General features: G+C 36.9%; 1 protein-coding gene and 1 non-coding gene across 2 annotated transcripts; one reads left to right on the forward strand and one right to left on the reverse strand.

Moving 5' to 3' along the window:
- The first annotated feature begins 20,037 nt into the window (after positions 1 to 20,037).
- Positions 20,038 to 22,154, forward strand: LOC141692664 (U-box domain-containing protein 40-like). Its single transcript, XM_074497577.1, has one exon. It carries the CDS (start codon positions 20,197 to 20,199, stop codon positions 21,775 to 21,777), a length of 1,581 nt encoding a protein of 526 aa, XP_074353678.1. The 5' UTR covers positions 20,038 to 20,196; the 3' UTR covers positions 21,778 to 22,154.
- A 2,643-nt stretch (positions 22,155 to 24,797) lies between these two features.
- Positions 24,798 to 24,904, reverse strand: LOC141694763 (small nucleolar RNA R71). Its single transcript, XR_012564047.1, has one exon. It is a non-coding gene; the product is annotated as a small nucleolar RNA R71 (small nucleolar RNA).
- Positions 24,905 to 72,089: the final 47,185 nt, after the last annotated feature.

Here is a 72,089-nt window from a genome sequence, read left to right on the forward strand (position 1 = left end):
AGTAGATAGACGAATTCCCCACTGGTCATCACCCTGGCCGCAATAGGACCTTATGTTGGACTGCCACTCAGCCACTTACGCATTTGATGGACTCCCACAGAGCCACTTACACTTTTATGGATGCTCACTGAGCCCATGTTGCTTATGCCGACTCAATAGATGGACTTAGTTCCCGAACGTTGGGTAAGTAATCAATTCATTTACCAAAACAGCAACCTCGTTGTGAATATAAAATACACCACAGAGCCGGATCCCTCAGGTTTTGAGCGAGTATTTAAATCCCTTTTGACAGGAAGATCTTAAATATAAAAATGAGTTTTGGGATCCGCTCTAACTTTTAAAATCATTTTGAAGACTCGAAAACATTTTTAAGAATGTTTGGAGTAATGCTGATTTAATGAAATAAATCAGTCCCGATATATTAGAAAATATCTGAATATTATTATTTAAATAATATTCCCATAAGGATAATCTCTATATATATAATTTGAAGTAGAAGTTTTAAAACTCGTACTTGAAATGAATAATAAATAACCAAAGGTATACTTATACGAAGTACGATCTTTATTTGAATAATCGAAAATAAGTTTGATTATCGAAACATTATTCTTTAATAAAATAAAGAATATTATTTAGTAAATAAGCAGAGTCATAAGTTCTCGAATTAATATTCAAAATAATATTCATTAAATATAATAAACAGAGTCATAAGTCCTCGAATGAATATTCAAGATAATATTCATTAATAAAAATAAAGTTATCGAATAAACCTTATTCGATTAATAATTTTGAAAACTATATCTATATATATAAATATATATAATATACTCGGGAACATCGACTCCCGGTTTTAGAAAATGTTTGCCTTTGGATCCCTTATACTAAGGGTATACGCAACTACTGCTTATCTCTAGCATAGGTATTATGCAACTTATAAGCATTTAAATCAACAATTAGATATTAAGATTATGAAACAGACATGCATATATACCATATCATCATGCTTTAATATATCACAAAATTTGCTAATAACAATCATGCACTTATCACAAGATAATGCATATACATATATTTACATCACAACAACAGTATAACGGGTAGAAAACTTGCCTGAGTGCTCCGGGGTAGACTTAAGCTTAGAGTGGGTCCGGTAACCTATGAACAACAACATAAGCCGGAATTAAACCACGGTCGTTTAAGAAACTAGACTTTAACCAATTGAACCCTAATGTTTGCTTATGGTCATTTCTACGCTTAACAAATCACATAAGTCGTTCGAGTACCCTCGGCTCCACCATTTTTAATAAATTAACCGTTACGAATTTTAAGGCGACGCTTTCGCGAATACCCTACCAACTGCCTAGTCCACTTTACATAATTGTTTCATACTCCAATTAGTCATTTAAGGGCCTTAACCAAGGTTTCAAAATAAGGCGAGGGGTAATGGTTCGTTCGCGAAACGCCGTTACTTAAAACGGTCGTTTCTCCTAAACCGTACATCGGATTCAAGCAAACCACATATCAAAACGAAGCTCATAACATGAACTATCTAAAAATGGAAAAGGTTAGAATCTTTCAGTGAGTTCAAGGGTCCTAAAGTTAAGAACAGAACAGTTAAGGAAAATCGGGCATTATGACATTTATGTTTACTCGATTTCCAATTAAATTAACACTCTAAATTATCATCAATTCACTCGCAACCACCAATACAACAATATTCAACCATCATACTACAAACTCAGTTCCCAACTCCAAGTTTTTCCAATTTATCCAACCAATCAAAGACCCAATATTCAAAACCAATACAAATCCACCAAAACTACTTATAATCAAAGATCAAGCCTTAATACTAACAATGCTTCAATAAAACTTAATGGAATCATAAAATCAAGGCTAGGGTTTGAAGTTGATACCTTCCTTGGTAGGTGTTAAGTTTCTAGGAAGCCTTAGGGAGCCTTAATCTAACCTCCTACAAGCTTGATCTTTCCAAAGAAATCAAGAACACAAAGTTAGGTTTTGAAGTTTCTAAAAGTCCGATTTAAAGAACTGTAAAAATGAGGGTCTTACCATGCTTATTTGGACAAGACTTTTGAACAAGAGTTGTAGGCCATCTCAATACCTTTCCAACGAGCTATAGAACACAATATTTGAGTGAGTATTGAAGGAGATATGGTAGTTTTAAGTTGCTGCTCTGGTTTTGGCCGAGAGCAAGGGAAGAAAAAGTGAAGTAAAAATGTTTCTAGTTTGATTAAATGATTTGTGTGGTGTTTAGCTTGGTTACTTCCTTCTGTTTGTTTAATTAAATTGTTACCATGGTAAAAATTGTGTGGCTTATAATCAACCAACAAATCCTTCCCATTTGGTCATGCTTATGTCATCCACTTATGTCATCTTCCCACACTTGTCTTCTTCTTGTTGGTGTGATGACATCATCATCATTAACCTCTTTGATTAACTCCTAATTACTTGGCTAATGATCGTTGATCTGTTATACGGTTCGCTTAACTTTCGTTCTCGTTTATCGTTTGAGGGATCATACCCGGGATTTTATTACTTGGGTTCCCTTAACCTTTCTCAATATATTATATTCCTTTTATGATCCCCTCTTATAATCCTTAAATTTAAATCTTTTTTATCCTGTTACCTTATACTCAATTCTTTCGGTATCTGGTGGATTTTCGGGAAAAATCAAAGTGTTCAGATTTGGATTCTGACGATCTTTACATACACTTATATACCATATAGAGTACTAATAAGACCTCGGAATATCCATAAAAGAACTGCTACATTGTGTGGCATGAAAAGTTTTCTTATTCAGCATAATCAGCAAAATCATTATTCATAATGTTTACAAAAAGTCCAAAATTTTTAGGGTTATTACAAGTGTCACCACCTCAAACATAAACAATTCTTGATGTATAGGAAAGGGTTACACACACAAAGGATGAGTTGAGGAAAATAAGAGTTTCGACCATTTTACGGTCAGATTCGATTGTTCAAAGTTCTTTAATGGACAAATTGCCTTTACAGGTGTTAGGAGAGCATACTGATCCAATAGCCATATGTCAGTGGTCAATGTTTACCTCCCCAGGCTTAAATGCCCTGGATGTATCTGCGGATAGTGGATCTGACATAGGTGCAGATTGGCAACTTGTTGACAATGATTCAGATTTACCTGATGAGTCACAAGGAAATATCTTCACAGGCATTAGAAGGAAACTTTGATCTTTATGCTAAATTCTATGGATCATTGTTTACCTTCCCAAAGTTCAAATCTGGAACCCTCAACGGGAAACTAGCAACTTGTAGATTATGACTCAGATTCATCTGACGAGTCTAACAAGGATGGGGATTTGTGAACTCCCATTGCACCACCTGTGACCTCCTTAAGGATGGCTAAGGTGATTTTCCTTACAGGTATAGCTGGATTTTGGAGCTATGAGATGAGTAACACACTTGTGAGAATGAGTGTAAACACGAGTGAAGAGAAGAGTGAAACACTTGTGAGGTACACAAAATAGAATCACACACTCATAATGAGGAAGAAAGAGAAACACCATATCCCATTCCCTATCCCTAAATATGGTTCTTGATACTTCGGGTCTCGAATATGTTTATGATTGGAACCTAACTCTTAGGGACCTAACATTACATATTATATTAGAATACTTTGGGACCTAACTAAGTTGAGAGCTAACAATTGGTAACAATTGGTGATCTCATAGTTGGGAGGTATAAGGAGTTGGGAATATTTGTTAACATGATGATGAACGGCGAAACCATTTCTGTAGCATTTAAAGGGACATGGTTGATCAGACTATAACTTGTTATTTCTTTTCCAACCAAGTAAATTATGAGAACTCCTTCATAAAATAACATACATTCCTTCTCTAAGGGGGAGATAAAAGCTTAAATAATAGTTTGGAGGATTCCTCAACTAAGGGGAGAAATAGCAGGCAGGTGGAAAAAGGTAAAGCATATAACCACAACACCACTATTGTTTGTAACTACGGATCCTATTGTACGGGAGAGGTGGTAAACACGAAGGTGATTTTCTAGTAATCAGAAGAAGTGGTTTGGTTCATCACTATTATTCATAAGAGGAAAAGATGTTTTCTAAAAGGGGAGTACCATTGGTTTTTATCTGTGAATCCTATTATACGGGAGAGGTGGTAAATGAAGGTGATCTCCTTTAAGAAGTTGATTCTCATAGGGGTAGAAGCAAGAGAGATATGTGTTTCTAAACAGGAAATATGGTTGTACAAAGGAAGCTGTTGATGATTACTTCAAGAATGAGAAGTATTATCTGGCAGAGATTTGAAGAACCAAGGAAATGAAGATGAAACTACTTGAAGATCAGTTCAGTGCTAGAGGAACAAACATATTTCATTTCAGTTACTCAAGAAATCTAGAAATACAGTATTTGATCCTGAAAACCAATAGCATTATTTACAAGTCATGGAACTATACTTTTTCTAGTTGTTGGTTGAGTTATCCTCTCTATTTAATTTATTTGTTAGGTTTATTAATCAAATAGGGGGAGATTGTTGGTGAAACTGCATAGCTATATGAACAGTTACATGATAACTCAACATGAGAACAACACTAGAACAAGACAGGTTAATAATACAACGTCTACACAAGAAATCAGAAGAAATGAAGACAAGGCAAATACAAAGAATCGGAAGATTAGAAGAAGGCTTAAAGTACGAGGAATGTACTTGGATTGAACGTTTATCTGTTAAAGTACGAGAAGAGGTGCGCAGGATATACAGCTAAACAGCGCGAGAGATTGGTCAAGTTCAAAGTTTAATTGTTAACTTAAATAAATTTATTTAATGGGCTTTAATATAATTTATTTAATAAACTTAAAATGATTTATTTTATAAATTTTAAATAAATTTATTTTATAAATCTAAATTAGTCTATTTATATAAGTTATATTTAAGTTTATTTTATAAATTAATTTAGTTACAATTTAAACTTAAACAAAAAGAAAAAAAAAGTCTACACAGCAGCAGATCAAGCAATCAGTAATTCTGTTTATCTTCTTCTCCAACAAAGAGAGCTGATAAAATAAGAAGCAAAGAAATACAGAGAAGCTCAAACACCTTGAATATACATTTAACTTCTCACCGGAGTAACGTTATAATGCCCGGTTCAACTCTTGTATATTCATAGGGGCATTATAATCGTTACCCGGTAATTAAATCCTTAGACAAACAATAGCTAGATCATTGTATATGATTTATTTTGTTGATATTTGTAGTAGCTAGGGAACTTTGTTGTTCTTAGATTGTAGTCGGTTAATTTATTTACCGGAGTGTAGCAACACCCCTCGCGGATTTATATATGAATATATATATATATCCCCGAATATCTTGTGTTCCTCGTTTTACTGTTCCAAACACTATTCACCTCAAGAACACGGAACCACTAACCGAAAACTAAATTTTATATCCGTAAAAGATTCGAAAGAATTTTTAAATTTAGTGATTATCATATTCAACCCCCCTTCTACGATACTTCGGGACCTAACACTAGTACTCTTTCCGTCAACCCTGCATCCAGCAAAATCTGCATCTGTGTATCCAACAGCTTCAAAACCTGTTCCCTTAGAATACCATAATCCCAAGTTTGGAGTCCCTTTTAGGTATCTGAAATTTCTCTTTACAGCCATCAAATGTGATTTCTTTAGATTGGCTTGAAATCCTGCACACGGACATGTTGCAAATATAATGTCTGGTCTACTAGCAGTTATATACATCAAAGATCTAATAATTCCTCTATAGCCTGAAATGTATACACTTTTTCCTTTCTTATCTTCATCCAACTTAGTACTTGTAGACATAGGTGTAGATGCAGGTGAACAATCAACCATACCAAACTTCTTCAATAAATCCTTGACATGCTTAGTTTGGCTGATGAAAATTCCATCACTTCTTTGACTAACTTGAAGTCCACGAAAGTAACTCAATTCTCCCATAATACTCATTTCCTATTCACTCTACATGAGTTTTGAGAATCTTTGACATAAATTTTCATTAGTAGAACCAAATATGATATCATCCACATAGATTTGAACTAAGATCATATCAACACCATGCTGCTTGTAGAAGAGAGTCTTGCCTGTTGTACCTCTAGTGAAACCATGACTGATCAAGAATTTTGATAGGGTGTCATACCAAGCTATAGGTGCTTGTTTTAGACCATAGAGAGCCTTGAGTAATTTGTATACAAAATCTGGAAATTCTGGATCTTCAAAGCCAGGTGGTTGTTACACATAAACTTCCTCTTCCAACTCATCATTAAGGAATGCACTCTTCACATCCATTTGATATACCTTGAAATTTGAATGTGCAACAAATGCAAGAAAAATCCTTATTATTTCAAGTCTTGCAACTGGAGCAAAATTTTCATCATAGTCAATTTCTTACTCCTGTGAGTAGCCTTTTGCAACTAACCTCAATTTTTTTCTGGCGACAATTCCATTTTCATTCATTTTGTTCATGTACACCCATTTTTTTCCAATTACACTTCTGTTCTTTAGTGCAGGAACCAATTTCCAAACTTTGTTTTTTTCAAACTGATTTAACTCTTCTTGTATAGCAGATTCCAATCAGGATAAGTAGGGCTTCTTCAGTTTTCTTGGGCTCAACTTATGAAATAAAACATGCATGAAGACATTCATTTGCAGTTGCACTTCTGGTCCTCACTCCAACATTTGGATTATTAATAATTACTTCTCTTGTGTGACTCATATCCTACTTCCTGGTGTGAGTTTGTTGACTTGAGTTTTCTGAATTTTCTTCACCACTAGCATGACTTGCAGAACCTTCTCCTCTTTCTCCTCTTAAGTTTGTCCTATTAAATTCAGGTATTTCAGATGAGCTTCCATTCTCATAATTCACTTGTTCAGTTGTCTCTTTATCCATTCTGTGATTTGTGTTAATTTCAGCTTCATCATCAGAATCACTATCAATATTGAGATTTTCACATTTCTGGGTCTCGGCTTCATTTCATCAAGGCATTCCAAACCTGGACACTTGTCATCATCAAAAGTTACATATGTGCTTTCCATAATTTTATTTTGTTCAAGCACATAGACTTTGTAGGCAGTTCTCTCCAATAAATATCCCAAAAAAATTGCTTCAAAAACTTTTAAGTCAAATTTTCCCACATATTCAGAGTTGTCTTTCAGAATATAACACTTGCTTCCAAACACATGAAGATGCTTCACAATAGGATTTCTTTTAGATAAGATTGAGTAGGGTGATTTATCAAGATTCTTGTTAATGAGATATCTATTTTAAGTATAGCATGTAGCATTAATAGCTTCTTCCCAAAAACTTGTTGGCAACTTGGCATCTTGCAACATTGTTCTAGCAGCTTCAACTAATGTTCTGTTCTTTCTTTCAACTACTTCATTTTGTTGAGGTGTTCTAGCAGTTGAGAATTCTTGATGCCCTTTTCTTTGTAGGATTAAGTTAAAGTTGCATTTCTAAATTCTGTGCCATTGTCACTTCTCAATCTTTTCACAGAGTTCTGATTTTCAGCCTGTCTCTCCATCTTCTTGATGTGTTCAATTATGATGTGTGGAGTTTCATCTTTAGAGTGCATAAATTCCACCCATGTGTATCTTGAGTAGTCATCCACCATCACAAGTGCATATTTCTTTCTTGAAATTGATAAGACATTAACTGGTCCAAATACATGTGAATAAGTTACAAAGGTGCACTTATAAAATTCACTGTTTTAATCTTATGACTTGATTTCTTCATTTTTTTTCTTTTTGACAAGCTTCATGGACTTCATTTTGAGCAAACTCCAGATTTGGCATGTCTCTCACTAACTCCTTTTTGACTAGAGTGTTGATTGCTTTTTAATTCAAGTGAGAGAGCTTTTTATGCCACAACTTGCTTTGTTCTTCTGATGCCTTAGTGTAGAAGCAACAAATTCCATCCTCATTTGTTGAGTTCAAGTCTGTAATAAATAAGCTTCCCTTTCTTACTCCTTTTAGAGCAACTTCATTAGTCTTTTTGCTGATGATTAAGCATTCTCCTTTGTCAAATTTGACATTAAATCCTCTATCAGTGAATTGACTGACACTTAGGAGATTTATTTCCAAACCAGCAACCAATGCTACATCTTCAATGACAACATTTCCAGAAATCAATTTGCCATATCCCATTGTAAAACCTTTATTGTTGTCTCCAAAAGTCACTAATGGTCCAGCCATCTCCTCAAACTGTGATAGCAGGGCCATATCACCTGTCATATGCCTTGAGCATTCACTGTCTATGATCCATATGACTTTCTTCACTTTGCCCTGCACACAATGAGGATTAAGTATTCTTAGCTACCCAAGCAGTGTTGGGTACTTTCTTTTTGTTAACAGAATGTGTAGAATTAGAATGAGTCGATTCAGAAAGAATGGTGTTCATTGTTTGATTTGCATGTTCCTTTTTGGCCAAAGACTCAATGTTAATTTCCTTGAGGTATATTCTCAGATTATGGCAACTTGTCATTATTTTCATGTTGCAAGTAATGCAATCAAACTTATTACAAAAGGAATAGGGATCTTCAATTTTTGCTTCACCATACTCGCATGCTCCCAACCTTGGCTCACTAACAACCTTTTTACAAAGGTGAGTTAGATGACTTGTAGAGCCATATTTCTGACATTGTTTTCTAGGAGCATCAGCAATAAATGCAAAGTTGTTGCTTTTGTTTATCCAAATTTTTCCATTTCTGTTTTTCTTCTTCTATCTTATATCTTCAATTTTAACTTCCTTGATTGGCTTCTTAGGAGTTTGATCAACCATGGGCTTATTCTCAGTTTTAAAAGTTGGAGTTATTTCTGTACATTTCTTTTCATTGTCCTCATCAATAATTTCTTACTTTATGATCAACTCTTCTTCACTGAAATTTACTTCACATGCTTTGAACATAGGTGAACCAACCTTTCTCAGCATAGCTGAGACATCTTCACTAGCAGTTGTTTTTCCCTTTTCACCTTCAACTTTCTTGTTGTTGTTCAATGTATCACAATCCACGCCAATAGCTATGTTAGAACATGACTTGTTTTTCTCATTGTACTGACCAACTAACTGAGATGCATTTCTGAATAATTTTAGTTTCACTTCATTCTTCTCTAGCTTATCCCTCAACACAGCTTCTATCTCAGTAGCACACTTGAGCTTGTTCTTCAGATATTCATTTTCTTGCTTAACTGTTTCAAACTCCACAAGAAGTAGATTAAACTTTTGTTTCTCACTCTCAAGATTTTCATTAGCTTTTGATAACCTACTGACCTCATTAGTAGCTGCTACCATGCTAGTATGGATGTGGAACATTTCGATGCTGATCTTTTCAACAGTTTCCTTATATTGACTTTCATTTAAATCAATAATGGTAAACCTTTGTTTTTGATGAGGATGACTCTCCTTGCTCTAAGGCCATGAGTGCATAATTTCCTACTTCCCCATCTTCATCATTTTCAGAATCATCCAAACTCTTTCCTTCTGTAATATAAGCTTTACCTTGTTGCTTTCTCAGAAGAGCCTCATACTTTGCTTCCAATTCAAGATAAGCCTTGTCCTTTTTCACTTTCTTTGGCTTCCTGCATTCTGTAGCAAAATGGCCCAATTCATCACAATTGAAGCACATGATCTTTGACCTGTCAACAGATCTTGTTTTGTAACCATTTTTACATCCAGAGTTATACTGTGCTTTTCCTTTCCATCCGTTGTCCTTGTTGGATGTTTGTCCCTTATTTTTGAAGAACTTTGGCTTCTTTACTCTAATGTTAGAGAATTGTTTTGCTAAGTATGCCATGGACTGATCTAACTCATCCAGTTCATCTAAGGTATAAAATTCATCCTCTTGAAGTTCAAGAATAACTTGCTTCTGTGGTTCCTTATTCTTTTGCTCATTGCTTGAGACAACTAGAGTCTGGATTTCTTGTTCATCATCAGATGACTGACTGTCATTAACCATTAGAGCACTTGATTCATCAACAATGTGCCCCTAACCAGCTCTTAAAGACTTTCTTTGAATCATTTCCAGTTCATAGGTTTTTAAGATACCATATATAACCTCCAGTGTCATTCTGCTCAAGTCTTTCCCTTCTCTTATAGCTAAGATCTTCTGTTCTAAATGGTCAGGAAGGGTGAGAAAAAACTTTAAGTTAACCTCCTCATCTTCATAATATTTGTCATAGAGCTGCAAGTCATTAATCAGCTTATTGAATTTTTCAAAAATATCAATTATACTTTCTTTAGGTTTAGCCATGAAACCCTCATACCAAGATACCAAAATTCTCCTTTGGTTTGACCTAACTTCCTCTATTCCCTCACACAGAATTTCTTTCTTTTCCCAGATCTATTTGCCTATGTCACAATTGATAATGTTATTATAAATTACACTGTCAAGTGACTTTATTAAAATTAGTTACAAGCCACTATCCAGAGAGACTTTCTCTTTTTCAGGTTCAGTATACTGTGAAGGATCTTTAGGAGCATAATGAGCTGGAATGACCATTCTTGAGAATCTGAACATATAATGGGTTGGCCATCTTTATAAACAACAACATTTTCTTTTTCCATAATGTGTAGTTAGATCTGTTAAAGGCAGGAATTTTGATACTGCTAATTAGGGGTGTACGCGGTTCGGATCCGATCGGTTTTGGGGTAAAAGTCGAATCAAACCGCGAAGAGCGATTTTAGAAAATTGTCATCTGCAACCGCATTTGGGGTTGCAGTTAACCGCGTTAATTGCAGTTGCGAATTTGCGGTTATTAGGATTGTTTGCGGTTCAACCACTTATTTTAAAATAATTAATAATTTGCAAAATAAATAAATTCAGAATATTAATAAATTCAAGTTTAAGTTACGTGATAAATTTACATTCAAAAATAAAATACAAACTAATGCTCCGTGTGGAGCAAGGATATTAAAATCATACAAAAATATGAAGGCGAGAGAAAAGAAAAAAGAAAAGGATAAAAAAAAATTACATGTTCATTACATTTTCCATTTGTTTGGTTATATATCTTATAATAATTATGAATCTTATGAACGAAGTCTTAACATTAATCTAAGATTAGTTAATAAATATGTATACTTATTAATTTATATGATATCGACTACATTTTTAAAATATATTTTATTGTAAATATATGTTGCGAGTTGCGGTTGCGATTTTGTGATTTCAAGCATTTAAAACCGTATCCAAACCGTGAATGAGCGGTTTTTAAAATTTAAATCCACAACCAACCCGCATTTCGCGATTATCCGCAAAATGCGGTTCGGTGGCGAGCGGTTGAGCGGTTTATCTGTACACCCCTACTGCTAATCTTCTGTGTAATTATTCTTCCAAGATCTTTAATCTGTCTGCTTTCAGATTTTGCTCTGATACCACTTGTTAGGTAATAAATACAACACAGAGGGGTGAATGTGTTTTGGATATTTTTAAGGCTTTTTTGAATGTTTGTTAGTTGGTGAACAAAACATATAAGAAATGCAACAATATTATGTTAGCTGAAAATAAACAGTGCACACAATATTTCAAAACTCACTTTATTTTGTATTAAAATCAAGCCAGTATTTTTCTACAAATACTGGGTTCTTTGTAAGTAAAGAATTCAGCTTCTTCCTTGAGAGAGTTACAAGAAATTCTAAATTTGTTTGATATAATTAAATACAAAGGACCAGTGTTTACTTTATAGATTAGTAAACACGGGTTTACATAGCATGCAATAGAATGTACTAAACCCTACTTTAAGTTATCTCTAAAGCTTTCCATTTCTGGCTTAGTGTGTCTTTGCAAATCCTGTGAATATGTGACTTTCCTTTGTCAGTTAATCTTGGCCTTTGATCTTGAACTCTTCAAGATGCTTTTGTAGACTTTTCAAAATAAGTGATTATATCATTTGTTGATTGATAATCTTGAATATTTAACTGGTCTGCATTCTGTACTTTGAGCTTCATATGGAGATCTCCAGTTTGATCTATAGAGAACTAACATCTTGATAAGTATAATGTCTTATCGAGATCTCTTATTTCTCTATAAGTGTTTTGACTTGCCGAGGTCTCCGAGTTCTCGAGGTAGCTTTGACTTGTCGAAGTCTCTATGTTCTCGAGGTAACTTTGACTTGTCGAGGTCTCCAAAACTCTGCATGTAGAAATGACTTGTCGATATCTATGAGATCTCTATAGGCATATTGACTTATCGATATCTCTGAGATCTCTAGTGACATATTTGACTTGTCGATATCTCCAATCTTCATGTATTCATTTGAACTTGTCGATATCTGTGAGTTCTCTATATGCAAAGTGACTTGTCGATATCTTCAATCTTCATATCTTCATTTGACTTGTCGATATCTCTGGGACTTCTCGATAGGCCAATTTCGACTTCTCGATAAGTCATTCTGGAGTTCTCGAATGACTTCTCTATATGACTTGATCTGTGACTTGTAGATATCTTGACTTATAATGTTTTTCCCAAAACAGGTTTATTCAACTCCAAGCTTCTTCACAACTTCTCTGAGGCATGATCTTCTTCCAGGGTTTATTCTTAGGCTTGAGACTGTTTACAGAAAAATACCCCAGTCTAATCTTTGACATTTTTACAGACTCAAGTAATACAAAACAAAATACAAATTTAGATTATCATACAACTAATTCTTAGGGCTGTCAATTTGACTTAGTCTTGTTTTAGTACAGGCATGTCTTGCATAACATATATTTCCAAACAAAGAAGAAGATTAGGGTTCTATGGGGTTTTGTGCCCTAACAATCTTTAGAGTTTCTTGAAGAGGGACTTTTAGTGCATCCAAGATAGCTCCCAATGACACACTTGTGTGTATCTAAAAATAGTTTTGGGAGTCTATTAATGACTTGATGTCATTTTGTTGGCTTTGTACTTAAGTTGTTTACTGACCAACTTGAGAAACCAGTGTTGAGTTAGAAGCTTGAATTTCTGCCACTTGGTTTTGAAGATTATGAATTTGTTGAGTTGAAGAAGTAGAAGTTGAACTGGTAGAGACTCCACTGCCAAAAATTTCATGCACCGTCCTTTTTATTTTCCCCATTATCAAAGAAGATGGCTCATATCTAGCCTTGTGAAGTTGATCTAGCTTGTAACTTGACTTTATTATCATTATTCTGCGAGATTTGACTATATTGAACTATGTGTAGTGCTAGAAAAGACTCCCTCAACTACTTGATGCTGGTTTCTATTCCTGTGAGATTGAAGGTGGCCAGCTTCTTAGAAAATTTAATGAACTTGTTTTTTATCTCTATCTGGCCTAGAAGGAGCTCATCAATTCTTGACCTCACCATCTCTTTTAGGCTTCCTTGATGATTATCCAGAGTCTTCTCTAGTGCTTTACCAATACAGTGAAAGGCTTTGAGTTAGGATTTGTAGACCTTTGTGATGGCATCATAAACTTCCTGAAGAGTAAACACCTTGGCATTGCTCCCTAAGATGGTGACATACTCCTCCTAAATTATGAAATGTTTTTCTGATCATGAATCTACTAGTCTAGATTTGTGCAATGTCTCTGTTGTTAGGAAGCAATTTAAATTCAAATTTGAGAATACATGGCTAAAATAACCAAACTATCATACTAAAGTGAAAAAATATTGAGAAAATTTGCCGAGTATTCACCTTTTACCTAAGTCGATTTCTGTGTCGTCTTTCATGACTAAGCGGTTTTTTTCATAAATTTAGAGATATAAAGTGTAAGCAGAAGTAAGTTCTGAATAAAATGCTTGATAGAGTCGATGATGAGGGCATCTAATATTACTTTGTGGAGAAGAATAAATTAGAGGAGTTATTCCTTCATGAGAAATTATATTGGAAACAAAGAGGGAACATTTTCTGGCTGGTGTAGGGGGACAAAAATTCAAAGTTTTTTCATGCTCAAACATCAGCAACGAAAAAAACTAATTTTATTTCCCAGTTGAGAACATATAAAAGTGTGCTTGAAATTGAGAAGGGAGAAATGCATAAGTTGTTCTGGATTATTTTAACAAGATTTTTGAGGGACAATCACAGAGAAGTGTGAACAGAATAGGGACCTGGTAGCTGATCTTTCTTTAAAGAATTCACGGTGGAAGTAAAAGAGATGCATCCTGATAAAGCTTCTAGGCCGGATGGCTTAAATCCGGCCTTTCTCCAGCATTTTGGTCAATCTTAGGTAGGGAGTTTTACTTAAGTTGCACATATTGGATAAGGAGTTGTACATTTTCAGATGAGTTTAATGATACTAATATCGTACTCATACGAAAGAAGGATAATGCATATTGTATAAAAGACTTGCTCATAATTGCCTTATATAACGTACTTTATAAGATCCTTGCTAAAGTATTATCAAACATATTAAAATTGCTACTCCATGGTCCTGTTTCAGTGCATAAGTCTACGTTTGATCCTGGTAGGTCTACCTCTGATAATGTGTTAGTGGAATTCAAAATAATTCATCACAGGAAATGCAAGCATACAGTAACTGAAGGTGAAGTTACATTGAAGCTGTATATTAACAAAGCATACGACCGCGTTGATTGGTCGTATCTAAAGGCAAGAATGCAGTAATTAGGCTTCTACTCTACGTGGACAAATTGGGAAATGTTGTGTGTTAGCACTATTGAGCACAATGTTTATTTTAACGATTCTTAGATTGGTCATATTTTTCCTAAATGTGGTTTACGACAAGGAGATCCTTTGTCCCCCTACCTTTTCCTAATATATGTAGAGGGCCTATCACGGTCCATTAGGAAATCTGAGTCGAATAATTTGATTTACGGGTGTAAAGTTACTCCTAATGCTCCAACAGACACACACCTGCTCTTTTCCGATGAGAGTTTTCTATTTTTTCGTGCTAATAACAATAAATCAATCAAGGTAAAGGAGCTCCTTAATTCTTCTGGGTTGTTATCTGGTCAAGCTGTGAATTTCCAAAAATTGGGTAGTTTTTACAGCTCTAATGTTCGTAGAGATAATCAAGAAAAGATCTCAACAATTCTAGGTGTGTGGGATTCTCACAAAGAGCAAGTACCTGAGATTTCCATCATTAATAGGCAGGTCGAAGAAAGCTATTTAATTTTTTCAAAGGATAAAGTATGGAGAAGGATTCAGTCTTAAAATGTTAAATTTCTATCTCGAGTTGGGAAAGTTGTTCTAATTAAAAGTGTTAGGTCCCGAATTATCATAGAAGGAGGGGGGGTTGAATACGATAATCACTAAATTAAAAAATTGTTTCGAATCTTTAGCGGATAAAATATTTAGTGCTCGGTTAGTGGTTTCGTGTTCTTGAAAGGAATAGTGTTTGGAACAATAAAAACAAGGAACACAAGATATTCAGGGAAATATATATTCGTATATAAATCCTCGAGGGTGTTGCTACACTCCGGTAAATAAATTAACCGGCTACAATCTAAGAACAATAAAGTTCCTAGCTACTACAAAGATTTACAAATCAAATCTTATACAATAATATAGCTTTTGTTTGTACTAGGATTTAATTACCGGGTAACGATTATAATGCCCCTAAGAATATACAAGAGTTAAATCGGGCATTATAACGTTACTCCGGTGAGAAGTTAAACGAATATTCAAGTAGCTTGAACTCCTCTGTAAATCTCCGCTGCCATTTTCATTACTCTCTTGGGAGAGAAGATGAACGGAAAATAAAATGAATGGCTTTTTTTCTTCTGCTGCAAAGTGTAGACTTTATCAATAAAATGTGTGGCTGAAGATTCTCTGGCGACCAAGCTTTCTGTGGCGACAGGAGTCTCTGTGGCGACAAGGATACTACTAGTACATCAGCAATTGATTTTTATTAATCTAACTCCCCTGTGGCGACAGGCTGTGTGGCGACAAAGGGGGGAGGGGGAATCTCCTGTGTTTCCTGTGGCGACACACTTCATTCACTATAACAAGTACATGTAAATGTACTTGTTTTATAAACCAAAATTAAACAAACGTTTGTTTGTTTATCCTTTTATCGATTTTCTTTTTCTTGTTTTCTTTTTCTTTTTCTTTTCTTTTCTTTTTCTTTTTGTTTTATTTTCTTTCTTTTTCTATTTTCTTTTTAAGTTTATATTGTAATTAAATTAATTTATAAAATAAACTTAAATATAACTTATATTAATAAACTAATTTAGATTTATAAAATAAACTTATTTAAAGTTTATAAGATAAATCAATTTAAGTTTATTAAATAAATTATATTAAAGTCCTTTAAATAAATTTACTTAATTTACCAATAAAACTTTAAGCTTCGCCAGTACCCTGAGCTGCTGAGCTGTATACCCCGCGCACCTCTTCTCGTACTTTAACAGATAAACGTTCAATCCAAGTACGTTCCTCAACTTAACAATTCTTCTATAAATAATACTCAGATTCTTTTCACGAGCTGTTGACGCCTGGTGCAACTGGTCTGGTTCACAGACGACTAACCCTGATTCAGGTCTTCGTATTATAGCCTTGATTACATTGTTAAGCTTGCCTCAACTTTATTGCTTCACACACTGACTGTCAATAAACAATTGTACTTTCACTGGAATCCTTTCTGGTACCTTAGACAACGTCTTCATTAACCTCTGTCTATACCCTGTCTTCAATTCTTCAGATTCCTATGCTTCGAACACTGTCTATCTTCAATCAATGCCAATATACTGAAATCTTCCGGTAGCACTTGTATACTGAATCTTCAACATTTCAGAAACCCTGAAAGTCTTTAACATTTGTTCTTCACTGAGGCATGATCATATTAATGAACTTCTTTCAGTGACCTGTAGACAGACTTCAGGCTTTCTTCTAATCTTCTGATTCTTTGTATTTGCCTTGTCTTCATTAACCTGATTTCTTGTGTAGACGTGGTATTATACATGTCATGTTCTAGTGTTGTTATTGTGTTGAGTTATCACGTAACTGTTCATACAGCTATGTAGTCTTACCAACAAAAAGTGTAGCCTAAAAAATTCCATCGTATACAATGTCTTGTTTCTTACTTTCTAATTCTCTTTTTTGGGAGATTGAATGAATTCTTAATAAGTTTTGGTGCCGTACAAATGAAACTAATTCCAAAGGCATTCACTGACTTTCTTGGGATCAAATGAGTATGGCCAATAATAAAGGAGAGTTGGGCTTCCGTAACCTAACCGGCTATAATCTAGCTATGCGGGGGAAACATATGTGGAATTTCATTAATAAACCTTACATTTTAGTGACACGGATCTTCAAGGCCAAGTATTATCCGAATAATCATATTTTGAAAGCTGCTAGAACTTGTGGAGCTTGTTTTATATGGTTAGGGATTTGAGCTGCGAATGAAAAAATTAAAAAAGGTTCAGATGGGTACTAAGCAATGAACAAACTATAAATATGAGAGATGATCATTGGTTGGGACAGAAAAACACTTTTGTGCTTGAGGATAAGGAGTATGAAAGGAGCAGGGATACTAAGGTTCGTGAATTCTTCAAAACTAACCTGTTTGAGTGGGAAAGGAGAGACCTTCTTTATTTCCGGCCCACGAAGAGAAGATTGCTGACGGTTTTGATGATGCTGATGTCAGAGCGATTCTGAATTCAAAAATTCCTCAACATGAAGTGGAGGATAGATTGGCCTGAGTACATACAATGGATGAACAATATTCAGTAAAGTCGGGATATTATGTATGGAAAGTAGGGGTGTAATCGAGTCGAGCCGAATACTGCCAGGCTCGGCTCGAGCTTGATTAAAATAGTTCGGGCTCGAGCTCGAGCTTGAGCTTGACCGAGCCTTTAATTTGAAGTTCGAAGCTCGGCTCGTAAAAGGTTCGTTAGGCTCGAGTTCGGCTCAAAAACTCGAATTAATTCACTAAATATTAACAAAAATTCAAAATATGATCGGGTCGACTCGAGTTCGGCTCGAGTTCGACTCGATAAAAATAAATAATATATTAAATATATTAAATATTTACATAAAAATATATTTATAATAAAAAAATTAAAAATAATAGAGGCTCGATAAGGCTCGCGAACCTTACGAACCGAATAATTTGGAGCTCGAGCTCAGCTCGGTTAAAAATTAGAAAAGCTCGAGCTCGAGCTCGACTTGATTATTTTCGAGCCGAATTCGATTTTTTTACGAGTCGAGCTCGAGTAGCTCACGAACAGTTTGGCTCGTTTATACCTCTAATGGAAAGAAAACAATATAGCACAACTCAACGCTGCTCAATTAGTAGATGTAAACATCTTTGGAATTTAAAAACTTCACCGAAAGTAAAAAATTTCCTCTGGAGGGTTTGTCATAACACTGTTCCAGTTAGAGCTCTTCTTCATAGAAGAAGTAATGATATTAATGTTATTTGTCCTATGCATGATACAGACGTTGAAAATCTGCTACATGTTTCTTTAACCGTGATTTTGAAACTCTCTGCTGATAGGAATCCAGTATGACATGGAGTTAGTGGATGATGCTTTTAGCTGGCTTTTTGAAAAACTTAACTCTGAAATTTATGACAAATTGAAGATAATTGCAATGATTTTATGAGGCATCTGGTTTTTTAGAAATATAAAAGTTCTGGGAAAATAGAGTAGTCACGGCTCAGTTTGTCATGAAATGAAGGATGAGACAATTATCTGACTTGAAGGATGCAAACGATTGAATGTGTCAGGGGAAGAATTCGTGTGTACCCAACCGTCAAATGGCAGTGTAAAATGGGTAGCTCCTGAGACTAGATGTTTGAAATTAAATAAGGACGCGTCGATTATTCCAGACTCTTAGTCTTTTACCATCGGTACGGTACTCCAAAATCATACAGGATGCTTCCAGGGTGGGAAAGTTATGAAGTTTGGCAGGACAGTTCAGTCCCTGAAGCTGAATCAGTGAGAATCCATGAAGCTTTATCTTGGATCATGACAAAGACGGACATACAGTTATGTACTGAGTTTGATTCACTATTGGTAGTGCATGCTATCGCCATGAATGTAAAGTACTGATGTAACTCAACTTAAACCCTTTTTTATTGTTTGTAATATAGAGTAAACAAGGTATCGTTTTATGCTGAGGATCAATGACACACTTATCTTTTATTTCGCTAATAATATCAAATATGGATTTGGTTTTGTTTATCTAACAACTAAATTAACTACTAAGTAAGGAAAAGTTATTTGTAGAAAATTAAATAAACATGTTGAAAAACATGTAGATCCACCCTAAACTCATGATATAATTCTAAAATTCGTCTGATATGTCCTGAAAGATACCTAAAGAGAACCAACCATAATCACATGGAAACAACTTTTGCTATTCGCATAACCCCATGACCCGATATAAAGATTAAAACGAATTACACACTTATACAATTAATCAAAATTTCTAGGAATTAAACAAAAATTTCCCAAACCAAAAAGGTTTCCAAGGTCAAAATTTCTATTTGACTTTTCCTTGCTGTTACTTGCTGATCCTACTCAATTTTGAAGTCCGGACCATTTTCTAATAAAAGAGAATCTCGTCATCAACGCGTGATAAAACTCAAGATTCGACCCAAACAATAAGTCTTGCGTGTGTCGCTCAATAAATCCGAATTTTCTTCTAATATAACTCCAAAACTTTCCTATTTAGAAATCCTTATTTTCTACAATAAAATTAAAAAATCTAATTAATAAATATCCAATTAAATATAAAATATAATTAATATAAGAACAAAAATTATCTAAAATATACATAAATATATATCCTATCAAGTACCCGTTTGAAGTTGGTCACGTACTTGACGAGACGAGGGCAGAGGGCAGTTCATCGAGCTCGTTTCCTTTCTGAGCTACCTTGTGAGCTAAACGACTATTGTGATTTTGTGTCTTCTCCGATATGTGTTTGGAATCGTTGATGTATGACGTTTTATGTGATTAATGCAATTTGTGATTTCTTAAAAAAAAAGTATCAACAAACTACACATATTTATTGCCCATAACAACATACTACCTAAAGTTAACAAAACTAGTAAAAATTCCAAGTTGATATATTGAATCTAGAAGGCAGGAGTTTGACAAAAAAATAAATGAAGAGCCGAAGCATTATTATCTCCCAGTTTAACAAAAGATACCACACATCATCCATCACAGTCAAATCTTGGACTCAGTCCACCTCTATCATTTCCTTAAACCAAAATCCGCAAAATTGTGAATCAATTGTGTTTCACAAATGGGTGGTAATGGCAAACACAGATGGAAAATCTCTTTCCACACCAAATCCTCCTCCTCCTCCTCCTCCTCCTCTTCCAGTTGTCAGCCCCCTTCTGAGTTCCTCTGTCCCATTTCGGGTTCTCTAATGTTTGACCCCGTTGTTGTTTCCTCCGGACAGACTTTCGAAAGAACCTCTGTCCAAGTCTGTCGTGATCTCTCCTTTGTTCCGTCTTTACCTGACGGAACATTTCCTGATTTCGATGTTGTGATTCCTAATTTAGCTCTCAAGTCCACCATTCTCACCTGGTGCAACACTTCCAATTCTCCGCCTCCTCATACTCCTGATTACTTTGCAATTCAATCAACTGTAAAGTCAAGGTTTAATTATAAGTTTGTTCCGAATATTAGGGATTCGGAGAGGGATTTGTTGAGAGGCGTGGGAGATAAACCAAACGTGTTCTTCTCCCACGCTGCCACGGAGTTGTATCCCCGTGCTGACCGCTTCTACTCTTCTTCCACCAGTTCCGAAGAATCTGTGATTGCGAATGCGGATGTGAATGTTCCTTCCACGCCTATACTTCCTTTTGCTACACGCCCGTCCTGTTACTCAAATCCCGAGTCTGAATCGTCTGAAATTGAAGCAAATAATCCTAATTATTCGGAAACTGATGTGATCAATAAGCTCAATAGTGCTGATGTGTATGATCAAGAGCAAGAATTGATTAGTTTGAGGAAGAAAACTCGAATCAGCGAAGAAGCTAGGGTTTTACTGTGTACTTCAAACATACTAACATCTCTGAAATCCGCATTGTTATCCAAATATGCTGATGTTCAAACAAATGCAGCTGCTATAATTGTTAATCTCTCGTTGCATAAACCTAACAAAGTAAAGATCGTTAGATCAGGGATTGTTCCGCCTCTTATTGACATTTTAAGTGGCGGTTTGCCTGACTCACAAGAACACGCAGCTGGCGCGTTGTTTAGTTTAGCCCTGGAAGACCAAAACAGAACTGCTATCGGTGTTCTCGGTGCTCTGCACCCATTACTTCACGCGTTGAGATCGGACAGTGGGCGAACTCGGCAAGACTCGGCATTGGCGTTGTATCATTTATCTTTGAATCAGACTAACCGAGTTAAACTCGTGAAACTCGGTGCTGTGTCAACTCTGTTGACATTGTTAAAACGTGGTGAGTTGCTAGGAAGGGTGTTACTTATTTTATGTAATTTGGCTTCGTGTGCGGAAGGAAAGTCAACTATGCTTGACTCGAATGCGGTGGAATGTTTAGTGGAAATTTTACGAAACGAGTCCGAATCCGAGTCGACTCGGGAGAATTGTGTTGCAGTGTTGTACTCGTTGAGTAGTGGGAGTTTGAGGTTTAAAGGTTTGGCCCGGGAGGCGAGAGCGGTAGATGTTTTACGCATCGTGGAGGAAAAGGGGAGCGAGCGAGGACGAGAGAAGGCGAAGCGGATGTTGATGATGTTGAGGGAACGAGACGAGGACGAGGAGGTGGATTGGGAAGGGGTGCTTGAAGGTGGAGTGAGTCGGAATCGGTACCGAGTTGGTAGGAAGGTTAATGGTCCTAACTCGACTGAGTTTTGACCGAGTTATAAATTTGGAATTAGTTGGTGTAGTATTTGTTGATGTGGATGGATTAATTTATTATAGTAAATCCTGTGTTCGTAATTTGTTGATCAAATATTTGATATATTGGGACTAACTGTAAATATTGTTTGAAAATTACAGTAGTACGAGTAGTTTTTTCTTGAATATTTAAAAGTCGTACGTGACTATGTGTAAATTCCAATTGAAAACGTTGAGTTGGTGGTCCCTCGCTGAGCTGTTGGGATGGTGTAAAGAGTTGTACTTCTAATTTTATGACGACCAGTACTTTGTTTTTTTTTGTGGGTCTGTATTTTGTGCGTGTATAATTTGCTTACAAATGCAGCATTTGTTATATGTGAGGTAATCAAGTAATATTGACTTGTTAAACATGGGTTGTTAATATAAACATGATGAGAAATATTTGTAATTATTTTAACATCGTGTTTAAAAAACATTTTTCAGAAAGAAAAAAAATTAGAAAGCTGAAATAAATTGTTACGTCCTAATTCCTTCGGTAGATAAGAACAGTTTTCGGTTTAATAAGAACAGATTTCGGTCATGACCTGAAAAGAAAGCAAATGCGAGGGATTGTCCCCCCGATTCAACTTCAGTGTGAGAATCAGTAATATGGATGTAAGGTGGGTTTGTAAATACAAGAACATAGTGAGAGTAGATAGAGTAGGTGTAAAAAAGTTGTATGTTCCTTATTTTCCATGGGGTATTTATACCTGATCCTAACATAAATGATTCGTCTGTTATGCGTGTGGTGCGGACGACTGTTGAGGCGAGAAAGGGGGAAACATTATGCTATCTTGTCGATCTTAAACGGTGGAGTGAAGCATTGGGCTTCGGCCTTAGTAGCAGGGTGGGCCTGCGGCCCAAGGATCAAGAAGCTTAATGGGCTTTTATTCGTTGTGCCATATTGGACTCATAGCTAACATGTCCCTGTCTTTCGGCTGGCCCATCGGTCGGTAGATGATAAGTGGATTTTATATCCACTTGGAATGCTTTATTACAAGCTTAAATTGGTGTTTTGGACTCAAGTTGTTGGTATTTTGATGTGTTTTTGTGTTATTGCATTTCAGGTATCAATTAAATGAAGAAAAGAGCTTTTAAAGGAAATATGATGAAAAGTGATCAGAATTGGAAGCCAATGCCATTGTCAAGTTGTAGAGAATCTCAATAGCTTTGCGTGGGCAGTTGAATCGCCTAATTCTGACGAGTAGAACTCAAGTTATGGTCAAAACAAGATTCATCAGAATATTTTTCCCAGACAGTAGCTGAGCGCCCGCTCAGCAGAGCTGAGCGCCCGCTCAGAGAGCTGAGCGCCCGCTCAGGAGAGCTGAGCGCCCGCTCAGGAGAGCTGAGCGGCCGCTCAGGGCGCGGCTGGTCGCTGATTTCCCTGAAAAAGCTTTTTTTGAGTAAAATTTGACGATTTTAAGGGTCCAGGTCCACTAGGGGCGTATATATACTTAAAAAAAAGGGTTTTCATCATCCGGGAAGATTGGGATACCAAGGAGAAGGCCTAGAAGCACAGAACAACTCTAAAAAAGAAGATCTTGTTTTCAACTTGTGATTCTTTGAATTAGTTGTAACTTTGGATGCTCGTTTTCATTCTTGTTGAACCTATATCTCGTTTATTCGTACTTTGATTATTATTTAGTTTATTAAGACCTTGTTTATACAATGCTTTCATTGGAACCCATGGTGACGATGAGTTCGATTATGGGCTAATCGTTGTCATGGGATTCTAGCGGATTTACTTATGGATTTCAATAGTTAATTATTTCGATATCTTGGTGTGTGGTGGTTGTATGATATCCTAGTATTGGTTGTGCTTATTCGTCTTATGTGCGTAGCTAACATATAAGATAGCGTGTTAATCTCTATTGAAGCGACAATGAATATAGAGGTTTAGAACTTGCCATGCTAGCATAGGTTCATGTATGTGTATGCATGATTCGTAGGTAACTCTAACCGTTTTACTTGCCCTATGTAATCAAGATAGATAACTTGTGCTTAAACCGTTATGTTGTCAAATTCTATAAACATATAGGGTCTCAATATAATTGGTGCCTATTCAGCTTCTATCTCTTTTGTGGATGTCTGGTAGAATGGTACTCGTGCAATGAAAGTTGGCATTTATCAGTTTCGTGTTATCTGATTAGTGTCATCACCATCACATGCTAAGGTTAAGAACAATAAGGCTATTGAATGAAGTATTTAATGAAGTTAGGATCCCATGTTTGTCATATATAGTAATTCAACTTCAATTCTCTTAGTTAATGTTATTTAGTATAATCTCTTAGTTTAATAAAAATCCAATTTATTATTTGTCTTAGCATTGAGCGATAACCATACATTGTTGCATAGGTGCATAAATTGAACTTAACCTAAACCAGTCTCTGTGGGAACGAATCTGATTTATATCTTATACTACTTGCGAACGCGTATACTTGCGTGAATATTAGCGCGTGTTTTCGCCCTAACAAGTTTTTGGCGCCGCTGCCGGGGACTCGGTGTTAATTTTTAGTTTATGTGTTTGTCATTAGTGGTCGTTAAAGTTCACTGACTCAGATTCTTTTACTTTCACAGTTTATTTGTTTGTGTTTCAGGTACTCATTACAATGGGAGATCCAGGAGCACGAACGAAAGCCTTGATGGATTTTTCTCAACCCAAGATCAATGACATTCAATCTAGTATTGTCCAGCCAGCTATCACAGCTAATACCTTTGAGATCAAGCCTGGCATAATTCAATGGGTACAGACTTCAGTCCAGTTTGGGGGTTCTCCAATGGAAGATCCCAATACGCACATTAGGGATTTCATTGAGATCTGCGACACCTTCAAGTTCAACGGTGTTTCTGAAAATGCTGTGAAGCTGAGACTATTCCCATTCTCTCTGAAGGACAAGGCTAAGAGCTGGTTACACTCTCTACCAGCTGGTTCGATTACTACTTGGGAAGATCTTGCTCAGAAGTTTCTTACTAAATTCTTCCCTATGGCGAAGACAGCTGCAATGAGGAACGCTATTACTCAATTTGTGCAGCAAACGGGAGAATCGCTATGTGAAGCTTGGGAGCGCTACAAGGAGATGCTTAGGAAGTGTCCTCATCATGGAATTCCTGATTGGATGATCATCACTTGTTTTTACAATGGGTTGGGAGCACAGTCCAGACCCATGCTCGATGCAGCATCAGGCGGAGCATTATGGGCAAAGAGCTATAAGGAAGCTTATGATCTAATTGAACTGATGGCTGCTACTGAATATCAGTATCCAACCCAGAGATATCCACAGGGCAAGGTAGCAGGAGTTCTTGAAGTGGATACAGCTACGGCTATCACTGCTCAACTAAAGGCGTTGTCTATGAAGATCGATTCTTTGGCTAATTATGGTGTTAAGCAGATAATTAGTGTTTGTGAGCTGTGTGCAGGTCCGCATGCGACAGAGCAATGCGCTATATCAAGCGACTCAGCTCAGTTTGTGAGCAACTTTCAGAGATCGCAACAACCAGTTCCAGACACTTATCATCCTGACAACTGGAATCATCCTAACTTCAGCTGGAGCAACAATCAGAATGTGATGCAACAGCCGTTCCAGCCGTTTGGAAATAAGCTGTTCAACTCTCTTGGTTTTCAGCAACAACTCCAACTTCAACAACAAACTCATGATGCAGGTCTATCTTCGAATGAAAAATCTGAATTAGAGGAGTTGAGGCTTATGTGCAAAAACCAGGCTCTTATATGCCAAAGCCAAGCTGTTTCTATCAAGACTCTGGAGAACCAAATAGGGCAAATTGCTAATGCCTTATTGAATCGACCACCAGGAACGCTTCCTAGTGATACAGAAGCCAATCCAGGAAAGAGGGAAGTTGAAGAACATGTGAACGCCATCACCTTAAGGTCTGGAAAGGTCGCAAGCCCCCAAGTTCAGCAAGACGAAGAGCCAGAAAAATCTCAAGATTCAGAAAATACAGTTGTGGCTGAAGAAGATGTACAGAAGGAAGTAGAGGTGGAACCAAGGAAGACTACTGTGGAACACACTCCTCCTGAGGGTAATACAGGGGGGAAACAGATTTATCCTCCACCTCCTTTTCCTAAAAGGCTGCAGAAGAAAAAGCTGGATAAGCAGTTTGAGAAGTTTCTGGAGGTGTTCAAGAAACTTCATATCAACATACCTTTCGCTGAAGCTCTTGAACAGATGCCTAGCTATGCGAGGTTTATGAAAGGTATTCTCTCTCGGAAAGTGAAGCTCGATGACTTAGAGACCGTTGCTCTAACGGAGGAATGCAGTGTTGTGCTGCAACAGAAGTTGCCTCCGAAGCTTAAAGATCCTGGAAGCTTCACTATTCCTTGCACCATCGGAAACTTGTCGTTCGACAAGTGTTTATGTGATTTAGGAGCTAGCATCAATCTGATGCCCTTATCTATCTTCAAGAACATGGTCTGCCTGAGCCGAAACTAACATACATGTCATTGCAACTAGCTAACCGTTCCATCGCTTATCCACGAGGTATAGTGGAGGATGTCTTGGTCAAGCTGGATAAACTCTTCTTCCCTGCTGACTTTGTAATTCTTGATTTCGAGGAAGATAAGAAGATTCCCATTATCTTGGGAAGACCATTCTTGGCTACAGGCTGAACTATGATCGATGTGCAAAAAGGAGAGCTTACGATGAAGGTTCATGATCAGAAGGTCACTTTCAATGTGTTCAAGGAAATAAAATTACCCACGGCTAAAGAGGAGTGCTTTAAAGTAGAGCAAATTCAAGTTTTGAATGCACCTCTGTGGAAGAGGAAGTTGGATGTGCCATTCGATTCTCTTAGGTTAGCAGAGCTGAAAATTTCTCAAGATCGTCTCGAGTCGTCTATTGAAGATGCTCCTACACTTGAGCTCAACCCACTACCAAATCACTTGAGTTATTCATTCTTAGGTGCACCCCCTGACAAGGGGTTGGGATATATCTTTGATGATGTAGAGGGTAGCCGAACGGATCCTCCAGTGACTATAGAGGGTTCTTCTCATGTGCAGCAGGTAGTTGATAGGACTGGTGTTGGTGACGAGCAGTACAGGCGAGTAATTAGGCGTATGGAGGCCATGCACGACATTCACCATCATTTTGCTGAAGATTTGACACACGCTTTCGGTACTATTTTTCAAGACACTAGTGGCGAGGTTGATTGGCCACCTGATCCTCCACCCGAAGAGGGTGATCTTTCCGACGACTAGGTATGCCTGAAATCCTTATTATTATCTGCAATGAGGACATTGAAAATTTTAAGTTTGGGGGTGATAATGTAAGAATTAGTAGTGTGTGTCCATATAGATTCATATAGATTCATGTTGCATGTTTAGTTGTAGTTCATTCATATTTTTGTATGATTGTTCATTTAGGACATATTTGTTTGTTTTTATGCAATTTCATATAGTTGCATTTGCATGCATATTTAGCATGATCCCTTAAGATGAACTATGATATTGGATAAGTTGATGTTGATTTGAGTGTGGTGATGAGGAATAGAGGGATGTTTAAGTCTTAATGAATTGATTTGCATGCCAGAAATAAATATTTTCACAAAGTCTTATAGGGTTGCTTTTGATCTAGATCATGATCATACTTGTTTGTTGTTGAGATTTAATCACTTGGTTATATTTAGAATTTGTGATATTCTCGTAGTGACGTAAAAACACTGATTCTTTTTATCTGGAGAAAAACTTGGATTTCATTGCTAGTTGTTGTAAGGCTAGGTGTCAAATGGCTAGTAGCCGGCTCATATTTTTATGAGTAGTCTAGGGTTGAATGAGATGGAGCGAAACACACTCATTCAGAAATTGTTGAAAAAAAAGGAAAAAAAAAAGAAAAAAGAGAAAAAAAAAGAAAGAAAAAAGTATGTGTTTATGCATAATTGATCAAGAGTGAGCTCTTTAATACTCGAGTTATTAAGTTCTAGGGGACTTTGTACCTAGTGACCTAAGGCTTTTATTGTCTGGGATCCGCTAACCTAACGCTCACTACATGGGTATTATTGTATAAGTCTTTTTGGACCTCATTCATTACACGATCAAATAAGCATCTTTGTTATGTGTTCAATAATAGTGTGAATCCTTGTATAACTCTAGTAGAAAGGAGGTGTTGTGAGTCATAATGCGTTTATTGTCTATTCTGTTTATAAACTTTTGATTGTTTCGATGATAGATAAGTTATGGTTATTGATCTAGTATCGAGAGTATATCTGTTAAGCATCCACACACACACGTTTCTGGTTTGTGAGTTGGTTTGTGGGATTTATTTAAACTCTGTTTAAAGTCATTGCATTTTTAGAGGCATTGGCTTATTCATTTGGTTATGGTTATTCTGAGGGGATCGATTGCATTGTCATTTAGTTGCATTCACGTAGTTACATTCATGCATTAGGTTTATTTTGTAGTTTTGAGTCTGTTTATGCTTGAGGACAAACATCGATTCAAGTTTGGGGGTGTGATAAGTGGATTTTATATCCACTTGGAATGCTTTATTACAAGCTTAAATTGGTGTTTTGGACTCAAGTTGTTGGTATTTTGATGTGTTTTTGTGTTATTGCATTTCAGGTATTAGTTAAATGAAGAAAAGAGCTTTTAAAGGAAATATGATGAAAAGTGATCAGAATTGGAAGCCAAGGCCATTGTCAAGTTGTAGAGAATCTCAATAGCTTCGCGTGGGCAGTTGAATCGCCTAATTCTGACGAGTAGAACTCAAGTTATGGTCAAAACAAGATTCATCAGAATATTTTTCCCAGTCAGTAGCTGAGCGTCCGCTCAGCAGAGCTGAGCGCCCGCTCAGGAGAGCTGAGCGGCCGCTCAGGGCGCGGCTGGTCGCTGATTTCGCTGAAAAAGCCTTTTTTGAGTAGAATTTGACGATTTTAAGGGTCCAGGTCCACTAGGGGCGTATATATACTTAAAAAAAAGGGTTTTCATCATCCGGGAAGATTGGGATACCAAGGAGAAGGCCTAGAAGCACAGAACAACTCTAAAAAAGAAGATCTTGTTTTCAACTTGTGATTCTTTGAATTAGTTGTAACTTTGGATGCTCGTTTTCGTTCTTGTTGAACCTAGATCTCGTTTATTCGTACTTTGATTATTATTTAGTTTATTAAGACCTTGTTTATACCATGCTTTCATTGGAACCCATGGTGACGATGAGTTCGATTATGGGCTAATCGTTGTCATGGGATTCTAGCGGATTTACTTATGGATTTCAATAGTTAATTATTTCGATATCTTGGTGTGTGGTGATTTTATGATATCCTAGTATTGGTTGTGCTTATTCGTCTTATGTGCGTAGCTAACATATAAGATAGCGTGTTAATCTCTATTGAAGCGACAATGAATATAGAGGTTTAGAACTTGCCATGCTAGCATAGGTTCATGTATGTGTATGCATGATTCGTAGGTAACTCTAACCGTTTTACTTGCCCTATGTAATCAAGATAGATAACTTGTGCTTAAACCGTTATGTTGTCAAATTCTATAGACATATAGGGTCTCAATATAATTGGTGCCTATTCAGCTTCTATCTCTTTTGTGGATGTCTGGTAGAATGGTACTCGTGCAATGAAAGTTGGCATTTATCAGTTTCGTGTTATCTGATTAGTGTCATCACCATCACATGCTAAGGTTAAGAACAATAAGGGTATTGAATGAAGTATTTAATGAAGTTAGGATCCCATGTTTGTCATATATAGTAATTCAACTTCAATTCTCTTAGTTAATGTTATTTAGTATAATCTCTTAGTTTAATAAAAACCCAATTTATTATTTGTCTTAGCATTGAGCGATAACCATACATTGTTGCATAGGTGCATAAATTGAACTTAACCTAAACCAGTCTCTGTGGGAACGAATCTGATTTATATCTTATACTACTTGCGAACGCGTATACTTGCGTGAATATTAGCGCGTGTTTTCGCCCTAACAGTAGAGACATCAATTTTGGCCCATTTTGGGGCGAAAACCCTAGGGTATTCTCTTTCTATCTTTCAGTTAGTTCGTCCGTCCACGTGGCAATATCATGGGAAATTGAGCCCATTTAAGGAGGATAGTTGTCCCATTATCGAGATTCGTGATTTCATCGTGGCCCTTGAATTTGAACCATTTTAATCTTGGCCCTTGATTTTAAAAAACCACTTACCCGACCATTTAGCACCCAACCATTTTTGGCACCCAAAGGTTTTTAGGGGGCTCTATATAGGCCTGATCAATCTCTTTTCTTCATTTTTATCCAAATCCCAAACAAACACTCTCAAACACCTGTAAAAGCATTTCTTCTAAGGTTTTTTGAATTTCGTCGAGACGGGCAACAGTTACTCCTCATTTCCAGACCATCCCATACCTCTCCAACGACATCTTGATATCAGTAAGTATCTAGTTTTTCTCTGTTTGGTTTAAGATGCCGTTTTTTTGAGTTTTGCATGTTTTGTTCTTTAAAGCTTTTTGTTCCTCTTTTTCGGTCTTTTTGGTGTTTTTCTGGTGCCCTGTTTCCGGGTTGCCTTTGTCTTTTGCCTTTCCTTCTTATTTGGAGGCACCAACTGGGTTTAAAGAGGGCATGCAAGGTGTTCTTCGGCAAGAACTCCCTTTAGGGCATCCTTGCGGAAGAACATCCTTCGGGAGCCGACCCTTGGTGTCCCGATTTTTTATCCTGTTTTTTGTCCTATGGTTTTAAAGATGGCATGCAAGGTGTTCGGGTGCAAGAACTTTCCTCGGGGGGACCTTGCCTTAGAACATCTTTCGGCAGCCGACCCTGGACACTTTGTTCATTCGGTTCTGAGCATGTACTCGGTCCTTTTCTTCGCTGTGTTTTTCTTTTGCTTTCCTTACCCGAGTACATGGACTAACCTGTCTCCCTATTTTCGAATACAGGGACATGGAATGAACAAATACTTTGGTAAGAACTTCTATTTCTCAGCCCGAACGGACAAGGCGAAGGTTGTTCGGGTCCATGACTTCGTTTCCCGCAACCAATAACAGATCTGAGCTGCCGAAGGCGACACTTGTTCTTCCAGATGGGCATCGCCCTAGGACAGATGGACCCAAATGGGTTCATCCATATAAACTGTTTTCAGAACAGGTGTTCATAAGCGGGGGTGAATCCGCTGACCCGACTCTTCTTGTACCACTATGATTTCCGTAGAAATCCGAAAAGTCAGGGTTTCTATACCATCGCCCGTAGGGTGGGTCACCTAGATTGGACGTCAATCAACTTAAATAACAAGATGACCCACCCTCACTGGTGCTACATCAGCGGGCCGAAGTTGGGTCAGTTCTCGACCTGGCAAGAGGTCGACCCCACGAATCCCATCATACCAAACATGAGTGATGATGAGAAGGTGCTATATACCGCCTTGGTTGATGCCAACGTGGTGAAGCTGATTCCCGATAATTACCGAAGTCAGGATTGGATCTACGGTTTGTGGGGTGGGCGTAATGAATCTTTCGATCCTAAACTAAAGAGGATTGGGCCAGCTCCCCACTTATTTTCGGCGACCGAAGCATCCACAAAGAACTTCCATTTTCCTGGGATCCGAATGAGTTGTTCCTCAGGTGCGAGGTCTTTCGATCCTGAGAATGTGCATTGGACCACAAAATCTGCCATCGCTTGAACTTTGATCGTCGTTCAGGGGATGAAATCTAGGTCATATTCTCCCAGCTCGATGGACCAAGCTATAACCCTTCCAGAAGCTTCCGGCCCCCACTCGAAATTCTTCGACCCCTTGAGTACGACGAAGAAAGGGAGCGCTTTCTCGGCTAACCTGGAGATGAATCGCCGAAGGGCTGCCCGTCGGCCATTTAATTTTTGGATATCTCGGATGCATCTCAGAGCTTCCATGTTGACAACTGCCTCAATTTTCTTCGGGTTCGCCTCTATCCCTCGGGCACTGACCATGTAGCCCAGAAACTTTCCACTTGCCACTCCGCATGTACACTTGTCCAGATTAATCCTCATATTATTCTTTCGGAGAGTATCGAAGCACTCTCTCAGGTCTTAAAACAATCATATCATCCACATAAGCTTCCATGTTTCGGCCTATCTGTTCCTTGAACACTTTGTTCACCATTCGCTGAAATATGGCTCCAGCGTTCTTAAGTCCGAAGGGCATTTTAATATATGCATAGGTTCCTTTCGGAGTTATGAACGCTGTCTTAGGCACATCCTTGTCGTTCATAGTAATTTGATGATAACCAGAAAAAGTGTCAAGAAAGCTAAGTACCTGGTATCCGGCCGTGGTGTCTATTAATTGGTCGATGCTGGGGAGAGGGTAGTGGTCCCTCGGACATGCCTTGTTGAGATCCGTATAGTCCACGCACATTCTCCACTTTCTGTTGGATTTCTTGACGACCACCACATTATCCAACCGGCCAGGATACTCAATTTATTCAATAAACTTTACTTCTAACAGCTTCTCCACTTCGGCCTCAATGACCTTCTCTCGTTCGGCTACAAAAGTCCTCTTCTTCTGTTTGACCGGTTTGGCCTCGGGCTGTATATTAAGACAATGTTTAGCCGTCTTGGGATCCAACCCGGGCATGTCCTCCGGTCCCCAGGCGAACACATCATAGTATTGCCGGATAACCGCAATAACCTTTTCCTTCAACTCAACTTCTTCGAATTCGGCGGCTGGCTCGGTGATCGGACTTGAGAGATTCACCCCAAATTTCTCCAGTTCAATATTCAAGGTCTCTTGGCTCCCACTTAGTTCGGTTTCGACCCTTTTTTTTAGTTTCATCTGGTTTTTCGTAGTCCCGATTCTTTTCTAAGTCTTCCATCATGATTATTCGACAGTCTTCTAATCACCCCTCATCTCCCCTACCCCTTTCTCAGTTGGAAATTTAAGCTTAAGGTGGGGTATGGATTTCACCGCCTCGAAAGTTGACAGAAAAGGCCTTCCCAGTATAGCATTGTAAGAACTCTCAATCTGAACCACATAAAATTTCACTGGCTTCTGAACAGTGTATGGAAATTTACCCAAAAGAACATGAAGAGTGGTTGTACCTTGGAACTGTATTGGATGTCCGCCGAAGATGTAGAGAGGTGCTTCAATTTAAGGCTCCAATTGTTCGCCGGCCAGATTCATCTTACAGTAGTTTCATGGAACAGGATGTTGGTCAAGATTCCAGTATCCACAAGCACCTTCCAAATTTTATTCTTTCCAATGAGAGGATTGATGATAAAGGGGTCCTCCTGTGGACGAATAACATCCTCATAATCTTCTATGCTAAAAGTCATGGGCATATGGGGCTTTTCCTGGCCGAACTGATAGAGGTTGTAAACTTGTCTAGCTTACCTCTTCTTCGCCGTCTTGCTATCTCTATCCAACACACTGCCACCCAAAATTGTCTTCACTCCACCCCTTATCATGTCTCTTCATTCATGCTCTTCGGCTTCTGGCTTTTCCTGATTGTCCTTCGGTCCCATTCTATCTCTTAGATCTTGGACGAACTTATTAAATTCTCCTTCTTTGATCATTCATTCAATAAGCTTCTTTAGGTGGTAGCATTCATCAGTATAATGCCCCTTGTCTCAGTGGTAATCACAGTACTTATCGGGATTTTTCTTGTGATTAGGGACCTTCATCTTTGCTGGCCGGACGAACCCAAGTTTTCCTTTAATCTCATGGAGAACCTTGGAGATTGGTGCATTCAAAGGGGTGAATATAACTGAATCTTTATCTCGGCGATGTTCGGCCCCACAGTCAGTTTCCTTTCTTGTTTCTTTCCTACTGTCCCTTCGGTCGCCCCCAGATCTTGAGCTTTCATATCTATTTGTTCGCTTGGAATGGTCATCCCTTCGGGAGTCTTTGTAACCCCGATACTTTCCATCTTTCTCCGAATATTATCCCCCCTCACATAGATATCATTGAGGGATTTGGGGGAAAATCGTAAACAGAGGAGCGAAGCTTTTTACCTTTATAGGGGTCCAGCCCCGCCGTAAGGAAGCCCATCGCCTTGACTTTATCCAGGTTGGTGACCATTCCAGGTTCTTCCTTGAATCGAGCCAAGTAATCCCCAAGTTCTTCATATACCCTTTTCTAGCAGTAGACCAGGGCTTCGGTGTCCTTCCCTTTTTAGCACAGATGGGAGTAGTGCTTTGATAATTTCCTCTTCAACTGTTCATACGACCCGATGGACCCGGGCTTGAGAGATATGTACCACATCGAGGCTGATCCCTTCAGGTATGTTTTAAACATTTTTCAAAGCATGATGTCATTATGACCCACCCCAATCATTAAAAGGTCTTACTTTTCATAGTGGTCCTCCAGATCGCCCTTTCCATTAAACTCACTCATCTTCGGGAATTTTCTTTCCTCACTCGGTGGAGGTCGGTACTGCTCAATTTCTTCGGTCAAAATCGCTTCTCAGTCGACCCTCCTATCACCGAACATGGCCTTTTTCAGATGAGTTAGCCTGATTCGGGACCCATCGAGTTCTTCGTCCGAATCAGAAGAATATCGTTGCTTCATTCACTTTCTCCTGGGGTGCGAATCAGAACCAGACTCATCTTCTTCGTCATACCCCCTTCACTCTTTCCTTGGCTTGGTGGTTATTACTGGCTTATCGGCCTGCAATGCTTCGCGAAATGCCTTCTCCTGTAGCTCAATTTCTTCTCTCTGGAATTGCAAGGCCTTCAATTGTAATGCATCAACCTCCCATCATTTCGCCATGGCCTCAATCTCTCTTTTGGCATGATCATTCTTTTTTTCCTTGCCCTTCTCCAAGATTAATTTCTCCGCCCGGATCTTGAGAAGCAAAGCTTCCTCCTCGGGAGTTAACTTGACGACTCTATTGGCGTCAACCAAGGAGGACGTCTATCCCCCGTCGTGAGTGAAACCTGGTGGTGGTGATTGCTCATGGATTATGTTCATTATTTTCTCAGTTTTTCGTGACGATTCTCGTAATTCCCACAGACGGCGCCAAATTTTATGTCCAGATTCCTTCGGCAGGGAAGAACAATCTTCGATCTAACAAGAACAGCCTTCGGTCATGACTTGAAAATGAAGAGAATGCATGGGATTGTCCCCCCGATTCACCTCTGGTGTGAGAATCATAATCTGGATGTAAGGTGGGTTTGGAAATACAAGAACATAGTGAGATTAGAGAGATTAGGTTAAAAAAAGTTGTATGTTCCTTACTTTCAATGGGGTAATTATACTCGATCCAGATATAAATGATTCATCCGTTTTGCATGTGATGCAGACGACCGTTGAGGCAAGAAAGGGGAGATGTTATGATTCCTTGTCGATCTTAAACGGTGGAGTGAAACACTGGGCTTCAGCCTTAGTAGCAGGGCGGGCATTCGAACCCAATGGTCAAGAAGCTTAATGGGCCTTCATTTGTTGGGACTTATTGGGCTCATAGCTAACATATATATTTCTATCGCTTATTCTATAATAATTTTTTGACTTGTTAAACATGGTCTTAAACATCAGAAAGAAGCTGATCATCCATCTATTACCCAAAATTCCTCCATGAACACTGAGACGTTTGATTTTAGCAACCCGACTACAAGAAAATGTATTTTTGAACTTTTTGTCATTGGCAACAAATATCTAAAACTGGTAAAATGGATGTTGTTAGGTCCTGAATTATCATATAAGGGGGGGGTTGAAAATGATAATCACTAATTTAAAAATTCTTTCGAATCTTTAGCGGATATAGATTTAGTGCTCGGTTAGTGGTTTCGTGTTCTTGAGAGGAATAGTGTTTGGAACGATAAAAACAAGGAACAAAAATGAATGGCTCCTCTTCTGCTGCAAATTGTGTATACTTTATATCCAATAAGATTGTGTGGTCGAGGAGAGAGAACTTCTGTGGCGACAGGAAGCACAGGAGGGTCGTGTGGCGACAGGAGATACAGGAGAGTTGTGTGGCGACAGGGGGGAGCGGTTGCTCTCTGTGGTGACACCTTATTACTAAAACAACAAGTACATGTACTTGTAAACTAACTTTAACAAACACCAAACAAACTGCATTCGTTTGTTTATTTTATTTCCTTTTTTCGTTTTCTTTCTTTTTCCTTTTTTTTGTTTTGTTTTCTTTTTCCTTTTGTTTTCTTTTGTTTTTGTTTGTTTTTGTTTGTTTTTGTTTTCTTTTTGTTTTCTTTTTGTTTTCTTTTTCCTTTTCCTTTTTCTTTTTCTTTTCCTTTTTAAGTTTAAATTGTAATTAAATTAATTTATAAAATAAACTTAAATATAACTTATATAAATAAACTAATTTAGATTTATAAAATAAACTTATTTAAAGTTTATAAGATAAATCATTTTAAGTTTATTAAATAAATTATATTAAAGTCCATTAAATAAATTATTTAATTTAACAATTAAACTTTGAGCTTCGCCAATCCCCTGAGCTGTTTAGCTGTAAACCCCGCACACCACTTCTCGTACTTTAACAGATAAACGTTCAATCCAAGTACGTTCCTCAACTTAACAGTTCTTCTATAAATAATACCCAGATTTCTTTCACGAGCTGTTGACGCCTAGTGCAACTGGTCTGGTTCACAGACGACTAACCCCGATTCAGGTCTTCGTATTATAGCCTTGATTACATTGTTAAGCTTGCCTCAACTTTATTGCTTCAGACACTGAATGTCAATAAACAACTGAACTTTCACTGGAATCCTTTCTGGTACTTTAGACAACATCTTCATTAACCTTTGTCTATACCCTGTCTTCAATTCTTCAGATTCCTATGCTTCGAACACTGTCTATCTTCAATTAATGCCAATACACTGAAATCTTCCGGTAGCACTTGTATACTGAATCTTTAACATTTCTGAAAACCTGAAAGTCTTTAACCTTTGTTCTTCACTGAGGCATGATCATATAAATAAACTTCTTTCAGTGAGCTGTAGACAGACTTCAGGCCTTCTTCTAATCTTCTAATTCTTTGTATTTTCCTTGTCTTCGTTCATCCTAATTTCTTGTGTAGACATAGTATTATTAACTGTCCTGTTCTAGTGTTGTTATCGTGTTGAGTTATCACGTAACCGTTCATACAGCCACGCAGTCTCACCAACAATCTCCCCCTATTTGATTGTTAAACCTAACAAACAAATTAAATAGAGATGATAACTCAACTAACAATTAGAAAAAGTAATGTACCAGGACTTGTAAATAATGCTACTGGTTTTCTAGATCAAATACTGCATTTCCAGATTTCTTGAGTAACTGAAATGAAAGATGCTTGTTCCTCTAGCACTGAACTGATCTTCAAGTAGTTTCATCTTCATTTTCTTGGTTCTTCAAATCCCTGCCAGATACTACTTCTCAGTCTTGAAGTAATCATCGGCAACTTCTTTTGTACAACCACATTTCCTGTTGAGAAGCACATATCTCTCTTGCTTCTCCCCCCATGACAATCAACTGCTTAAAGGAGATCACCTTCGTTTACCACCTCTCCCGTACAATAGGATCCGCAGATAAAAACCAATGGTACTTCCCTTTTGGAAAACAACTTCTCCCATTATGAAGAATAGTGATGAACCAAACCACTTCTTCTGATTACTAGGAAATCACCTTATGTTTACCACCTCTCCCGTACAATAGGATCCATAGTTACAAACAACAATGGTGCGGTGTAGTGTACATGTGCTTTACCTTTTTCCTCCTCCCTGCTATTTCTCCCCCTTAGTTGAGGAATCCTCCAAACTATTACTTAAGCTTTTTATCTCCCCCTTAGAGAAGGAATGTATGTTGTTGTCTGATGGAGTTCTCATATGTTACTTGGTTGGAAAAGAAATAACAAATCAGAGTCTGATCAACCATGTCCCGTTAAATGCTACAAGAACGACTTTACTATTGATCATCATGTTCACCAATCTTCCCAACTCCTTATACCTCCCAACTGTGAGATCACCAATTGTTATGTCCCGACTGGTTAGGTCTCAAAGTATTATAATCCAATCTGTAAATGTTAGGTTCCAATCATAAACAGAATCGAGACTCGAAGTATCAAGAACCATGTTTAAGGATAGGGAATGGGATATGGTTTTTCTATTTCTTCCTCACGATGAGTGTGTGATTCTGTTTTGTGTACCTCACAAGTGTTTCACTCTTCTCTCCACTCATGTTTACACTCCTTCTCACAAGTGTATCACTCCTCTCATAGCTCCAAAATCTAGCCGTACCTGCAAGAAAAATCACCTTAGCCATCCTTAAGGAGGTCACAGGTGGTGCAATGGGAGTTCGCAAATCCCCATCCTTGTTAGACTCGTCAGATGGATCTGAGTCATAATCTAAAAGTTGCTAGTTTCCCTTTTAGGGTTCCAGATTTGAACTCTGGGAAGCTTAACAATGATCCAAAGAATTTAGCATAAAGATCAAAGTTTTTTTCTAATGTCTGTGAAGACATTTCCTTGTGACTCATCAGGTAATATCTGAATCATTGTCAACAAGTTACCGATATGCACCTATGTCAGATCCACTATCCGCAGATGCATCCAGGTTTATTAGTCCTGGGGAGGTAGACACTGACCACTGACATATGGCGATTGGATCAGTATCCTCTCCTAACACCTGTAAAGGTAATTGATCCATTAAAGAACCTTGAACAACCGAATCTGACCGTAAAATGGTCGAAACTCTTGTTTCCGTCAACTCATCCTTTGTATGTGTAACCTTTCCTTGTGCATCAAGAATTGCTTATGTTTGAGGTGGTGACACTACATCAGATACCCTAGCCGACAGGCGAATTTCAATAGATGCACCTTTATTGAGAAGATGAATCTAGTAACTGTTTTTGTGCCTTTTCAGCCATTACATCTTTTCTAGAAGATATATGGGGGATAGCAGTTGTCTCGGTTTAAATACTACTCATCTTTGTAGGAGACAGAGCTGCTGGGTTGACTTCAGAACCTTCCTTATCTGGTGCACTAAGGCACTTTCTCCCTCACGCTCATTCATACTTCATTTTAGTGGTAAGAGAGTGTTGGTTGGTTCTGTTTCTGTGTTTGTCTTTACAGTCTGGGATATAAGTTGTGGATTTTGAACCTCATGACTATCAAATGAAGGAAGGCTATTGGAGGCTGAACCTGTATCACAAAACATATGGCAATATAGAGATAAAATGCACTTATGATCTATAATGAATGAAAATTATGTATTTAATCTTTTGAGAGAAATGATGTACAATAGTGATTTCAAAACGATTTAAATGAAATAAGTAATCACCAATGTAAAAAGAAGTTTGATTTTCTCCTAAAACTGTTCGAGTGCACAAGTCTGTTTTTATGCCTAGAAGGATAAATGATTTGAAAATATACAGACTGATGACCTAGCAGTATTAAAAAGAGAAAGAAAGATTTTGTCTTTCAATATGAATGAGTTTTTAGAAAAGCATTGATCATTAGGGTAAAGTCTAAGCAATTCTCATTCATGTCAAAAGCTCCATAATCTATCTTTATAAAATTATTACCAACAACAATGTTTATTGATAAATAATCTTAATAAGAATGATTCTGCTGCTGATTTCAAATTGTAGTGAATCTGTCAGATATAGCAACTCATATAAATCCACTATAACTTAACATCTCACAATTATCTGCAATAAAATATTAACAATATATCATTGTCTGATACTTGTCAAGTACTTTGGATACCAATAATTATGTTGCATCCTATTTTAAAATTAAAATATGATATCAATGAATTAAATACCAATTATCTATCAAATAGACATTAGCATTCAATTTCATATATCATACAATTGTTAACTCCTAACAACTGTAATATCTCAAACAATATTGGTTCGATAAATAAAGCAACATTAACCAACATTGATTTGTTTACAATCTTAGAAAAATATTCTAAGTTCCATATACTTTGATCCATTGAGTATTGCATCTATTATCAAAGTGTTTAGGAATTTGCAAGTAAGTATAAAAATTATTCTAACTTGATAACATATGGTTACTTCTAATAAAGCAATCAAACATTTTAACCATAGTTGTACTTTAAGAAAAATATCTACACTTTCTATATTAGTATAAATGACTGAAGATAAGTATTGATTACTTAGAGGAGTTCTAAGTAATGTCACAAATACTAATACTTCACAATTAGTTTATAGTTAAACTCTTAACTAAATATCATTAACTGATATAAGTCAAGAAATTACACACAACTAATCATGCTACAATCATGATTCTGATTCAGTGAATTCTTCAGATATAAGCATTGCTAAATTCACTAAAACCAAAATCTCATAATTAACTTATAACATATAAGTTACAATAAATATACTAGATATCAATTATTGACAAATTTAGTTATAATCAATCATGCTGCTTATTTATTTTAAGTTAGTTTGAATTATGGAGCAAATAAAATCATTGAATTGCATCAAATTCCATAATCCAAACTACCCAAAATAAATATTAAATAAATAAATACTAAATATCTATGAGTTAGACACTAGCACTTAAATATTTATAATTATCCTTGAATAATTACCAATAGAATATATGACTTATATACATGGCAATCACTCTCTGGATAATTAGTAATTTTAGAAATACATTCTAAGCATATAAAATATTGAGAGTTTTATACACATAACTTAGAAAATACTTCAACTTTCAATATCAGTGATTTTAGAAATAAGCATTGATTACTTAGAAAAAAAATTCTAAATAATATCACTAATACTAAAAGTATCACAATTATTTGTACATGATACAAATAACTATGTTGCATATTATTTTAATATAATATAAATTATGAGACTGATATGGAATTGAATTGCCTACAGTCATAATTTAAATCAATTAAAATAGTATTCAAACTTAATGCTATAATACTTAACTACCACAAATATATCTGACACTATAATCATGATAATCAAGATAGTAGCACTAGGTACGAGGTTCTGGATTACTGATAAATTCACAAGTCCTTTAAATATTGAAGATTTAATACTTGTGAATTTATATAAAGAATTCCTTACAGATGGGATTTCCAACTACTATGCAATGAATGATATCCCACACTTATAAACCAGTCTTGAAAGATTAATTTTAACAAGTGATTTAATAAGTGTTTCTGCAAATGACTATTTGACTAGAAGACATGCTCTCGAAATAAATGATACCTGGTGTGAAGGTGCCTTGTCATAGAGTATTCCACAGAGTTGTTGGATTTGAAGTTGTTTCTCATCATAACCGGAAATCAATCTTCTTCCATGAAGTTGACAGCTTCCTGAGATGCTTCTCCTATCACTTAGGCTGAGAGCTTCAGAGATGCTTCTCTTATCTTTCTTTCAACCTGCGTAATCTATATCTATATAGCCAAACATGTTAAGCACAATATCTTTAGGGTACTTTACTCCAAGAGTTGGTAGTCCCTTAAGATATCTTATAATCTTGTTAATAGCTATAAGATTGGATTCTCTATGATCCACTTGGAACCTTGCGCTTTGGCATCTTGAGAACATTACATGTTATCTATTAGCATTTGAGTAAAAGTGTGTGCTTGTCATTTTACCAGAGTTACACTGATCAAGCTTTAGTGGTTTATGTTGGTAAATAGTCTTGGCATGTTCAGAATCTTCCAAAAATTTTACATCTTCAAAAGATCCTTAACTTACTTGTATTGCCATCATTCTTTTGGTTTACTTGAGCTTCTAAAAGAAATATTCTTTTGGCATGCTTGTAGTAATTCCAAATAGAATTGCAACCTTTCCAACACGCTCCTCCATACCTACTCTGCAATTACTTAGCAAATAATTTTGCACAAGTTTTTGTTAGTAGACCAACATATAACATTATCATTATATCATATCACATGTAACTTAATATGTTTGTACCTAGTGATAAGAGAGTTATTAATATGATGACTCTACTAGTTTATATTAAACTGTAACTTCAGTTAGAGTGCCATACCATGTCCTTGACGATTGCTTGAGTAGTATACTAGTTCATACCAACCTGAAGTGAGCTTGTGAAGAAGAGATATACGTAGTCTAATAGGTCTACAACTGCAAATTCCATGAACTGTTGTGCATTGACTTCCTCTTTTAACTCACCAACCAGGAGTGCACTTGTACACACCTACTAGAGTCCAATTCCAAGTGTAATGTGCATCAGGTGCCTGATATGTCATAATATCCTCAAGTCTCATCACTGGTGCTATTTGTTAGATACTGCTTCCTGATAATATCCTAGCATCCGGTTTGGCCTTGTCCATCGTAACAATGCCATTGTCATCCAGTTTACTTATGGTTATCGTTGTACCAATTACAATATTGTCATTTGATTTGGATACTAGCTTCCCTACAATCTGCTTGCTGACTGAATGAGTTCATCTTGCTTTGCAATCACCCAACCAATCTTGATCTATCAGAGCTTCTGTAACTTTCTCAGTTTTTTCGTCAGATAGAAAACTAGAGAATTAATTATGTATACTCAGTAGCCCTTCTAATCATTACTTCACCATCTGGATCACTTAGAACTAGACTCTGGGAATAATATTGACATCAAACCCTTTGTCTCAGCATATATGTTCTTGTAGTGTCCTCTTGATTTTCAATGTGGTATTGTTTCTGACTAGTTGATCCTTCTATTGCTCCCCCTAAGCTGTTGCTGGGATTTCCTAAAAATCCTTACCCTTGCTGACTGACTTCATTGAAATAATGAGTTGTGTTATACACTGCCATTCCACTGCTTGGATATTAATCATCAATACCATTAATTTCTCCTTTAACAGCTTGGAGCATTGAGTTGTTGAACTATGCACTTAGACTGTCTATCATCTTCTGTTGATCAACCACAAATTCCCTGTAGATTGTATACTCCACTGAGTAGCCATGAAGAATATCCTTACAAGTCTTAGCTGCAAATGCCAAGATCTTCAAACAACCAAAAACATTTTATTATTTGCTTTTATAGAACATTCTCTCCAAACACTTTTAGGTTATCCAGTGTTTACTTCTGTTGGCCATCAACTCATTAGCGGTCTTCATGTATCCATCATGATCAAGGTTTGATCTTACTTGTTGCAAACTGTATTGACTGCTCCAGCCCTTTTGTATTTAGGAAGTCTTGATTAGCTTGATATTTCCCTTGTAGCTTTAATCAAGTACTGGTTCTTCCCTTGTACCACTCCATTATGACACGGAGCTCCCAGTGTTGAATTTGTCTCAAAATGTTCTTGATGTTACAGATATTAATCAGAACTGCTTCTTGAATTTAGTCCCATTATCTGACCACAAGATCATTTCTTTTACAGTTGCTTCCATCTTGATTTCTGATACGATTAATCACCATCTGTGATGTCTTGTCTTGAGAATACATGAACAACAACTTTGTGTTAAGAGTAGTCATCAATTATCACTAAGGTATATCTTTACTTTGATGTGATGTTGTCTTTGACTCCCCTTTTTGACATGCCTCACATTCATCATCTTCTGAATTCCAGATGAGGCATTCCTCTCACTAACCCCTTTTTACAAAAGAGTTCCTTGAGTTGATGTTCAAGGGTGAGAGCTTCTAATGCCATGTCTAAACTTTTGTCAAATGAAGCTTTATAGTATAAACCATTTGACTTCACCTTTCCTGATATTCCAGTCTAGCCACGAGCATTTCCTTTCCTTACTCTAAGAAAAGCAAGCTTCTCAACCTTCCTGCTTCAGATGAGACACTAATCCTTCATTGAATTGACATTGTGTCCTTTGATGCAGAACTGTCTGATAAGGGGATTTGTGCCTTGATTCTCCAGCAAGAAGTTGCTTCAATTGTTATCAGTGACACACCAATGATTAGTTATTATCAGTGATACCAATTGTTCAATTCATGATGACATCCCTTTATCTGTATAGCTTGTCCCGTAATGAAAACCTTTGCTGTCATCTCCAAAGATTATTGATGGAATAGCTTTTGTCAATCACATTTGATTGTGAAGCTCTTTCTTTGATCATATGCCTTGAGTATGAATTACCAAGAATACATAAGAATCAATTGACCTGTTATGTCCTGCACTCACAAATGGATTAACAATTCTTGGTACCCAACTTATCAGTTTGGGTCCAGTTGGATTAGAGATTTTATTATAAACAGAGATACCAACAGCTGCACCCTTATCATGCTAATTCTTATCTTTGACTGACCATTTTCTCCATTTAAATATCCTTGACAGATTTGTCTCTAGGCTAGGGGAAAATGGTTCCAACCTTACATAAGGAGGACTAGCAGTCTTTGCCTTATTGTAATCCTAATCATGTTTTTTCTACAATTAATGCAAGTACTAAGAGATGCATTCATGACATTGAAATAAGCAAGCATTGAATTGAGAATACATGGCATTCATTCAGAAATATGACACATAAGAATTAAGCAATATAGGCAAGATCTGGAATAAATAGAATTAACAATTAAATCACTATTTCTATCTAGTCCAATCCTGTTGATGTATCTCATCTAGCTATCTCAATCCAAATATAAATTAATACACCTTAACAAACAATTCAGATCAAATGAATAAATTACATTGTAATAGGATGCAGGAGATAAGCATAAACAAAGGTCTTATATGCTGGAAAAACATATACCTCACTAAAGCAATTAATCATGTTCAACAAATATTCAAACACATATTTAAGATCATCTAAAGTAACATGCACAAGTTAAACATCAATCCTAGTTACCATAAAAATATTCTAGTGAGCTAGTTCAGCATTATCTATGTGTGATGCTATCATGCTTGTGCGAGTGTTAAACATTTAAACACTGTGATCTTATCATGCATTGAATCTTGAGAACAAAATATTGCAGTGGTTCAAGAAATTGAAACCTGAGATATGTGAGTTGGACCATCTTCGGAGATTGCTATGAAAGCAAGATATTCATGATTCTCGTCATCTGATCCATTTCAACTCTTTCCCATGCACTATAAGTTTTGACTGGCTGTTTCCCTAAGAAAACATTCCACCTTTGTCTCAACTCTTCAACTGCATCCCTACTCATCCTTGTTTGTCAAGCTTCTTGTTCTGTTATAGCAAAACCCCTAACAGTTACTTGACACATATGTCTTGTCATAACTGTAGCTATCAAATCTTGTATTTGTCCCAATCTCGGTCTTGTAATCACCTCTTGAACTGAATATGTAAAAGTCACTGCTTCGGAATAGATAAGCTTGATCATTGGATATAGCTTCTGTATTCTATCTGAATCTAATGTGACCAAACTTCCCTGACAATTGAAACACTGCCCTGACATCCTGTCCCTCAAGTACTTCTACCTGAGCTATCAGAAACTCTTACATTCTGTCCCGTGGTTCCAATTTTACAGCATATAACTGAGATATTTGTATGTCCCCACTATTCTCTCTGACCTCCACAATTCCTGCGTGTTTGATCTCATTGATTCCCGGATAAAAATGTAGCATTGGTACAAACCACTGTGTGACTATATAATCTGGAATCATAGAGTTGTCTTAAAATCTCCGAGAAAAATTGTACCCGTAGAAATTTCATTCAATTCCTGCGTCTGAAAACCCAGTGGTATCCTATGGAGTAAGCCTTTAAGAAAGTTCAACAATTTTCGACTGTAGGTCTTGAAATTACAGAATGTCTAAGTGAGGCTGTGGCGACAAGGGACAGTCGTAGTACTCAATTGTATGGCGACTAGGTGGTAAGCAAATACAGTGTAAAATACTTATGTGGCGCCCTTCACCTGCCTAATTTTCTGTGGCGATCAGATAATATAACAGTCATGAATTTGTGTGGCGATTAGTATACTGCGACTCAAGCAACAAAGCAAGTCGCAACACAGCCACTTAACTGAGAAGCAATTACAGGTTCTGTGGCAACAACTGCGACCCTGGAAAAAGACTGCTGCCACGCGTATTGGATGCCAAGCGCGTCTTGTCTGCGCGTGACTTTGCACCACTGCACATCCCGCGCGTGTAGTCCAGTGCAAGAAGTGGCGCGAGTAACACAGGAAATACCGCGCGTGGATTTGATGCTCAAATTTTCTTTATGCGCGCGTGTCTTCCCAGAAAAACAACCTCTCCTTTTCTTTTTCCCGCGTGTACGTTGTACCTGATTCACTTGAGCTACCAATGTACACTCCTTAGACTAGTTTGTACACAAATGCTTTTCCTTCACATTTACTTAAAACCAAGCTGCCACTTTTCTTTTAATTGTTCCTTTGTTTAATAACTAGCCGAGACAAAACAGGAGAAATGGCAACTTAATGGCTGAGAAATGGCAGCTACAAAAACAAGAAATCGTGAGAAAAAAATTTAATTAGAAATTTTTTATTTACTAAAATTTAAATGATAAATTTATTTAATTCAAATTTATAAAATAAATTTATTTTCAATAAATTCATAAAATAAACTTATTCAAGTTTAAATATAAATTCATTTAAATAAATTTATAAAATAAATTTGCTCAATTAAATTTATAAAATAAATTTATGTAAATGCAAATTAATAAAATTAATTAATTTCTGTATCCTGATTTGTGTATCAATCAGTCAGCTCTGATACCAATTGTTAGGTCCCGAATTATCGTAACGGGGGGGGGGGGGGTTTGGATACGATAATCACTAAATTAAAAATTCTTTCGAATCTTTAGCGGATATAGATTTAGTGCTCGGTTAGTGTTTCGTGTTCTTGAGAAGAATAGTATTTGGAATGATAAAAACAAGGAACACAAGATATTCGGGGAAATATATATTCGTATATAAATCCTCGAGGGGTGTTGCTACACTCCCGTAAATAAGTTAACCGGCTACAATCTAAGAACAACAAAGTTCCTAGCTTCTACAAAGATTTACAAATCATATCCTATACAATAATCTAGCTTTTGTTTATCTAGGATTTAATTACCGGGTAAATATTATAATACCCTAAGAATATACAAGAATTAAATCGGGCATTATAACGTTACTCCGGTGAGAAGTTAAACGGATATACAAAAAGCTTCAGCTTCTCTGTAAATCTTTGCTGCCATTTTTTCACCTCTTTTGGGAGAGAAGATGAACATAAAATGATTCAAAAATGAATGGCTCCTCTTCTGCTGCAAATTGTGTAGACTTTATATCCAATAAGATTGTGTGGCTGAGGAGAGAGAACTTATGTGGCGACAGGAAGCACAGGAGGGTTGTGTGGCGACAGGAGATACAGGCGAGTTGTGTGGCGACAGGGGGGAGGGGGTGCTCTCTGTGGCGACACCTTATTACTAAAACAACAAGTACATGTACTTGTAAACTATCTTTAACAAACACCAAACAAACTGCATTCGTTTGTTTATTTTATTTCCTTTTTTGTTTTCTTTCTTTTTCCTTTTTTTGTTTTGTTTTATTTTTCCTTTTCTTTCCTTTTCTTTTTGTTTTCTTTTTCTTTTTGTTTTGTTTTTCTTTTCTTTTGTTTTCTTTTTCCTTTTTCTATTTTCCTTTTCTTTTCCTTTTTAAGTTTAAATTATAATTAAATTAATTTATAAAATAAACTTAAATATAACTTATATAAATAAACTAATTTAGATTTATAAAATAAACTTATTTAAAGTTTATAAGATAAATCATTTTAAGTTTATTAAATAAATTATATTAAGGTCTATTAAATAATTTATTTAATTTAACAATTAAACTTTGAGCTTCGCCAATCCCCTGAGCTGTTTAGCTATAAACCCCGTGCATCACTTCTCGTACTTTAACAGATAAACGTTCAATCCAAGTACGTTCCTCAACTTAATAGTTCTTCTATAAATAATACCCAGATTCCTTTCACGAGCTGTTGATGCCTAGTGCAACTGGTCTGGTTCACAGACGACTAACCCCGATTCAGGTCTTCGTATTATAGCCTTGATTATATTGTTAAGCTTGCCTCAACTTTATTGCTTCAGACACTGAATGTCAATAAACAACTGTACTTTCACTGGAATCCTTTCTAGTACTTTAGACAACGTCTTCATTAACCTCTGTCTATATCCTATCTTTAATTCTTCAGATTCCTATGCTTCGAACACTGTCTATCTTCAATAAATTCCAATATACTAAAATCTTCCAGTAGCACTTGTATACTGAATCTTCAACATTTCCAAAACCCTGAAAGTCTTTAACCTTTGTTCTTTACTGAGGCATGATCATATAAATGAACTTCTTTCAGTGACCTGTAGACAGACTTCAGGCCTTCTTCTAATCTTCCGATTCTTTGTATTTTCCTTGTCTTCATTCTTCCTGATTTCTTGTGTAGACGTAATATTATTAACCTGTCCTGTTCTAGTGTTGTTATCGTGTTGAGTTATCACGTAACTGTTCATACAGCTACGCAGTCTCACCAACAGATGTGCAATTATTACTCTCCGTACTATGGTTATCATTTATTTTATGTGCAGGGTACTCGTGCCTATTTTGATTTTTAACTTTTTAAAATTTTATCTATAATCTGAAATTGAGACCTTGACTAGGTCGGTAGTGGTTATAATGGTTAGTTTATTTTGCACTGCGCAATACATTTGTTGAGAATACATTCGTATCCGTCTAATTGAATTTTGATTTATGGCCGATCAGGAAATCTCACGTAAATTCGTAAATTTAGTATATTATTTGAGTAGTTATAATAGTTAATTTATTCGGAAAGTTCATAATCGTAATTTAAATATTTATGGGACAATGAACATAATATCATGTGACTGAAAGTATACATATAAAATAAATTTAGGCAAATATTATTTTCAGAGCTGTTTTTTTATTTGCAAGAAAAAGTGAAAAGATCAAATTACCTCTATATTAATATTTTTCAGGGCTTCGATTGTGAATACAGGGAGGGCAATTTTATCTTTTCACTCTAATTTTGTTCTGAAAAATAGAAATAGCTTTGAAAATAACATTTACCTAAATTTATTTGTCCATGAAGTATACATGTTTATTGTTCAAATTTTTGAACAAAAGATTCTAATATTAACTTCATTTATCTTTTGAATTTTTATGATTCAATGCTTGTTAGTCACTAAACACACGCTAAAATTCATGCAAGTATACGCGTTCGCAAGTAATTTAGAATTATTTCTAGTTCGATCCCACAGAGACTGGTTTAGGTTAACCATGTGATTTATGCACTTATGCAACAATGATATGGCTATTATTCAATGCTAAGACGAATAACAGATTGAGTTTTGATTATACTACGATTAACTAATGAGAATTATACTAGAGAACATTAACTAAAGAGAGTAAATAGAGTTGAATAATATATGACACAAACATGGGATTCTAACTTCATTAAGTACTTCATTCAATAGCTTTTTCGTTCTTAACCTTAGCATGTAATGGTGATGACACTAATCAGATAACACGAAACTGATAAACGCCAACTTTCGTTGTACAAATACCATACTACCAGACATCCACAAAAGAGATAGTAGCTGAATAGACACCAATTATATTGAGACCCTATATGTCTATAGAATTTGACAACATAACATTTTAATGCACAAGTTATCTATCGTGATTACATAGGGCAAGTAAGATGGTAAAAATTACCTACAAATCATGCATAACAATAACACATGAACCTATCCTAGCATGGCAAGTTCTAAATCCTTCAATTCACTTTCGCTTCATTAAGAATTAACATACTATCTTATAAGTTCGCGACGCTCATAAGATGAATAAGCACAACCAATAATAGGTTATCATTCAATCACCACACACTAAGGCATCGAAACAAATTAACTAAAAAAATCCATAAATAAATCCGCTAGAACCCCACGATAACGATTAGCCCATAATCGGGCTCATCATCAATGTGGGTTCCGATGAAAGCATGGTATAATAAACGTAGTCTTTATACTTAAATAAACTAAGTATGAAACACAAGTAAATGTTCAAGAATAAGAAAACTAGCATCCAACGTTACAACTTAAAACAAAGAATCACAAGAATAAACTAGATCTTTTTCGCCTTGGTTGAATTGTGCTCTACAACCTTCTTTACTCCTTTTCCTTAGCTTTTGTACGTCTCTCCTTATGAAAAACATCTTTATTAATGTATGTATATGATGTAGAATTGACCAGGGCTTCAAACTCTCAAAATCCTAGTAGAAACAGAATTCTGCTATCCCGACCTGGCGCGGCCGCGCGCTTGACCGGAGCGGGCGCGCTGAGTATCTGTTTTTTGCGCGCGGCTGCACGCTTGACCAGCACGGGCCGCCGTCCTCCTGAATAAAATTCTGAATTATTTTCTTTTTCTTACTGATTTTAGCCGGTCTTTTCATGAGCCTTTATTCCAACACCATCCAAACACCAAATTAGCATCACAACCATGCTAATTTACTTTATTAATTGGAAAATGCCTGCAATGCAGAAACACTACAAAAACACGTAAAATCACCAACAACTTGAGTACAAATACACCAATTTAAAGCTTTACGGAGCGTAATAAAGTGTCATAAATGCCACTCAACATACCCCCAAACTTGAATCAATGCTTATCCTCAAGCATAAACAAACTCAAAGAACAAGAAATAAAAATGCATGAATGCAACTAAATGAATGCATCGATCCCCAATAGAATAAGTAAACCAATCAACAAGCAAAATCTCAACAAATACAGGTATTCGTATAAAAATCAATCAAACCTTACAAATCAACCTACAGACCAGAGACGTACGTTTGTGCAACTGCTTATAAATATACTACCGCAACTAGATCAATAATCATAACTCACTACTCATCAAAGCAATCGCAAGGTTATAAATATAATAAAAGATCGACTCAAAATAACTTATAACACTTCAATTCCTAATTTGGAGTTTATATGGATTCATGCTTTTATTCATAACAAACAACCAATATGCTTATTTGACCATGGAATGAGTGAGGTTCACAAAAGACTTATACAATAGTACACATATAACGAGCGTTAGGTTAGCGGATCCCAGACTATAAAAACCTTAGGTCACTAGGCACAAAGTCCCCTAAGAACTTAATAACTCGAGTACTAAAGAGCTCACTCGTGATCAATTATACATAACACTTATTTTTTTTCTTTTTTTTTTCTTTATTTCTTTCTTTTTTTTCAAAAATTTCTGAACGAGTGCATTTTGCTCCATCTCGCTCAACCCTAGAATACTCATATAAATATGAGCCTGCTACTAGCCATTTGACACCTAGCCACAACAACTAGCAATAAAATCCAATTTCTCCAATTTTTTAAAAAATCCATGCTATTTTATCATTAAGAGAATATCCTAAATTCTAAATATAAACACGCGATTAAACCTCGATAAACAAACAAACCATGATCATGATCTAGCACTCAAGCAACCTATAAGACTTAGTGAAATACAATTGTCTCTAGCATGAAAATCAATTCGACAAGACCTAACATTACTAAATACGACATTACTACACTAGCATCAACATCATAAGTCGATCGGAAAAATCATCTAAGGGATCATGTTATAATGTAAATGCATGAAACTATATGAACAAATTATCATAAAAACTACCAAAATAATAATAATAAACTATCACGGCAAAATATGAAACTACATACACTAAACTATCATGAATATGCAAACTATATATGACTCACACAAACATATTCCTTCAACTACTACCCCCAAACTTAAAATATTCACTGTCCTCAGTGAAGGTAATAGTAAGGTATCAGGCATACCTACTCGGAATCAGGATCATCACCCTTAATGGGTAGAATGTAAGGCGTGTCTGGAGGTGGATATACGGAATCCTCACCAAATACTGGCCACTGGATGTCAACACGGTGGCTCTGAATGCAGTCCCAAGTGTCTGGGTGAGATCACATGTAAATCGACTATGAATGTCATGCATCGCATCCATCCTCTTCGCTAGACGCCTATACTGTGTCGTGCTCAAACCAGCTCCAACATTTGCTCCTGCCTCCTCCTGCTCCTGTTGGTGCTGCGATCCCGAGCCTCCTCTCCCAACTGAGCTCTCCATGCTGCTCGATGAGCCTGCGAAGTCCCACCAGCATATGTCTGATCCGCTGGCCTTCCACCCGGCAGATGGTCATAAGAATAGCCAAGCCCCTTAGGATCGGGCTTCCCACCATACCACTCTGTCATGCTCAACAGTGTCGAACTGTCGATAGGAGCACTGGGAAGCTGCAGTTGCTCATGTGCGGGCCAATAAACACCAATTGCCACGCACAGCTTCGTCACAACGGACGCATAGGGTATAGAACCCGAAGCACCTCCTCTCAAAAACCTCAAAAGACCCTGGTAAATAACCATCCCCAAATCCACATAGTCCCTCCTGAAGAATACCCCACAACAGACGAGCACACTCCACATTAATCTCATACACATGAGAAGATGGCATGATGTTAGCACAAATAAACGAATTCCAAGCACGTGCAAACCTGTTCATGCACGAGGCAGGGAACGTGAAATAATCAGTCGTGCCCCTCTTGAACTTCCAATGAGTCTCAGGCACAAACAAAGTAGCAACAATCAGATCCAGATCAAAGTCATCCGGAGTCTTATCGTTCTAAGTGCCTTGCCCGGGCTTCCTCGCGGGCTGCTCAATCACCCTCCTTATCGTATCAGCACTATACTCCACCATCATCCCCCTCACCACAATGAAACCATTCTTCTACGCCTTTGCATTAGCATAGAACTCTTGATCCACACTCATGGGCACCATAGCGGGTGCCTCACAAAAAGGAACCCATCCCATCTCCGGAATCATCTCCAACAACTTACCATCCTTCCCTGATAGCAGAAAACTTCGATCCTTCGCTATAGGTTTTAAGAGAAGCCTCGTGTACTCCGCTTCAGCCTCGGGAGTTGAAAATCTTGGCCTCACACCACCTGCACTCGAAGAATTGGTGGTGCTGCTGCTTACTTGAGTTCTTTGTCTTTTGGGTGCCATTGGGATTGAATAAGAGAGAATAAAAGTTATGTGTTTGAGAGAGAATTGTGTTTTGAGAATTTGTGAAGTGGTGGAGAAGTTTGTGTATAAGTGTATGTATATATAGGAGGTGAGAAGTGAATTAGATATGGAATAGAAGTGGGAATTGATTATGGGAATAGTGGGAATAATGGGTTTGATTTGGAGAAAGAAATTCGGGATGTGGAAGAGTAAAAATCGGGTGGCAATTGATTTTCTATTAAAAACCCCGATTTTCCTTCACAAACTGCTGTTTATTTTTTTCTGATTTAGGACCCCAACGCGGCCGTGCGCTAGACCAGCACGGGTGCGCTCACCTTCTGTCAAATCGGCACGGTCGCGCGCTAGATCAGCGCGGGCGCGCTTGGTTTCTGAATTCCAGTGCGGCCGCGTGCTAGATCAGCGCGGGCGCACTCAGCTTCTGAAGTTGGCCCTAAAATTTTCTATTTTACTAATTTTTTTTGTATTTTTCTCGTTTCTTCTTGCTTCCTCTACCTACTAAAGTACAACAAACTTGGGTTGCCTCCTAAGAAGCTCTTGTTTTACATCATTAGCTCGACGTAGAAACGCGAGATCAAATGGACAATAAAACGACAGTAACCACCTCATAGTTTTCCATGTCACCATAGTAATGCTTCAACCCTTTGACCATTTACCTTGAATTCTTGGCCCGGATCATCCTCAAAAATCTCCACCGCTTCATGTGGAAACACAGTTTTGACAACAAACGACCCTGACCACCTTGACTTCAACTTTCCAGGAAAAAGACAAAGACGAAAGTTAAATAAAAGAACTTGTTGCCCCGACACAAATGATTTGAGCACTAGACCCCTATCGTGCCACCGCTTGACTTTCTCCTTATAAATTTTCTTATTTTCATAAGCTTGTAGTCGAAACTCGTCGAGTTCATTTAATTGAAGCATCCTCTTCTTTCTAGCTGCATCCAAGCCCAGATTCAACTTCTTCAAAGCCCAATACGCTTTATGCTCTAGCTCCATCGACAAATGACACCCCTTACCATAAACTAACTGAAACGACGACATTCCCAATGGAGTCTTGTATGCTGTTCTATATGCCCAAACAACTTTGTTAAGCTTCAAAGACCAATCTTTCCTTGATGGACACACAACCTTTTCTAAAATACGCTTCATCTCTTTGTTAGATACCTCGGCTTGGCCATTAGTCTGAGGATGATAAGCCATCAATGCGATGATTCACATTATACCTCTGCATCATAGCAGTGAACTTGCGATTGTAAAAATGCGACCCCTCATCACTGATTATGATTCTTGGAGTTCCAAATCTTGTGAATATCTGCTTGTGAAGAAAATTAAGCACTACTTTTGCATCGTTCATTGGCAATATCTTAACTTCAACACATTTTGACACATAATCAACCGCCAACAAGATATACTGATTATTACAAGATGAGACAAATGGCCCCATGAAGTCAATTCCCCAAAAATCGAAGAATTCAACCTCGAAAAGCACATTAAGAGGCATCTCATCCCTCTTGGATCCTCTAAATGCGAGAGATGATCAATGACTTGATTTTCAGTCCATTTTCTGTCCTTGATCTCTAATTCAAATTCCTGGAGCAAAAGATCCATCTAATCAATCTAGGCTTTGAGTCCTTCTTCGAGACTATATATCGAATGGCAGCGTGATCAGTGAAAACTGTCACCTTCGTCCAAAGCAGATAAGATCTAAATTTCTGAAAACCGTAGACGATAGCCAAAGGTTCCTTCTCCGTAGTAGTATAATTCAGTTGAGCACCATTAAGAGTCTTACTAGCATAGTAGACTTCATGAAATATGTTGTTCTTTCTCTGCCCAAGAACTGCCCCAACTGCATAGTCACTTGCATCGCATATCATCTCAAAAGGTTCACTCCAATCAATTGCAGTTATGACAGGCGCCGTGATTAAACTCTTCTTTAAGAACTCAAAAGCAGCCACACACTCCTCATCAAACTTAAACAGGACATCCTTCTCCAGAAGATTGCACAAAGGTTTAGAAATTTTTGAAAGGTCCTTGATGAACCGCCTGTAGAAGCCCGCATGACCAAGAAAATTGCGAACCCCCTTAACAGAAATTGGTGGGGGAAGATTTTCGATGACCCCCACTTTGGATTTGTCCACCTCAAGACCCTTACTAGAGACCTTGTGCCCAAAAATAATGCCCTGTCGCACCATAAAGTGACATTTCTCCCAATTGAGTACCAAATTGGTCTCAACACATATTTTGAGAATGTTGCCTAGATTCTACAAGCACTCATCAAATGAATCACTAAACACAGAGAAATTGTCCATGAATACCTCCACATTCTGACCAATCATATCAGAGAAGATAGCCATCATGCATACCTGAAATGTGGTTGGTGCTCTACATAGTCCAAAAGGAACTCTCCGAAAGGCGAAAGTACCAAATGGACAAGTAAAAGTAGTCTTCTCCTGATCTTCTAGAGCAATACAGATTTGATTATAACCAGAATAACCATCCAGAAGACAGTAGTACTCATGCCCACCCAATATGTCAAGCATCTGATCAATAAACGGCAGAGGGAAGTGATCTTTTCTTGTGGCCATGTAATAACCCCAATTTTTGGAATTTTTGAAACACTGATGAATAGTAACTTTTTGTTGATGATGCTGATTAAGGAAAATGATCAAACCACGCTATATAGGAGTACTGTTATGGAAATTCTATGATCGTATTAGTATTCCATAAAGTAAATGAGTGTATGTAAAGTGTTAGTCCCTTAAAAATATAGCAAGAATTATAGAAGGGGGGTTGAATGGAATTCTTGAACCTTTTTCTTAAAATAAAAATGTTCAAACTCAAATATAAATATAAGTGTCTTGATTAGCACAATGCGGAATAAAAAGTTAAGTGAATCAAAACATAAGTAATTAAAAAACAAGAGTCTTTAAAAACTTTCTGGTGGATTTAAACAATTCCACCAGAGATATATATTATATAGAGAGAACTCTGTGTGCAAGAATGCTCACAGCTGCTTACAAATTTGAACTACTGAGAATACAGAGAAATGCTAATAATTCTGCTTACAAATGTTTCTCACTTTTTGTATCTCAGATCCTAGTTTCTATTTGCTACTTCTTGGTTTATATAATACCAAGATTACAAAGTCAAAAGATAGAATCATTATAAAAACTATCAGGTCTAATGCTTTGTTACTTTATTCTCTATTACCCAGTTAATAGGCTTCCTCATTCCATTTGCATACACTTCGACGCATGTGACCAGTTGTCACTGTCAACTGATATTTGAATTCTTTATCCGTTGAGTATATAATCATCCGTCGACTTTATAATCATCCGTTGATGGCTTCATTGATCATCCGTCGACTACTATATAAAACATCTATTGATAGCCATTTGATCATCCGTCGATGGCTTTGTTAATCATCCGTCGGTAGCTATTTTGGCACTTGACTTCAATTCATTTATGCAGAATTACAAGACATCATCTATGTACAATTAATCAACCTATTCTGCATATCTAGTTAAAGTCAACATGACTTATATGCTACTACAGAATCTATACAAAGGTGTATGCAGAAATGTGCTACAGACTTATTATTACATAAGCTACTCACTCGATGGATAATAAGTCATCATCCGTCGGGACTATAATGAGTTATCCATCGGGACTATAATTCTTATCCGTTGAGTGCTATATTATTTCACTTAATAAAATCTACTTAGGTGTTTTGTTTATGAAATCATCAAGTACACAACATATGCACAACAATCTCCCCCAATTTATGGCTACTGGAATTGTAGCCATAAATTAAGAGATACTTGATGATAACAAAACATCCTAAACATACAGCTTTAAAGAAAAGTAGATAATACTGAAAGTGCTTCAATTAATCAAAATGTGCAAAGTTTAGCTCACAGTCATTTCAAGATGCTCCTCTAGCCTGAGCAGATTTTTCTAGTTTCTTGAAGGTCTGGATCTTCTTCCAAGCTTTCTGTTGTTTTCATCAATCTGATTTTGGAGCTGCCTGTGGAATTCCAGTTCATCAGATTCTAAGAGATTTAGCTTTTCTTGTATTTCCAAGAGAGTCTCATTGCTGGAGATGCTCAGTTGGTCTTCTAATCTGAAGAATCTTCTCACATCTTTATCATCCATGAACTCCATCAGCCAGTAGGGCCTTGAATGCACTCTTCTCCCTGTGTAAGGGATGATTAGAGTTTTTAGGAGTGCATCTTTAGCTCTAACACTCCTTAGTTCTTCAATCTTCTTCAATACTAGTCTTCTTGCAGTGACATTGAACCCAAAGTTCTTCTTGAAGGATGAATAAACTTTAATCAGTACAGTTTGGCTCTCTTGAAGAATCATGTGAAGTGGCCACTGAATCTCCTTTCCTCCTTTGTACTTGAACACTAACCTTTCAGGTAGGTTTCTGTATGCATCAATTCCCCTCACTTCATCTAGTTCATCCAGATAGAGGTTTAGATCGGAAAATTCTTTGATATCACACAAGTACAAGTAGTCTCCCTTATTGACTTTGGGCTGAGCTTTGACTACAGATTTGGATTTGAGGGGTTACAATTTCACTTTCTTGACTGCCCTTGACTTTGTCCTTTTTGGCTTGCTAAGGATTGGTAGACTGAAGTTAGGAATTGGTATGTTGTCCCATTCTATTGGCTCATCCTTGGGCATAATAGGTTCACCATGAATGTTCCTGTAGGGATCCACTACCCTTATATCTTCAAATACCACAGAGGGCTTTGATGCTTGAGTTGTAGCTGGTGTGGGTTCTTTAGGAAATTGATCTCCAAATTCCTTGTCAACAATATCCAGTTTCCTTTTTGTTCTTTTAGCCAATTCTTTCTTTCTTGGAGCTTTCTTCTGTTCTTCAACTTGTTTCCTTGATTCAGTAGCTTCAGATGGTTGAGAGGGAATTTGTTGTGATGAATTCGCAGCCTGTAGCTTGGCCAAGATAGCAATCTGCTCTTTCTTTTGTTTAGCCTTCTTTGCATCTAGAATAGCTTGCTTCTTTTCCTGCTTCAATCTGGCATTTTCTTCTCTCTTTGCTTGAGCAAATTGAGGATGTCCAGCTACCACACAAATTTCCTTTCCATTTTTGAATATCTTAGCAATTCTCCTTTTTGAGGCTGAATCAGTTAGATATTTGTAGAAAACAATTGATCTTGACAGAAGCTTCTTCTCATCAGGCTTGGGTGTCTCATACACAGTGTCCAAGGGGTTCTTCAAGGATGATTTTGAGTAGTTTGCCCTTGGTTTAAGAATCATTTCAGCCTTTAGAGACTTGATGCAGGAAGATTGTCCTCTTTCCAGATAGTTCATGCTCATCTCATTCACACTAATTTGCTTGACTTGAAAATGATGGATGGCTGATTTAACTGGCTCCTTGACAAGTTCAAACTTTTTCTGTATCTCCTCATCAATCTTCTTCCAGTTGACCAAACTCAGATGTTCTTTCTCAACAACTTTCAAGTTGGCTGCTGCTGCCTGAATCAGATCTATACCATCTACAACTGGTGGCTTTGAGACAGTAATTGAAGGCACAATTACTTTACTGATTTGTATTTGAAGTTTCTCCCCCTCATTTGATCCTTTCTCCCCCTTTTTGTTATCATCAAGTTGAGGAGTCAGGCCTTGTGCTTTAGCCAGTTGCATAAGAAGACTGGTCTGAGACTGTTGATTTTGAAGAATGGTGACCACAGATTTTTCAATACCTTGAACTCTATTCTCCAGTTTGGTCAGCCTCTTTTCAGCATCTGATTCTTTTCTCAGTCTCAGTAATAGATCCTGCATGGTACCATATGGCATGACTGAATCCAGCTTCTCAGAATTGTAGGTCTTCAAGTCAGCTATATCCTTTTTGAGTTCATCCACACTCAGATTCTGTCTTAACTGCTGTAGCTTCATGAGATATAGAGAATCTAGGTGAGCTTGAAGAATAGCCTTGGTACCAGCATTTGAGCTCTTCTGAATGGCCTTTTGGATAGACATGATTTGTTTGACCAAGGAGACATTAAATTGTCCTGGTGTAGACTCCTTTGTCAAGGCCCATTCAGGTAAATCTGGAATAGAACTTGGGCCTTCATCTCCCCCTAAGTTCATACTTCCATCAAATGAAATAGAGTCATCATCATTAGAATTTACTCCAAATTCCTCAGATGGCTCACACGCTGTAGGAGGCATTAAATTGACAGCAGCTTTATCCCTTTGTAGAGATTCTGAAGTATGCACCAGATTCAAAGTCTTTTCTGCCTCCTCATTGCCCTGAGCAGCCAACAATTGATAGGCTGACACAGGATGAGTAAAAGTGTCAGCATCCAAGGAAATGTTACCAATTACAGCTTTGTAATGTTGCTGAAATTGTCTTTCCTTTTCAGCATCATCCACAATCATTGACTCATGAGCAATGGCTGGATCCACCCTTATACCCTATGTACCTGCTTTTCTCTCATGTTCTCTCTTTTGTTGCATCAGGGTCTCACCCTGGCTCCCCACCCCCACACCCTCACCTTCACCTACTAAGGTGGGACTCCTCTCACTCCCTTTTGCCAATCCTAAATAAATAGATTGCTGATTTTCACTCATTTCCTCTCCTTTTGCCTGGGAGCAACCCAGTCTCTCACTCAAGACACTATCCTCTCTTAGTCCTAAGAGTGACTGTACAACCACTAAATCCTCTGCACTTGAAATAATTGAAGTTTGAAGCTGTGCAGAGATACTCGACGGATGAGTGATATCCATCGAGTGAGGGGTAATACTATCCGATGGATAACTGCTGTTAGGCTTATCCGTCGGGATACAATCACTACTCGACTGATGAGCAATATCCGTCGAGAGAGTAGAAATGAATGAGTTGGGAAGAGAAACTATTGTTGACTCTGTGCTAATTGAAGATATTTGGGGCACAGATGTCACAATAGTTTCTGAAAGAATTGGCAAGTGAGCCAACAAATCATCTAAAAGATGATGCTCACTTGTACTAGATTTTGGCTTCCCCAACAGAGTTAAAGAAGGGGAATCAGGAATTAATATGTGTATCATATCCACATCCAGAGAGTTTGTTGGTGAGTATGGTGTATGAGGTGCTTCTATAACTAGAGATTTTGGTTGTGACTCCACATTTATTGGAGCCACATCAACCTGAATTTGAGAGAGTGCAGGGACTGTATCTTTAGCACCAGTTTGCACTGTGTGTGTGCCCTATGCATCCCCAGAGGTTTTAGATTTCTTCTTTCTTGTATAAGTTTGGGGTGAGCTTGTGTCCCTAACCCTTTTGGCCCGTGCTCTTGGCTGAGAGCTTTATTCAATAACCACATCCTTTTGGGAGGATGCAGTCAGAAGTGAGCTTTTATCCTTTTTAAGCACTACAGTTTGTTGGGAAACTGCATTGTGGCTAGGCTGGGATTCACTCAACTCTCCAACCTTATTCTTGGGGTTTCTTTGATGTTCACCCCTTCCCTCACCTAACTTACCCTCCTTCACACTCCTCTCTTTGGCTTTTGTGGATTTTTCAACTGGTATCTTTTGAGAGATACCAGAGGGGGTTTTCTTTGATTTGGATTTGGAAATAGTAGTAGGTTTGGCAGCTTTGGTAGGCAACTGTTTGGTCATTGGTACAGTTGCCACAACTACTCCTGAACTCAAAGAAATTGTGGAGGTTGGAATAGTTGTAGGGATGGATGAACTTACCTCACTTACCTAGGTGCCTGCATGACAGGAAAGTAGAACATTGGCATATTCTTGTGATGGTTGGTCCTGTTCAGATCTACAATGATCCTCCTCTCTTGAACCCAACACTCTAGTTTGTTGTTAGGGTTCTCAAGAACTATTTCTTCACAGGGGTGGTTAGCCAATAACATATAAAATTTGGCATAATAAACATTCTTCCCACTTTTATTTAACTCTCTTAATTTGTATCCTAACTCAAACAAGATAAGGTCACTGAAGTTGTAAAATTTATCTGTAACTAGCATGTACAACATGTTAAGCATGGAAATATTCACTAAATCAAAATTACTGATTTTTCCCGAGAAAACCTTAGTAACTACATCACACATGAAATTCCATTCCTTCCTAAGACCCATTCTCCTAATATCACTCATTTTAGAAGTGGAAAGTGCATAGTGAAAGGAATTAAGCATATTGATAATATCAGTGTCAGTGTGTGGTGAAGTCATATTGTTATCAGGTATTTTGAAACATGCTTTTATCACATCACTATTCATACATAATTCTTTACCTTTGATGGTTAGAGTGATGGTCTTATTTGTAGAGTTGTAGGTAGCAGTGGTCCACATCTCTTCAACAACTTCACAGAAGATTGTGGGTGATTCTAGCATGGCGTAATTGAGCTTGCAATTCTTCACAAAGTCTATCATCTTGTGGTAGTCCTCTGATTGCTGAATACCCTTATTGGCCAATGCAGTGAAATTGTTCTTCTCATAAATGAACCTAGTTTGAGACATAATCTTTACTACATGTGCCATTGTTAGAGAATGAAAGCTTGAAGAAAATGAGAGTAATTGCTTGAGAGAGAATGAAATTAGAGCAGTTGAATTTGAGAATGATAAAAGAAAATAATTGCAATGAAATAAGCTTTTATACTATCTCAAAAATAACTGATGAAAATAATAAAGTAAAGTAAATTAACTAATAGAAAATTGCCTAAAATAGCCGTTTTTTTTAAAAAAACTGTAAAAATTCCACTCATTATCCGTCGTGTAATGCTTACAAACTGTAAGTATACTCGATGGATAATGTACAGGGAATTAACGACTCAGATTAAGACAATTCGACGGATGAGGATAAACTGTTATCCGTCGAGATATAAGATATTCCAGAAAAGTAATTGATTTTTATTAGCAAATAGTGTGTCGACGGATGACCAAACTCGATGGATAAGGGTCATCCATCGAGATGTAAATTTTGACTTAGCGAAAAATTTCATCCAGAATTGAAAAATCAATTAACTTTCTGGCTGCATTTCAACTTGCAAAATAACTCAGATATATTTAAGAGTAATTAAGCATACCTAACTCACTTACCAACCTCGAAAAGGTGGATTCATCCAGTGGCTTGTTAAAGATATCTGCAAGTTGCTTCTCACTTGGAAGAAAATGTAGTTCCACAGTACCATTCATTACATGTTCCCTTATGAAATGATACTTTATATCTATGTGCTTTGTCCTTGAATATTGCACTAGATTTTCAGTGATGGCAATTGCACTTGTGTTATCACAGAAAATAGGAATTCTCTCAACTTGCAAACCATAGTCTAGCGATTGATTTTTCATCCATAAAATATGTGCACAGCAACTGCCAGCAGCAATATATTCAGCTTCAGCTGTAGAAGTAGAAACTTAATTTTGCTTTTTACTGAACCAGGACACAAGCTTGTTTCCTAGAAATTGATAGGTTCCTGTTGTACTCTTTCTATCAATTCTACAACCTGCATAATCTGCATCTGAATAACCAGTTAGATCAAAACCAGAATCTCTAGGGTACCAAATGCCAAGGTTTGGTGTTCCCTTTAGATATCTGAAAATTCTCTTAATAGCTATCAAGTGAGATTCTCTAGGATCAGCCTGAAATCTAGCACATAAACATGTAGCAAACATTATATCTGGCCTACTAGCTGTTAAGTACAGAAGTGAGCCAACCATGCCTCTATAACTTGAAATATCCACAGACTTTTCAGTAGTGTTTAATTCAAGCTTAGTTGCAGTGGCCATGGGAGTTTTTACAGATGTGCAATCCATTAGATCAAACTTCTTTAAAAGATCAAAAATATATTTAGTTTGACTAATGAATATTCCATCACTAACTTGCTTAACTTGTAAACCAAGAAAGTAAGTTAGTTCTCCCATCATACTCATTTCATACTTACTTTGCATCAGTTTGGCAAACTTTTTGCAAAGTTTCTCATCTGTAGAGCCAAAATAATATCATCTACATAAATTTGAACAAGTATACTAGAGCCATTAACATTTCTGAAAAATAAAGTTTTATCTACAGTACCTCTTGTGAAGTGATTTTCCAGAAGGAACTTTGCTAAGGTGTCATACCAGGCTCTAGGTGCTTGCTTCAGTCCAAAAAGTGCTTTTAGAAGATAATAGACATATTCTGGAAAATTTGGATCTTCAAAACCAGGAGGTTTACTGACATATACTTCTTCCTTTAAATCTCCATTCAGAAAGGCACTTTTGACATCCATTTGATAGACCTTGAAATTAGCATGGGCTGCATAGGCTAAGAAGATTATGATGGCTTCAAGTCTTGCAACGGGAGCAAATGTTTCATCAAAATTAATTCCTTCTTGCTGACAATAACCCTTAGCAACCAATCTAGCTTTATTCCTGACTACTATGCCATTTTCATCCATCTTGTTTCTGAATACCCACTTGGTGTCTATTGGATTCTTTCCTTTAGGCTTGGGTACTAGCTTCCATACATTATTCCTTTCAAATTGGTTTAGCTCCTCCTGCATAGCTAAAATCCAATCAGGATCCAACAAAGCTTCTTCTACCTTCTTTGGTTCTTCCGTGGAAAGAAAGCTGTTGTATAGACATTCTTCCTGAGTTGCTCTTTTTGTTTGAACTCTAGAAGAAACATCACCAATGATAAGCTCAAAGGGATGATCTTTTGTCCATGGTAGATTAGCTCTAGATGAAGAGACCTCATTGTTGTCTTGATGTGTAATTGAGTTTTGACTAATTGAAACTCCCCCTGAGTTTGTGAATCTTTGATTTGAGAAAGGGGAACTTTCTGTAGGTGATCTGTCTTGACTTCCTGCACCTTTTGATAACCCAACGGATGGTGAATTTTGAGTACCGACGGATGAAGCAGGTTGTCTCCTGCCGGATAACGTAGATTGCCTTCCGACGGATGAAGCATTGTGCAACTCGACAGAGTTGAGTTTTGTACTTCATTAGTGGTAGATTTATCTGCATTATCCTTAGATACATTCTCTTGATCACTTTCATCATCACTGTCATCACTAACCATCTCCACATTGTCAAATTTGAGGCTCTCATGGTAATCTCCATCCTTCAGTCCTTCAATCCTTTTATCATCAAACACAACATGTATTGATTCCACAATAATGTTGGTTCTTAGATTGTAGACTCTATATGCTTTACCAACAGCATATCCAACAAAAATTCCTTCATCTGCTTTAGCATCAAACTTCCCATTTAGATCAGTTTGATTTCTCAAGATATAGCATTTGCAGCCAAAGACATGAAGAAAGTTTAGAGTTGGCTTCTTGTTCTTGAGCAATTGATAGGGAGTTATGCATCTTGCTTGATTAACCAGAGAAATGTTCTGAGTGTAGCATGCAGTATTTACAGCTTCAGCCCAGAAATATGTTGGTAGTTTAGATTCTTCAAGCATTATCCTTGTAGCTTCAATAAGTGATCTGTTCTTCCTTTCCACTACTCTATTCTGTTGAGGAGTCCTTGCTGCTGAAAACTCATGCAGAATCCCATTTTCCTCACAAAATGCTCTCATGACAGAATTATTGAACTCAGTTCCATTGTCACTCCTGATTCTTCTAACTTTGAAATCAGGATGATTGTTGACTTGCCTTATGTGATTGATGATGATTTCACTAGCCTCATCTTTAGACTTTAGGAAATATGTCCAAGAGAACTTTGAGAAATCATCTACAATTACTAGGCAAAATCTTTTCCTTGAGATGGACAATACATTGACTCATCCAAACAAATCCATGTGAAGCAGTTGCAGAGGCTCTTCAATTGTTGAATTAAGTTTCTTCCTGAATGATGCTTTGATCTGCTTCCCTTTTTGATAGGCATCACACAGTCCATCCTTTGAAAACTCCACTAGAGGAATGCCTCTTACCAGTTCTTTCTTTACCAGCTCATTCATGGTCTTGAAGTTTAAATGGGATAGCTTCTTGTGCCATAGCCAACTTTCATCCTGACTTGCTTTACTGAGAAGACAAGTTACAGACTCTGCTTTGGATGAGTTGAAATCAGCTAGATACATATTTCCTTTTCTCACACCAGTGAGTACCACTTTGTTGCTTCTTTTATTAGTCACAACACAGGCTTCTGAGTTGAAGGTTACTGAATTGCCTTTGTCACAAAGCTGGCTGATACTCAACAGATTGTGTTTGAGACCATCCACTAATGCAACCTCCTCAATGATGACATTGTCCTTTGAAATCAAGCCATATCCCACAGTATAACCCTTGCTGTCATCTCCAAAAGTAATACTTGGGCCAACTCTCTCCTTAAACTCTGTGAGCAGGGTAGAATCACCAATCATGTGTCTTGAACAACCACTATCCAAGTACCAAAGATTCTTTCTATTTCCCTGCACACATCAAAATCAAATCAAGTTGATTTTGGTACCCAAGTTTCCTTGGGTCCTGCCTTGTTAGCTTTCTTTTTCTGTTTCTTAGGTCTTATCTCATTTGACTTAGGAATTTCGGATTCATCCCTAGTCATTTAGATTGGACCTTTGAAACCATTCATTGCAACAGAATTATCATACATATTATGCCTAACAGGAAATGGCATGCTTGGGGTAAACATGTTATTCCAGTAAGGCATGCTAAATGGCATTTGTGACATACTATATGCAGCATAATAAGGATTAGGTGCAAATGGCATATTAGCAAACTGTGCATTCATGTTCTGTGTAGACATAGCATTAATAGGCATGTGATGCATGGCATTCATGTTAGGAAATTGAGACTGAACAGACATGGGAGTAGGCATGGCAAATTTGTAATTAACGGATAAATGATTTAACTACCACACTTGACACAGATTTTTCTAGGAGCATATTTATCAGGTGTGTAGTTATTGTGTTTGTTAATCCCTACTTTACCATTCTTATTGTTTTTCCTTTTAGTCTCTGTTTTTACCTCAATTTTCTCATGTCTGTCACTTAACTGTTTGACAGTCATGTGACCAACATTAGCCTTTTTCCCTTTATTAACTTGACTTGACTCTCCTGAAATAAAGTTCTTGGAAACAGACCCATACTTCTCATTCATCTTAATTAGTTTGGCTTTGCTAATGGGCTTGCTCACAGCCAACGAATGAAGATTCTAATCATTTGACAGATAACACTTTTTGTTATCCGACGGATAGTCCTCATCATCCGTCGATTCTACATCTGTTAGCAGTCCATCTACCAAATTAGGTTCTAGTTTCTCTTTGTTCTTTTTCCAGGCTTCATCACAGAAAGACTCGATTCCTTGAACTTTGGTGATTTGAGCATGGACATCCCTTGATGTTTTCCAAGCTTTAATCACCTCTTGTTCACGCTCGAGCTGCTTCTTTAAAATTTCTTCCTTTTTCAAGGACTCGGTTAATTCCTCCTTAGCAATCTTACACTCAATTCTTAATTTCTCAAAATCAATAAACTGAGACTCAAGCACATTATTCCTCTCACTTAAAAACAAATTGTTTTCTTTGATTTTAGCATTTTCATTATTAAGAGACTTAAGTGTAACACGCAAATGATATAATTCTGTAGACATGTCATTTATGGCATCATTACACTCAGCCTTAGATAAATGTGCAAGGTTTGTAGTAATTACCTGATTGCTTGAGGAACTTATCTCTGTCTCATCAGACTTGGCCATTAGGGCTAGATTGACATAGCTGATATCTTCATCTTCATCCAGACCATCTGCTGCCCAGTCATTTTCTTGTGTAATAAAAGCCCTTTCCTTTTATTTGAGTAGATCAAAGTATTTTTGCTTATAATCCACAGACTCAAACTTTTTCTTACTGGAATCTGACTTTCTACACTCATTGGCAAAATGCCCTGCCAAGCCACATTTGAAACATTTGAATATTGACTTATCCACCATGTTTCTATTTGGCTTGGCTGCTCCAAAGTTCTTCTTGAACTTGAGCTTGGAAAATCTCCTGGAAAGAAATGCTAGGTGCTCATCAATATCCTCCATGTCATCTTGGCTCAATGAATCTTCACTTTCTACTGCAAGCCCCTTGCCCTTGTTCTCACAGACCTTAGAAGTTGATTCAACAGCTTCCATCTTCACTTCCTTCTCCTTTTCCAACTCAACAACTAGTGCAATGGATCCTCCTTTCTTCTTTCCTCTCTCCATCTTTTCATCCTGCTCTATTTCAAGCTCATAGGTTTTCAGGATGCCATACAGTCTCTCCAAAGTAAATTCTTTATAATCTTGTGAGTTTCTTAATGAGACAGTCATTGGTTTCCATTCCTTTGGAAGAGATCTAAGGAATTTCAGATTAGAGTCTTTAGTCTGATAGACTCTCCCATGCAACTTAAGAGCATTTAGTAGTTTTTGAAACCTACTAAAAATGTCAGTGAGAGACTCACTTTCCTCATTGTGAAAATGCTCATATTGCTAAATCAAGAGCTGCATCTTATTTTCTCTAACTTGCTCAGTGCCATCACAGATTATCTCTATAGTATCCCAGACTTCCTTGGCAGTTTTGCAGTTGATAATGTTGTCAAACATGTCTGCATCAACTCCATTAAACAAAATATTCATGGCCTTTTTATCCTTCCTGACTTGTTCAATGTCAGGATCAGACCATTCATGCCTTAGCTTGGGAACTGATGGCTCGTTTCCTGTTCCAGCTCTCATTGGAACATGAGGGTCTCTTTCTATGCAGTCCACATAGGCCTAATCTTGAGAAAGCATATGAAGATGCATCTTTACCTTCTAATGATGGTAATTATCTTTATCTAGAAAAAGAATCTTGACTCCAACATCCTTCTTGTTCATCTTGCTGAATTGTTTTGATCTTTAAACTCTTTGTTGATTAAGAGCTTGCTCTGATACCAATTGTTAGTCCCTTAACAATATAGCAAGAATTACAGAAGGGGGGTTGAATGGAATTCTTGAACCTTTTCTTAAAATAAAAATGTTCAAACTCGAATATAAATATAAGTGTCTTGATTAGCACAATGCGGAATAAAAACTTAAGTGAATCAAAACATAAGTAATTAAAAAACAAGAGTCTTTAAAAACTTTCTGGTGGATTTAAACAATTCCACCAGAGATATATATTATATAGAGAGAACTCTGTGTGCAAGAATACTCACAGCTGCTTACAAATTTGAACTACTGAGAATATAGAGAAATGCTAATAATTCTGCTTACAAATGTTTCTCACTTTTTGTATCTCAGATCTTAGTTTCTATTTGCTACTTCTTGGTTTATATAATACCAAGATTAAAAAGTCAAAAGATAGAATCATTATAAAAACTATCGGGTCTAATGCTTTGTTACTTTGTTCTCTATTACCCAGTTAATAGGCTTCCTCATTCCATTTGCATACACTTCGACGCATGTGACCAGTTGTCACTGTCAACTGATAATTGAATTCTTTATCCGTTGAGTACATAATCATCCGTCGACTTTATGATCATCCGTTGATGGCTTCATTGATCATCCGTCGACTGCTATATAAAACATCCGTTGATAGCCATTTGATCATCCGTCGATGGCTTTGTTAATCATCCGTCCGTAGCTATTTTGGCACTTGACTTCAATTCATTTATGCAGAATTACAAGACATCATTTATGTATAATTAATCAACATATTCTGCATTTCTAGTTAAAGTCAACATGACTTATATGCTACTACAAAATCTATACAAAGGTGTATACAGAAATGTGCTACAGACTCATTATTACATAAGCTACTCACTCGATGGATAATAAGTCATCATCCGTCGGGACTATAATGAGTTATCCGTCGGGACTATAATTCTTATCCGTCGAGTGCTACATTATTTCACTAAGTAAAATCTACTTAGGTGTTTTGTTTATGAAATAATCAACTACACAACATATGCACAACATATGCACAACATATGAAATAATCCATCAGATACCTAAAGAATTGAGTATAAGGTAACATGATTAAAAGGATTTAAATTCAAGGATAATAAGAGAGGATCATAAAAGGAATATAAAATATTGAGAAAGGTTTAGGGGAACCCAAGTAATAAGATCCCGGATATGATCCCTCAAACGACGAATGAAAACGAAAGTTAAGCGAACTGTATAACAGATAAGCGGTCATTAGCCAAGTAATTAAGCACTAATTAAAGGGATTAGGGGAGGATGATATGATCCAACCATAAGGATTGAACAAGTGTCCTTGTGATGATGTAATCAAGGTGAGATCATCACTTTATTAAAGCAAAAGCAAAGATATTTTGAAAGGTTAATTTTCAACCAAGCATTTCATTTCATTCAAAAAAAAATCAACCAAGCAACATTTCATTTCTCCCCCCCATTTCCAAGCTTCTTGCTCTCAGCCAAAATAATACCAGCAACTTCAAACTGTCATATCTCCTTTAATACTCACTCAAATGTTGTTTTCTATAGCTCGTTGGAAAGGTATTGAGATGGCCTACAACTATTGTTCACAAGTCTAGCCCAAATAATCATGGTAAGACCCTCATATTTACAGTTCATTAAATCGGACTAATTATAACTCCAAAAGTTCTAACTTATTTCTTGAACTCCTTTGCAAGTTTGAACATGATAAACATAGATCAAGGCTCTATTAAGGATTACAATCTCTTGTAAGTGGTTTAAGGATCTAAGAAAGGTATAAAATTAAAACCCTAGCTTTGATTTATGATTCCATTAAGTTTTATTGAAGCATTATTAGTATTAAGGCTTGATCTTTAATTATAAGTAGTTTTCGTGGATTTGTATTAGTTTTGAATATTGGGTCTTTGATTGGTTGGATAAATTGGTAAAACTTGGAGTTGGGGACTGATTTTGTAGTATGATGGTTGAATATTGTTGTGTTGGTGGTTGTGAGTGAATTCATGAGGATTTAGAGTGGTAATTATTTTGGGAATCTCGTAAACATAGTCGTCGTAATGCTCATTTTCCTTAGACTGTTTTGCATGAAACTTTAGGACCCGTGAACTCACTGTAAGATTCTGACCTTTGCTATGTTTAGATAGTTCATGTTATGAGCTTCGTTTTGATATGTCGTTCGCCTAAATCCGAGTTACGAGCTATGATAAATTACCATTTTAAGTAATGGCATTTCGCGAGCGAACCCCGAAACCTCGAGTAACTTTGAGACCATAATTGAAACACTTAAATGATTAATCGAAATACGAAACAATTATGTAAGGTGGATTAGGCAGTTGATAAAGTACTGGAAAAAGAGTCGCCTTAAAATTCGTAACGGTTAATTTATTAAAATTGGTGGAGCCGAGGGTACGCGAGCGATCAACGCAAATCGTTAAGCGTATAAGCGACCGTTAGGGTATGAGTGAGTTTTGACTAGTTTCTTAAGCGACCGTGGCCTAATTCCGGCTTATGTTGTTGTTTATAGGTTATCGGACCCACTCTAAGCTTAATTCTACCCCGGGACACTCAGGCAAGTTTTCTACCCGTTATACTGTTGTTGTGATGTAAATATATTGATGCATTATCTTGAGATAAGTGCATGACTATTATTAGAAAATCTTGCGATATATTGGAGCATGTTGATATGGTATATATATGCATATTATGAAATCTTGATATTCTATTATCAATTCAAATGCCTATAAACTGCTTATTACCTATACTAGAGATAAGCAGTAGTTGCGTATTCCCTTAGTATAGGGGACCCAAAGGTGAACATTTTTCTAAACGGGGAGTCGATGTTCCCGAGTATAATATATGTATATATATATAGTTTTCTATAACAATTAATCGAATAAGGTATATTCGATTGTTTTTAATTATAATCAAACTTATTTTCGATTATTCAAATAAGGACCATACTTTCGTATAAGTATATCTTTTGTTATTTATTATTCGTTTCAAGTATGAGTTTTAAAACTTCTACTTCAATTATTTTTATAAATATTATCCTTTATTGGAATATTATTTAAATAATAATATTCAGATATTTTCTAATATATCGGGACTGATTTATTTTATTAAATCATCATTACTCTAAACATTCTTTAAAATGTTTTCGAGTCTTCAAAATGATTTTAAAAGTTAGAGCGGATCCCAAAACTCGTTTTCAAATTTAAGATCTCCCATTCGAAGGGGACTTAAATACTCGCTCAAAAATCTAAGGGATTCGGCTCTGTGGTGTATTTTATATTCGCAACGAGGTTGCTGTTTTGAGAAAACAATTTGATTACTTGCCCAATGTTCGGGAAGTAAGTCCATCTAATTGAGTCGGCATAAACGACAGGTCGGGGTACGGTCTATAATGGAGTAAGAGGCTGGGTGACAGTCCATCCATGCGTGAGTGGCCGGGTAATGGTCTAGCGTGAGGTCCTAATGTGGCCAGGGTGATGACCGGCGAGGAATTCATCAACAGTAGAAAAGATTACTTAATTGGTATCTTTGCCTGATCAACAAGATATCGGGTTTATGCCAAAGCTTTCTTCTTTCCAAATTCATTGGATATTAAAACTCTGTTTATAATTTTTATAACAGAGGTTTTCAAGGAGTGTATAAGAGATATATATATATATATAGGTGAATATATATCGGGACTTAATGAAGTATCTCGTAACTTCATTTCTTTCAAATGATATTTCAAAGATTGAATCTATTCAAGTCTTATCTTGTAGTCTCATCTGTGTGATGAAATTTTGAAACTAATTATAACTTGAACGATGGTAGTTCAAGTAGTATTTGGAAAAGATATAAGTATATTGGAGTATCTTGTAAATTCATATTTTCAACTTATATCTAGTTAATGATTATCTTATGCATGACAAAGATTTTTAGAAAAATGTTGAGACAAGGTTAGATATATGAGATCACCTTGCAACGATATTTTTATACAGTTACAAACTGGAACTCTATGTATATTATGCATGGAAGAGGATTTCCAAGATTTTTGAAAGTATATATACATATATACTGAATATTTTGTGACTTGGTCGCGTTAAGATATCAACTTGGTTCATTTTTTCTTGACCAAGACTTTCATAAGTACTATGAGAATGCTCATATATTGTTAATTATTATACATATTATTTCGGTGGGCTTGTTGCTCACCTTTGATTTCTTCTTTCATCACACAACAACAGATAGACAAGATGAACATGATCAAGCTCCCAATTCGCAAGCGGACATGAAATGTTCCGCAGTTTCCTGTAGGCGTTGATGCCGCTGTAGTTGAGGTAGGAACTACCAATAGGCTAGGTTTCAACTGTTGATGTACCAGATTTATGTAGATTATGAATTGTACTATTGGCAAAGAATATGTAAATTTATTCATAAACCCTTTTAAGGGGTAATGGTTTATAATTGTGGAATAAAATGACTTGTGTTATTTTTTTTATTCCTCTCTGAAACTATAACTTGTGGTGTGTATATATTATGGGGTCACAGTGCGCAATATTTGGTTGTTTATTAAGAT

This window comes from Apium graveolens, chromosome 10, assembly GCF_009905375.1.
Source record: "Apium graveolens cultivar Ventura chromosome 10, ASM990537v1, whole genome shotgun sequence".
NCBI lineage: Eukaryota > Viridiplantae > Streptophyta > Magnoliopsida > Apiales > Apiaceae > Apium > Apium graveolens.

Excerpts from the sequence above, each read along its gene's own strand:
- LOC141692664 (XM_074497577.1), top strand. The coding sequence starts at position 20,197 with ATGGGTGGTAATGGCAAACACAGATGGAAAATCTCTTTCCACACCAAA.